This window comes from Molossus molossus, unplaced genomic scaffold (assembly GCF_014108415.1).
Source record: "Molossus molossus isolate mMolMol1 unplaced genomic scaffold, mMolMol1.p scaffold_m16_p_4, whole genome shotgun sequence".
NCBI classification, from domain to species: Eukaryota; Metazoa; Chordata; class Mammalia; order Chiroptera; family Molossidae; genus Molossus; species Molossus molossus.
Genome location: NW_023425377.1, coordinates 120,054,272 through 120,126,360, shown reverse-complemented (window position 1 = coordinate 120,126,360; position 72,089 = coordinate 120,054,272).

Below are 72,089 nucleotides of genomic sequence, written 5' to 3'. Positions count from 1 at the left end.
GACTAACTAAGGTAGAGCATGTATTAAAAAAAAAGTTCTGAATCTCATCAAGCACTTATGCAACATTTGTTTTTATATTAGGGAGAGTAGAAAAAATGGTAACAGTATTTTTTTATTCAGGACCTGTGTTACCAATTTGTTTTCTAACCATAAAAGTGCTTTAATAAGAATTTTAAGTTTAATTATTGAGTAGAACCGAAATTAAAAGATTTCACTATTGCAAAATATATTCCAAACAGCTAAATGGTTTTATCTATTTGAGATTATTTTGGATTTTCCTTTTAAGCAATTAAACAATTTTATTGTTTTTTTTTTTTTCTTTTGTTGTTGTTGTTGGTACGTGCCCCTAGCGGAAACCGAACACAGGACTCTTTGGTCCGCAGGCCGATGCTCCAACTGCTGAGCCAAACCGGCCAGGGCTAAACAATTTTATTGTTAAGCTTAAGCACAATAAACATTTGTCAAACAAATGAATGAATTAAAGTAAGAGTAAAGTGTCAGGATCAGCTACTACTTTTAAAATACATTTTTGAAGTTCTAAAATTAATGTTTATTGTTAACATTCATACAATACAGAGGTATATGAAGAAACAGGGATTAATTTCCCATTTTACGTCTAAATCCTATCTCCCTGAAAACAACAACAACAACAACAACAACAACATTAACATTTGGTGGGTATCCTGGTATTCTTCCATATGTATGTATGTATTTATTTGTGTGTGTGTACATGAACGTATATATACATCCATATAAGAATATATATACACATTTATAGAGGGGTTTATTTATAGCATAATAAGATCATATAATACAACTTGCTTTTTTTCACTTAATAATATATCTTAGGTTTTTCAGGTTATTGCTGACTGCAGAATCATGTGCCGTATGTTGTACCTTAATACACATAAGCATCCCTTTCTGGAGAGCCATTAGGTTGTTTCCAGTTACATTCGTGTTACAAATGGTGCTGCAGTCAACTGTCTCCTACACACACCCTTTCATGTTTGTGATTTTGATTCAAAAGGATGAATTTCTAGAAGTAGAATTGCTAAGTCGAAGGGTATGCACATTTAACATTTTACTAGAAACTGCCATATGCTTTCCCAAAAGAAGCAATTCAAGTTCTCTTCGTAAGTGTACAAGGTTGCCTGGGCTCTACATCCTCATTAGCATGGGAAACGCCAGTCTTCAATGTTTGCAACAGTGATGGGTGAGGAGGATATCTGGCTATTTTACTTTGCATTTTTATTATTATTGTCAGGTTGAGCACTTCTCTCTTGGTGAATTGCATATCTTCTTCTTGAAATTGCCTTTGTATTTACTTTGCCCACTTGTTTTATGGCAAGATTTGTTGTTTTGCCTATCAATCAGTAGAAACATTTTGTATTTTAGAAATATAACTATTTGTCAGTCGTGAGTTTTATACATATTTTCTTCTAGAATATAGTTTATTTCTTGACTTTGTTTATGGTGTTTTATGCCAAGCAGAATTCTTTTTGTTTTACTTAAAAACAAAACAAAACAAAACACAAAACAACACCCATTTTAGTTATTTCTTTATGGCTTCTGGGTTTGCCTTATTGCTTAAGAATTTTCCCATTTTTGAGGATTTACAGGTAATCTCCTATTTTAAAAAAATATTTTACAACTTTATTTTTGGTTTAGAATATTAACTTATTTTAATTTTATTTTTTATATAAAACGAAGTTCTGCCTTTATTTTCTTGCATTTGTATATACAGTTATACAAATACCCCCTTTTCCCCCCACAGATTTAAATACTTCTTTTATTGTATTTCAAATTTTTATATATAGTATTTAGATCTGTTTTTGGATTTTCTAGTCTATTTCATTATCTGTTTGACTATTCCTATGCCAATATTACACTGATTTGATTAGTATTATTTAATAATTTAAGTACCTTCTAGGTACAATCTCACTATCCTCCCCCCACATAATATCTTGACAACAATTACATAATGATTCTTCCATATGAACTTTAAAAATATATAAATTTTTGTTCTTTAAGAAACTCATTGATAATTGCATTAAATTTATATAGTTATTGGGGAAAATTGCCATTATCATAGCATAGTTTTGCCCTCCCTTTCTTCTAGGAATCTTGGAACATATTCCCTGAGGATAAGGGGGCTACTACTATATAGATTTTGTGATCAGAGATGAGTGAGGTTCCAGTAAATCAAAAGGAACAGTTGGAAAATGGATTTCTGGGTGGTTTAAAGAGATAATATATTCTAAAGGACGGATATGCAGACTGCTAAAGATCGCCTAGTGGACACTGCTTGCTCCTGCCTGTTTTCCTGCTCTGTCTGCACAGATTTCTTATGAGACTCAAGCTGATCCTTCCTAACCTGCTTAGCAGAAAAGATGCAACATGCTTTGGTGGCTGTGGGGAAGAGGAGAAGCGAGGAGAGTAGGTATGGAAGGAATTGGTTGTCGTCTGTCAGATCAGTGATGATCCGGCCAGAGATGCTATCCATGGTGCTACCTGCAGAGACTATCTCGGCAACCTTGTGAACACATGGGGCCTGGTTCTGATAAGGGGTGTTACGTTCTCCTCTCGGCTGAGCCTTCCTGTGCCTGGGCCAGGTCCCCCACGATTTGTCCTAAAGGAAGAGCGGATTAGTATCGGGTTCCTGATGCTCTGACAGCCCATCATGAGAAATAATACCTTCCCTCCGTGTTGAACTTCTTATCTGATTATATTTTTGATATAATTTTGAGAGTCTGAGAAGTTTGGGGAGAAGTCACTTTCAACTGCTTAAAAATTACAACTTTGTACAGCTCTTACATTTATAAGCACTTTATATATATACACATTATCTTCTCTGATCTCCCTAACAAGTCCATGAAATTATTGATTAAAGAAAAAAATATAGACTGATATTACAGCCTACAGAAGGGAAACTAGTCATAAAGGAAAGTTTAATTAATGAAGTGATTTTATAGGAGGAATACCACTTTCGCATCATTTGTTTTTGAGGAGGTCATAGGGTGTATGGGGAATTTTGGTATCTCGTGGAAATACGGTACACATCCTGAAAACTGGCACATGCATTCATTGGCCATGCAGCTCTGAAGTGTGCCAATGTAGACTTTACTGGCACATTTCTTACAGTTTAGATGTGCACATGTGTTAGTAAACAGGTCTGTTATGCAACCGATATGCTAAAGGTTTGGCTTTTCTCACTACTGATATCAGTATTAAGATATCAATTTTCTTTCTATAACAAATGGGACAGCTGGTGCATTAGAATTCTGGGGCACAGCCTCTTCCTGTGCCTTGTGCTTAAAGGGATGGAGGCTAATTATCGAACTGGGACAGACTGGTCCCTTCTCTCGTTCGTTCAACATGGGTCCATTTCTGGAAGCTGGTGCAGTGGGCAGAGCTTCAGGAAGGGCTGTTCTCTGGGCAGATGACAGCGAAGAGGCCAGTTACATTTTAGACTAATTCATAGTGAAGGGAACTGACATCCGTATCTTTGGTCCAGTCTAAAGACAGCGGACAGAAAAAACAGTACGGACCTTAAGAATCGCTCATTTTCCTACTGTGTTTGGGTGATGTAAGCCGCTATGTTTATTAAGTAAATTTGACTTTGATGCTTGTGGCTAACCCAGCTTGCATAGTTTTCAAGTTTATGAGCCATCAGTTTTCTATTGTTCAAAAAAATTCTGAAGTCTTCTGGTGAAGTCTAGGTGGTCTTCCTTTCGGACATTCTCCAATCCATTTGTGCAGTCATTGCCTTCTGTTTGTATATTCCTGTTGTGTACTGTCTGTTCTGGAATGGCGTCTCTTGCCTGATTCTACCTGGTTGATTTCCTGAGTCACAGGAAGTAAATGGATCTTTAATTAGCTGACTCAATCTTCCTCCTGATTTTTTTCTTATGACGGCTTATTTTTAACCTTTGTTCTTTTCAAGTAAGTAGAGTCAATTGTTAGATATTTTTCAGTACTTTTATCTTATTGATTGACTGATAGAGGTGAAAGTGCCAAATATTTGATTAACATTCAGTTTTCAAAGCTTCATGAAGGATTATGAAAACTATGGCCATTAACTTTGGGCTGCCCTCACATTGATTTCCATGTTGACAGTGGCCTGATTTCAGTCGAGAAGTCTGCCGTGAGCTTCAGAATGATGACAACCATCCCAAGGATCAGAAGATGTTATTTCAGAAGATTTATAAACCATCACCAATGAATCACCTTTAGTGGCATATTTATTATATTCAGTTCAGTTCAACAAATAAGTGAGATTGTCTATTGTGCTGTGCAGTTTGCTAGGAATAAAGGTTGTGGATAAGTAAGACACTCTTTCTGATGTAAGGGATACCGCATGCAGTTCAGCAGGGTGAAAAGTTGACAGAAATTCTAATCTTGAACATGGACTACCTAGGTTTCACATGTTAAGAATGCATCAAATATATACAAAAGGTCTATTCTTTCGTATTGAGCACTTAGGATATACCTTTTACCAGAGTGGCTAAGGATTGGTGTATGGTCTTTTGTTAAAAGAGTGAGTGCCTGGTCATATATCCATGACTTTATCTTAAATTTTGGTATGCATTGTTCATATAGCAGGTGCTATCTAGAGAACGCAGAGTTGTGCAGTTATTTATAATATTGCGCATTTTGATCAAGCATGAATAATCATGGTCAGGGCAGGGGTTTTTCCTTCCCCAATTTATCGGCCGCGTCCCGTTCAGTACACGAGCTTGTGAGCTGAGCCTGCACCTTGTTGCCCATGACCCTGAACCTCGGTGCACTCCCTGTGGGTGTCTGGGAAGTATCCTGAACTTTCCCTGAGGGCCAGAAGAATTGCTTTATTTTTCTTTATGTGGCAGTCAAGGGGTTCTGTTCTGGTAGTAACTGCTCTCCTGGCAGAAGTTTTGCAAACTTAAAAGCCTTAGAACTTCCTCAACTCTTGATTTAGGATGTTTTCTAGGGAAACATGAATCCCTGCCTTTGGCGTTTTATTACCCTCTCTTATGGTTACTGGCAAATGGAATCTCAGTGTGTGCTGTCTCCTTCAAAGAACTTGTTCACTGAAAAAGGATTTGAATATAGTCATTCAATATATTCAGGGCAGACCAGTTTGCCCTTAATTATTTGGATTATTATAGCAATAAAGATATTCATGACAAACTTTAAAAAAAAATTCTTACCTGAGGATATTTTTCCATTTATCGAGAGAGAGAGAGAGAGAGAGAGAGAGAGAGAGAGAGGGAAAGAGAGAGAGAGAGAAACATTGATGTGAGACAGACACATCGATTGGTTTCCTCCTGCATGACCCCAACCAGGGCCGGGGACAAACTACAACCGAGGTACAGTGCCCTTGACGGGATGAATCCGCAACTCTTTGGCCCTAGGGCCGACGCTCTAACTGCTGAGCTCAAACTGGCCAGGGCATGCCAAACTATTTTTTCTATTATCTTTAACACTGTGAAAATTAGATGTGTTACTCTAATGAGATGTATTCTGAATTTGGCGTTTGCTCACGAAACTCTCACTTTAAAGTGTGACTTTTATTTCCAAATAAGTAACCAATAGATCAGTGTATTTGCATTGATAGCGGCAAACATTTTGAATCTCCAAAGGTTTTTCCTGTTAAAGATGCTTTCACATCGACAATGACTTTGGAAAATCCTCAGACATTTTTCTAGGGCAATAACAAGCGATCGGGTTGGGCTGGTCTTGTGATCACAGTTTCCTGGAGATGGCAGCAAAGTACACAGAAGCAAGGGACAAACCATAACACATAAACAAGGCGAGATTAATGGCGTGTGCACTTCTGGGGACGTGTGAAGAAACGTATTGGCCTTTTCTGCTCTCACATGACAGGGCAGGTAAACAGAGAGCTGCTGTATGTATTCATTTGACTTTCAATTATGTTGGATAGCTTCCAAAAATTCCTGTACAGACTCCTGGCTTTATTTTATTCCTTACCTGTGGTCAAGTTCATGGGTCTCCTGTCTCGCTGATTGTGTGTTGCAGTTGTTTCTTTCACGGCGGAAGCACGGAGCGATCTCCAGAACAAACGTTTCTCGAAGCCTTTATTTTATGTACCCATCGACAGCATGTGTTATCCTTACTTCATTTTCATGTAGCCATTTCTAATCTTGTAGCACACTGCATTTCAATCCCTCTGGGTTGTCAGATTTTCAGAATCTATAATGGGGTGATTAACTGGCAAGGCGAGACACAGGCTAATAACACATTGCGAAGGACATCATATTAGACATTGTAAAAGCCCTCTTTATTCCGAAGTATACATCCAATAATGCCCAAGCAGACATGAGTAATGAGCATTGTACCCAGAATAACAAGAACCCTATCATTTTGGAATTTGTGCAGAAATGTTATTAAAATGAAAAAGAGAGAACTTTCTACTGAATTGCAACTGTTGGTTTCGATGCTAAACTTGTTTGTCAAAATGCTGTTGTGGGGATTCAGTGAAAGCATATATATAAGATCAAAATATTTCACAAGTTGGTTGAGTACTATAAGAAATTTTGCTTTGCAGCGAACTCAATGAAGAATTTTTAAAGTTAAAGATCCAGTGTTTTTCAGATGAAATGAATAGCTATCTTTTGCGAGGATTTTCGAAGTAAATTTTACTTTTAAGATGAGAGAAAAAAAGAACACCCTTGATTATGACTAAAGATTTCTCCTATTAGTTAAAAAAAGTTAACTTTTCTTAACAAAGTTAAAAATAAAAGGATATATACTTTCTAAGACAACATATAAACAATGAATTGATTAAATTGTTGTTTTGGGTCAGATTATTCAGTTAGTCCAATACACTTTGGTGCACTGAGAACTTGGCTCTTTAACTGGAAATACACCAGAAGCGTTATTCTGTAGTTATACACCATAGAAAGTTCTGGAGCAGTCACTTATAATTAAACAATTGATGGGCTAAGTGCAAATCATTTCCATGTGTTCATCTGAGGGAGACAACTTGGAACAGGGTAAAGGAGCCCTAAAAGGAAGATCTGGAGCGTGGGCTTCAAATTCGGATGCTCTGTTTTTGTGTGTAATCATTTTACCCAGAGATGCTTTTTGTCGTTGTTGTTGGACGAGGGCTTGTTCCCATACCATCCACACTTTTTTGAACTTTGTGTTTCTTCAGCACGATGTCATAAAGCAAACAAGTGGACTTGAACAGACACATAAATCTGGATATAGAACGGTAACATCGAGAGACGTGTTTTAGAGTGTGCATAGTCAACGTGTCACTGATGAGTTATTTAAAAAAAGGAATGAGTATTAGTTTCTCCTTTCCCCATCCTTACTCGATGGACAACGGTCTCAGGAAAGAGTCTTTTGAAGTTCTCGTCTCTCCCTCTGGAGATGTTTTTGCTGCTGAACCTTTGCGAAAGTGGTAGGCAGCAGGAACGCTTACAATGGAGAGGCCGAGGGGCCGAGTGGGCGTGTGACGGGTGGGGAGTGTTGGAAGTCCCTGAGACGAAGAGGAGGCTGGCAGTTTGGGACCCTCTGCTAAAGCACGTCACGGGTGGGGCCGCTGCAGACTTTTGTAATAGTCATAACGGGAACAGCAGCTCTTCCTGCGCCATCGCCAGGCACCACGCACAGACAGCGAGGGGACTTGTGATCATCAACCGCCTTAACGCTCACGATCGCCTTTGTGGCACATTCTGGATCTCATGCATTCTAATAATTTTACAGACCTAAGGCACAGACAAGTTCAATGGCTTGCTTAAGTCAAGAGGTAAGTGGACTTGACTGTGGTCTGAGCCTGTGTCTTTAATGACCGGACACTTGCATTATGGATTGAAGGCCATTCTGTCCGTCTGTGGACCAGTCTGTGGACCACGGAGGGACTTCTCTAAGGCCTGGAGTACCAGTTCTTGGTGGCAGCATGCAGGCAGTGGAGAAGCAGCTGCAGTGTTTGGAATTGTCATGGGCGAGGACAAGGTCCCTTCCTGGTTTCTGGCATACCGTAAGCCTCTGGTCCTAGTAACCCAGGAGAGAGGACAATCACCCTGATGATGGCGAATCGGATTCCCTGCCAGCCGTGTCGTTGGGAGCCTGCAGCTGAATATATCCAAGCCCTGTATCCAGCTGGCTTCTGGACATCTTCAGTTGCTTGTCTAATAGGCTTTTCAAGCTAAACATATCCCAAACTGGTCTGAATTTCCCCTTGTGATACTGTGATTTATAACATGACACATATATTTGGTCCTTGGTCTTTGACCTCATTTCCGGCACAGAGCTCCTAAAACCCTTGGAATTCCCTACGTGCTAAGAGAGAGAAAGATCTTTTGTTATGTGGACATGGGGACTTTTGGAAGGCATGAAGGACGGGGCTGGCGGCCAGGAGAGCCAGCGTGTGATTCCAGTTGGCGCTTCCAGTCCCGTATCCCCCACCTCCAGGGTGGGGAGAGTGCCTGGAGATTGAGGTCAACCCCCAATGGCTAATGACCTTATCAATCTGGGCTTGTGTTAATGGAGGCCCCATAAACATCCCCAAAGACAGAGTTTGGGGAGCTTCCTGGATGGGGAATATGTGGTGACTTGGGGAGATGGAGAATCTGGAGAGAATGTAAAAGCTTCACACCCCTTCCCTATACCTTCTCCCATGTGGCTGTTCAAGAGAGTTAGCCCTCCACGAGGGCAAGGATTATTGTCTTTTTAATCACTGATTTGTACCTAGCCTGGTGCTTGGCCTGATCCATAGTAGGTATTCAATATGTGCCTTCTGAATTTATGAATTTATAGAACTAAATGTGATATAGCTCACACCTTAGGGATATGCACAAAATTTATGCTCACTGCAACTATGTTTGAATAGTATAGTGGATGGTAGTTAAATTTTGTATCTAATTTTACCAGCATGCTGATAAATAAATAAATAAGCAGTATAGTCTGCCAATTAAGTTTCCAGGGCATTTAAAATATGTGACGTAAATGATGGTTTGTCGCTTGAATTTGTCAATTTGACCTAGAACACAGAAGACATACAGAACACTCTATGCATACTACTATTATTTTATCTATCTATCTATCTATCTTCATCTGAACTGATGTTTAGTTAGGTGACTGACCCCACTGATTACTCATTTATGTGTTAGTTACTCTGTCAGGTATGCTGACATATTTAATTTCCACATTTTCATTAGGTAGATGAGTGGCTGAGGGACTAGTATGTTGGACTGGTGTGGATGTCTCCAGGATTGTTTACTCAGGATTATTACTATTGTTTATGATTATTGTTTATCTTCCTACCAAAGAACTCTTTTTTAATTGTAGACCTATATATTCTTACTTCATTTACAACACATTTGGGGTCCAAAAGGGTACACCAAGATGCAAAGATACATAAGATAATAACAGTGGTTGTTCCCAAAGAACCTATATGTTTAGCTTAAATTTGCTCAGCTTATTATGAACTCTGCATTTAATGAGCAAAGGGGAGGTTTGAGATCGCCATGCACTCAAACTCTTCCTGGGAGGAACATCTGTGAACAAGGAAAAGGATCTCACAGAAAGGGGTAAGGGATTTAAAAAGATAGAAGTCCGAGAGGAGAAGAGTCAGAGACTTTGGGTGGTCAGGAACAGGGACCAAATGGTTATATTGACGCATGGAGGTAAATAGGAGTTAGTCATTGAAATCAAAGAGTGGATTTTAGTTCATTTAATGTAGATATGCACATCTGGATGCATGTTCTCTTGGTGTTGGTATTCATGATGGAAACAGCTATCTGCTGAGTAGGCAGATGTGAAAACTGAAGAGTAACGTCTAGTTCTGTAACAGAATCTTAAACATGTCATTATGCCATTTTTTAGCTCTATAAAATGAGTTAATAAAAATAGTGTTTCGCTTCCCTTCAGAAGCTGTTGACGTAAAAAAAAAAAAAAAAAAAAAAGTCAAAAGAAGTAGAGGCGAAGGATCCCCGGGCCTCCAATTTTAAAGGAAAAAAAAAGAGGCCTTGAGGAGTAACTGGCCTTCAAAGATGCTGACCTTTAACAAACAGCCAGCCAGCTATTTCTCCAGAGAAATGGGTTTATTTGGGAACAACAAAGAATCGCAATTCAGGACAGGGGATCTGTCTGCAAACCACCTGCCCGTCCAGAGAAACCGAGGAGAGGAATGCTGTCTTAGGAGCTCGGAGGCGCTGTTGTGAGAGAGCGCCCATTGGAGGAGACGGAAGGTTCAAAGCGTTTCATTGGCTGAGAGCTGGCAGTTTCCCGCTGAGCTGTTACTGGGCAGGGAGGAGTCTGTGCTTCCTCCTGCTGAAGCAGGAGGGGCTGTTGTGAGAGAGCGCCCATTGGAGGAAACGGAAGGTTCAAAGCGTTTCATTGGCTGAGTGCTGGCAGTCTCCCGCTGAGCTGTTACCGGGCAGGGAGGAGTCTGTGCTTCCTCTTGCTGAAGCAGGAGGGGCTGTTGTGAGAGAGCGCCCATTGGAGGAAACGGAAGGTTCAAAGCGTTTCATTGGCTGAGAGCTGGCAGTCTCCCGCTGAGCTGTTACCAGGCAGGGAGGAGTCTGTGCTTCCTCCTGCTGAGCAGTCCAGTACTGTCTCTTCCTGTTGGAGCCACAAGGTATGTCTCTTCCTGTTGGGGTCGGTGGTGTGTGCTGAGTGACGGAGCCTGAGGGTTCTCTCTTGTAGCCTCCAAACTCCATTTGAAATGGGGTTTTTGTTTAGTTTCACAATGTCCACTTTCCAATTCCTAGAACCTGTATGTGACCTTATGTGGCAAAAGGGCCTTTGCAGGGGTGATGCAGAGGGAGATTTTCCTGGGTTACCTGGCTGGGCCCAGTGTCTTCACCAGGGTCCCTGAAGCACGAGGCAGGATGGTTGGAGGAGATGCAGAGGTGGCAGAGGTTTGGCCATGAGCCAGGGATGGAGCCACCTGTCGAGGCTGGAAAAGGCAGGGAAGCAAACTTGCCCCAGAACTGAAGGAGGAATGTAGCTCTCTTCACCCACTTGAGACTTCTGACCGTCGTGACTCTAATATAATGAATTTGACTTATTTTAAGCCAACAGTATTGTGGTAGTTTGTTAACAGCAAGCAATAGAGAACTCATACTGGTCCTGAAAGCAGAATTTTAGGATTGTTGAGTGATTAAATCAAGATAATTTCCCCAATTTTAATTGTGTTTTCCTTCCATAAGGTTTTACAGACTAAGTAGAGTAAATACTACAGCTCTTCTGATTGGTGGTACAAAGTAGTTGCGATACCAATAATCATCTGAATTTACAAAGTACCTTTTCCTCCTAGAAAAAAACTGAATCTATTAGATATATGTTTTGAGTGACTCTAAAGTCTTTATTCAATGAGTATCTATTTAACCTCTGTCCAGGTAGCTGATAAATGAATAAATAGGCAGTATAGCCTGCCAATTAGATTTCCATGCATTTAAAATGCATGAAGTAAAAAGACAGACAGCAGGCTTCTTTCAAGTCTTGTAATTTTCAGAATGTTTAAAGTACCAATCTTTCAGGCCTCGTCCTTGTGATAAAGAGGGTAACAAAACCAGGAACAATGGAGCTGTTTGAGTCCATTTTTGAGTCAGAGACTAGGATAAGAATGGACAAACAGTATGAAATCTCTGTACTATTTTTACAAGTCATTCTCATTAAAGTCTGGAGACTATAAAGCTATTGGGCTCCTTCTAGGATAATGTCCCCCCTACCGTTATATTTCTTCCAATGAAACCCATCTGTGAGCTTTTGCAGGATGTTCATGACATGCATTTCAATCGCCTGTTGTGTTCCTGAAACCCCTTCTTCCTTTAGCAAGTGGTGACCTCTCTGCTCTGTGTTCATTCAAGGGACAGACACTGTACATCATCCCAGGCAGGCAGCCAAATGGGGCCACATCCTGTTCAATGCAAAAATACACATTTTCATTAAACCAAGGTAATTAGAAAAAGTAGCAAAGAGGACTATGAGTAATTCCATCAGTAATTACAGCAATTATACCCTTAATCACCATGCCATTTGCAATGTCACATTATATATATGTCCTGGCATTTTACAGAGAAAACACTCATATGTTTCATATTAAAGATACACCTGGGTGCATCAGATACTTCTAATGGTTAAAAGATAATTGAGGTGGTGCTGTTTCATTCCTGCAGTGACCAAAGCAAAATGCACTGCATTGTCCTCATTGCTGTCATTATCGAGTGCTTTCCCAAGACACGAATTTCTGTGCATTCCAGAAACACACAGGAATAAAAGCCGGGATACTCGAAACCACCGTTTCATGGTTTCCCCTGCAAACTGGTGACAGCAGTTTCTCATATTTCCCAATACAGAGAAAAACATCTGCCATGAGATGTATTTTTTCCCCCAATTCTATTCCTAGAGCACATGCTAATAGCCTATGAATATTTAAAATATATTACCTCTGGATTTGATTTTCCAGTCTTCAATTTCTCTGCTGGTGTATAAGAATCAAATTTAAAGTAAAAAAAAAAAAAAAAAATCTTTACCTCCTCATGTTCTTGCAGCAGGAAAGCCAAGGGAGGCTGCCCCCGTCCCTTAGCTGCAGCCCCGTGTAAATGAGGAGAAGACTTGAAGTTAGTCTGTCCTCTTGCTCAGCTGTTGGGAGTGATCTGGGGCTTGGCCCCTCTGCTGCCAAGCTTCCTGGTCAGTGTCAGCCCTCAGAGATGTGATGACAGTTTATCCCTGGGCGGTGGGGGCGGAGCTGAGCTGCCTGGGGAACGGGCCTGTTTTGTATCCCACTAAAGCAAATTCCGTAGCACTTACTTTTTGATTCAAAATTGTGTGTGTTGGGATGATTTAATAATCTCACAATGAAAGGCACTCCTGCACTAACCCCCCGCCCCCCGCAGTGGTCTGCAGTTGCCTGGATGGCAGCAAGGCCAGGGGCAGTGTCTGGGCAGAGGTTGTCCAGACTGTTAGCTGCCAATCAGGGAGCGCGTGCTTCCCTCTTCCCTGCCCCTGGGGTTTCTTCTAATGCAGCAATAGATCCTAGTAGAACAGGGAAGTTACATGAATTCACAAATATCTAGTTGCTTTACGTTAAAGCCCAAGGCCATGTCAGTTTGAGTTACAACAACTCTGTGGTGCCTTAGAAGTCCTCCCAGGCAGAGAGAATTCAATCATAATGTACAACTGAGACCATCCTCTTGTGGGAACATCCTTTATTCTATGCACGAATCCCTCCCAGGCACCTGTTCCGCCTTCCCTGAAGGCGAACGCAGCTGGATCAGGGGTAAGCGCTCCCTGCATACACTCCACTCCCTTTGCTGGTGACTGTTTTTCCTTGTAACCACTCCTTAACGTAGCTAACTTTCAACTATGCTCTTGGGAGATCACATCACACCTTCGAGTTTTCAGGCATGCAGACATCCCACTGGCTCCCTCTCTTTATTTTGTCTGTTCTTCCCCAGTATCTTGCTGATTATTGCTACCTAATTACAGTGCATCTTGACCAAATGACTGAAACTCTTTGTCACAGTGTCCTCATCTGTAACAATACCTACTTCATGAAGTCATTGTGAGGATTTAATGGATTAAAGTTTGTCAAGAACTTTGATGATGTCTGAGATATAGTTAGTGCTCATTAAATCTTAGCTATTCTTGTGATCATGACTAATGTTACCCTAAATTCACTAAACTTATTTATACATTCTCTTTTTCTTAAACCTTTCATCTCTTAGGCACAATATATCTTTTTCCTGATCAAGATTTCTCAATTTAAGTGTAGGCATTGAACCTATGTAAAGCCCTTGAAGAGTACTTTTCAGCTTACCTTCAGATCTTAAATATAAGAGCTTAGCTTTTATTGATAGATACAAATGTGTCTTTACCTGTTAGCTCTGTGATCCTGAGCACATCACTTAATCTCTCTGAGCCTCAGTTTTCTCTTAAGTAAAATGGAGGGGATGATAAAAAAATGTGCCTATTTATGGTTACTATGATGATAAAATGAAAAAAATCCCTTAGATATGCTAACCTAAAAAGTTTCCTAGTATAGCCCAGCAGGTGTGGCTCGGTGGATTGAGCTCGTCCCATGGACTGAGAGGTCCTAGTTTGATTCCTGGTCAGAACACATGCCTGGGTTGTGGGCTCCATTCCCAGTAAGGGGCGTGCAGGAGGCAGCCAATCGATGTTTTGCTCTCACGTTGATGTTTCTCTCTCTCTCAAAAAAAAAAAAAAAAAAAATCAATAAAAATATTTTTAAAAACGTTTCCTAGTATAGAGCAAGTCTTTAGTGAGTAATTGAGTATGTTATTAATTAGAAATTAGATTATAAACCCCACTTCATGTTTTGGGGCATGAACAATATAGAATTGAGGCTCTGTATTTTCTTTGTGATTATTTTTCTTTTCTTCTCTTTTTATTGAGGTCAAATTTACATGTAGCCAAATGCACAAATCTTAAAGTACAAATCAATGAGTTTAGACAAGTGTGACCATTATTTGGTCATGTGACCAACAACCTAAACAAGATATAGAATATTTCCGCCATCCCAGAAAGTTCCAGTCAATCTCTACCTCCTGATAGGCAACCACTGCTCAGATTTCTAGCACCATAGATGGTTTTGAACTTCATTTTCTTGATAGAATAATAGAGTATGAACTCTTTTGTGTCCAGCTTCTTTCACTCAACGTGATGTTTTTGAGGTTCATTTAAGTTTTGCATGGATCAGTAGTTCATTTTAAAAATTGCTGATTAGTATTCCATTACACGACATACCATATTTTATTTGTTTTTCTTTTAATAGTATATGTTTTTTTTGTTTGTTTTTTTTAATAATTTTGGCCATTATTAATAGAGCTGCATGATATGTTTCTGCACAAGTCTTTGTGTGGACATGTTTTTATTTCTTTTCGGTAAATATCTTAGAACGGAATAGATGACGGTGTAGGGGTATGTTCAACTGAAGACACTGCCATGCAGTTTTCCAATGTGGTTGTATAATTTTACACTTCCACTACCAAATTCCGAGAGTCTTTTTCATTTAGCTATTCTAGTGGGCATGAAGTCACACCTCATTCTGGTTTTAATTTGCAGATCCCTGATAACTAAGGATGTTGAGCATCCCTTCATGTGCTTTTTTTGCCATCCTGTCTTCTTTGTAAAGTGTGAATTCAAAACGTTTTGCATTTTTTAAATTCGGTTGTTTTTCTTTTTTCATACATCTATACAGCTTTTCCAGGGCTATTTGTTGTAAAGATCTTTCTTCCCCCATTGATTTGTCTTAGATTTTTATTTAAAACATATTCACCATATATGTGAGGGTTTATTTTTGAATAATCCATTCTTTTCCATTATCCTATTAGTTCATAGTTATTTCAAAACTACACTATCTTGATATCATTGTAAATAGTATCAATTTTTATTTTTTTAAAAATAATTTTTCTTTATTGATTTTGGAGAGAGAGGCTAGGAGAGGGAGAGAGAGATAGAATCATCGATGAGAGAGAACATCGATTGGTCCCCTCCTGCATGCCCTGACTGGGAATCAAACCGGCAACCTCTTGGTGCATGGGTCGATCCTCAACCACTGAGACACACTGGCTGGGCAATAGTATTGGTTTTAAATTACCTTTTGCAGCTGTTTGTTACTTGTGTACAGAAATACACTCAACTTTTTGTATGTTGGTTTTATAACCTTACTTTACTAAATTTACTTATTAGTTTTAGTAGTAGTTTTTCTATACACTCCTTATAATTCTCTGCATTCACAAACACTTAGCATGCAAATAAATAGTTTTATTTCTTCCTTTCTAATCTTGATGCCTTTCTCCATTAAATTAATGGCTTTTATGATAAACTGAATTCATCTTACCGAGAAAAGGAAATGTTGAACATCTGATTACTTCTTTTGCAAAGGATTTGGAGAGGCATGCACTACATGATTAGGATGTGCTACAGAAATCATCTTCAGGAATATTTTGCTGAAAAAAATATTAAGGTGGTGAAAATCCTTAAGGTTGTGAAAATCTAGAAAAATGAGTTCTGTTGATACTGCTCTTAACTGGTTACCCAGAGTGTTTATGACTCAGCATTTGTTCTGTGGACAGTTGGGAGTAGAATATCGTATCAGTCTGTGTTCCAATACTAAGATTTCATATTCCTACAAAACTCTGTTGAACTTCACAGCTTTTCATATCATTAGGATTCCTGTCTTCCTACAGGTGTCATTAACCTCAGTGCAGACTGAAGAAAATTTCGCAGGACATGCTGAAATCAGTCAGCAGCACTGTAAAGAAAAAGACTGATAAGAGTTTCTGTCCTGGGCTACTCTCTCTTTTACCAGATACTATGGGTTATCTAAATTAATCTAAAGGATGACTCTCCCTTACAGAAAAAAAAATTAAAACATTAAATCCACCCATCCTGCGTTCTGCCCATGTGCACAGGCTCCAGTGGAGAAGGTGTCTTGGATGCACTTTCATTATCTTAGGCGAATAAGCAGCAGGGGCTTCTGTGTAAAGATGCAAATAAACATGCTGAATTAAGGCGTATTGTTTGCTCAGTTAATCTGTGCTTTGGAGGAGGCATTATTTGCCTATAAAGCTCTGCAATCCCTTTGTAGATACATCATCTTGGGCTGACAGCTTTGAGAGGCGGCAGCTGATGGAGGACTTACTCCAGCAGCCCTGCGTGAAGTGCCGTTGGCACAGCTGGTGGGGAGGGGGTTGCTGAGGGGTGATGCTTCTTCCTGTCACCCTTGCAATGGCGCAGCCAGAAATAGCAGACAGCATGTGAAGAGACGATGATAGAGTATGAGGGACCCCCAGAATGAAGATTCCCCGTACCTGCTCACAGGAATTGTTCCCCGAAGCCAGCAGAGAGGGCGTGTGTTAAGGGGACATCTACCTCTTCCTGTGTGTCTCCACCCAGCTCACAGTGTTGAAAGGATGACAGGCAAGAGAACTGTGTTTTATTGCTGAGTTACAGCCATCTGGCTATTACAAGTATAGGCAATTAGAGATAATCACAACTCCCTTTCTCCTCCTTCCCAGAAGTTGGCATGCTGAAACCTGGGCTTGTGGCCTTGGGGTTGGAAGCCCAGCAGGTGTATTCCGAGTCCTTCCATGTAAGGAAATGTGAGCTCACAATAGTACTGCAGCTATTCAACCCAAATCAATATCGCTGGCTCATCAAAACCTTGGTCCTACACGGTTGAATGTCATCTTTGCCTATGTGAGGAGCGCTAGATTGGCTGTTAGTGACAGGAGGACTTTAAATCGAGAAGTGCTTGGTCAAAGGCACCGTGGCCGGTGTCTCCTGGGGACACGTCGCTGTGGCTGATGGCGCCACAAGGTGCGAGGTGCAAACACGTCCGTGAGCCGCAAGCCTCCTTTTACTTCTTCCTCTGGTGAAGGTTCAAGAATACAGTAGTGTGAATAAAAAGTTAAGGGTAAAAAAGAGTGAGTTTACTCACTGGGATGAATTCACTAGGAAGAGTGTATCCGACTGGCACATTTTTTTTTCTTCCTGACCAATTTGTTTGAGAAGAAGTTACAGAGTCCAAAGTTTTGAGAAGCGTGGCACACCAAGCGAATTCAGAAGCCGACTTCCTCTACAAAACAAAGCTTCAGGGCCCCGGAGCACAAAGAAGGTTTCTGTGTGGGCCAGAAACTTCACCCCCTTGGAAATGTCCTTTTGCTTTTATAAGCTAAATTACAGCATAGCCAATGGGCAGGTAGAAGCAGGCAGGTCTCACTGTGGACATGTTCCATCTGCAGGCCACTAGGAGTCGGCCCCAGCGCCCTGTGCCACTCCTATTAAACACTAATCAAAAGGCGGGAGCTCACCTTTCTTGCGATGCCCCCATTTCTTTTAATGCACCTGCAAATAAAATGAAATGGGCCTAATAGACCGAGGCTTGGGCGGATTCTCGTGGCTCTGCCGCACAGTCACGAGTCGCCCCTCATGGTAATTTACAAGGTTCCCTGCTGCATGATAGAGCACAGGTGCTCAGACTGTCTTCCAGAGCGATGATTTATTGGCATTAGTGGCACCACAGACCTCGGGCAGCAGGCACTAAATCAAGAGAATATATACTGAAATAATATGTTTTCCCGTGATGACCCATGGCGACTCTTTAGCTGTTCATGCCCTTTACCCACTGCTGTTGGCTTTGCCATTTCTCCTCATTATTTCAAAGCCCACAGGATTTACTCCCTGTCTTAATTTCTCACCTGCCAGGCGGCCTCACCACCAGCTTTACCGCTATGGATTTCCACTTGATCCCTCACACCACCAAAGAGTTCCAGCTAATGAGTAGGAGGAAGGGAGCCTCAGGGGATTCTCCAGGCCTCGGGGACACTTAGAATTCCTATTCTGGGCTTTCCTTGGATGTGGTTGCCAGGCAATAAAAGCTCACATTATCTTTTTACAAAACACGTCTTTGAGGTTAACGATGTCTGGACATTCATTTGGAACATTTCATCTACTGAATATTTCTTCACGAAGATTTGTTGAGAAACCTGGCCTTCCTACTTTTGTGACGGCCACTATCAATCAGAGTGACTTCTTGCTGATTATCACAGAGCCCTACGAGCAGATTGGAGAAATCTTTAATTACTATGAAATGCCTGCCAGACACGGGCACAGGGAAGAGTCACTCAGTCAATCAAAGCGAAGCCTGGTGTGGACTCTGGATTTTAATGAAGGACAGATCAGCGATGGAGAGGGAGTCCTAATAGGTAAGAAAGGAAGCCCAGTAGGAAAAATGTCCAAAATCATTCTGGAAACAAAAAAGCGGAACCTGGAAGGCAGGACTAATACAGAAAAGCCAACGATGCAAAAGAGATAAAAATGAATACTGATGATATACAACAGATTTAACAAAATCCAGAACTTTGCCCTAACTAGGTAGAAGTAGGGAGATCCAAAGGTGTGGCCACAGCTGTGGGGAGTGAGCCACCGTTGCCCGGCCTTGCGGCTGGGGTGACAGTGTGAGCAGGCACGACCAGCTCTGGGAGCCGGAGGTGTGAGGACGTTCACGGCGGGGTCCTTGGATTTGCCAACGCTGAAGTGACGTAGCCACGTGGTCAGGATGGTGAGGATGGTGACCACTCAGGAGACTTTTGAGTACCCTCAAAGGCAATGCTACCCAATCTGTTAAAAGGAAGGAGTGAAATACATATGATTCCCCAAGGTGACATTCAAAGGTCCGGTGTTGACGAGGCGTGGCCCTCACCCTTCAGATCGGACGTCAGCCATGCCCTGGAGCAGGATCCCGGGTGCCTGTGCTGGGACAAGCAATACACCCCTAGTGGCTGTGTTTTGGGGAGGTCCCGAGAGAGGGCTGGGCAGCCAGGGCTCGGAGGGGCTCTTGGGGTTTCCAACCATCAAGAAAAAATGTCAGTGTGCTGACATCCTCCTCCAGGGCATACTGCTTGGCTTTCAGTCCTGTCAAATTTCCCTTTTATGAATGTGAATTCATGATGCTGCTGAAAAGCTCCCTTTTACCTTTTCCTCTTACCTGTGTAATGGGAGAAAGAAATAGCTGAGATGGTAAAAGAGCAAATAAACATTGTGAGACCATGACTGTCCTCTTCCAACTCCCCAAATGCCCAGCAAAAAAGCTACCTGAGTACCGTGGCCACATTGAGAAACAACCCCGGGCATGCCCAACCAGCTCCATAACTGATCTCGCCAAAAACCTGCTAGCGCTCTCTCTTTCCTGCTCATTTCTGTTGGTGCTCAGGCTGAATTCTGCTGTTAGACCAGATACGTTAATGTCTCCTTTTCCCAAATACTGACAAACAGCATCTTCTCGGTATTCGAGGAAGGAAACGGACTGAAAGAGCTGGAAGGGAACTTGAGAAGTTGTGTACAAAGTTATCCAATGGGCATTGTACAGAATGGACACTCAAAGATACTTGTTGAATAAGAAAACGAGTAAATTATTGCAGTGGAATTGTGTTTAAGTTACACAATCAGAGAGCATCTATCTCTCATCGTCTGTCTTGTGTTATTCTTAGGATTTGGAAGTCAATACCAATTAGTGATAAATAGTATAAACAACACAGAAATGTTCTTTTTTCTTCACCTCGTGGTTTTCCATAAAGCAGAAAATATGTGATTTACAGTCGTCCCTCGCCACTTTGCGCTTCGAATTTCGCGGCTTCCCTCTATTGCAGTTTTTTCAAATATATTCATTAAAAAGTTGATTGAGACAGTGAAAATGATACAGTGTGCGCTCGGTTGTCTGAGTCAATTATACACCCCTGTATTACAATTAAAGTTAAAATTACTGTACGTGTGGACTGTAGGCTATGTATTGGAGCACCCCAGCATCCTTCAACACCAGGTGCAACCGCTAGAGTCTGGAACGGATTACCCGCGATAAATGAGGGACGACTGTAGATAAACTGCTTCTTATTGGTAGCATTTGAATTTTATCTAATTTTCAACTTCCCCAGCAATGCTACAGGGTTCATGTTTTTGGAACCTGTTCAAGTATTTTTATAAGATAAATTCTGGGAGGGGAATTGACGAGAGAAAGGTACGCACATTGAACATTGTAAACGTATTGTCAGATCACCCTAAAAAAACTTATATAATTTATATTTTAACCAGAAGTTTATGAAAGTACTTGTTTCTCCACATCTTCAACAAATTCTGGTGATACAATAAAAAAAAAATTTTGCCAATCTGGGAGGTGACCCGTTGTAACTCTCTATTGTTTAATTGCAGTGTTTCCAACTATTAGTGAAGTTGAATATCCTTTCCTATGTTTAGTGACAGTTATGCTTCCAAGCATTTCTGGCTATGTTTTTGGCCATTTTTAGAATGGTGGTTTTTGAATCATTTTTTTTTTATTGATTTGGAAGGCCTTTTTGTATATTAGGGAGATCAACCTTTTTTCTGTGATCTGTATTGCATTTTTACTAGTTTCTTGTTTTAACTTTGGTTTTGTCAATTGTATCATATTTTGTTGTGCAGCAGTTTATAGTTTTCATATTGTTAAATTTATCATTTGTTTCTTCATGGTTTTTGTGTGATGTTTAAAAAATCTTTCCTCACTACAACATCAGTACAAAATATGACTACTTTTTTTTAGTTCTTCATTGTTTTCATGATTTTGCATGTAAGTATTTATTCTCTCCAGAACTGTCTAATTTAAATTTAAAGACTTCAGAGAAAGATATTCTGTACCTTTTCTAGTTCATACATTTAACCATTAGCCCTAAATGCTTAGAATAATCTGTCTTAGAAACAAAATTTTAAAGCTAAAGAATCATCTTTGTTATTAAAAATAGAAGAACTTTGATCTTGAGAGTTTAATAAACATGACAACGTAGGGTACAGCAGAGTAGACCCCATGTCTCTGATTTCCAGTTTAGGAACCTCTTTCCTGTGTCATGCTGACATTTTAAAACATTTAAATTACTTCTCAGACCAAAGCTCAAATGCCTGCTCATTGTTCTGTGTCTTCAGCGGGAAATGGTTTATTCTTTGCGTGTCCATGAAAATGACAACTAGATTAATTTCTATTCAGCCATTTTCATCCCCACATTAAGTGAGAAGATACACATATTATACATCTGAGAACTATGTAAAACTGTGAGGAAAGAGAGTGTAGTAGATTCAATGTAGTATCTCAAGAGTATTTGATCATGACCACTATTATTGACATCTGACTGTGGCAATTTAGTTTTTGGAAATACAGTGATCCCTTAGGAAGCAGCAGAAAACGTCCTCAGACTAATGTTTTGAATCATTGATCATTTGAGAAAGAAGCACATGGACAGTAATGTTTGTGTTTCCTAAGTAGTATACAGTCCGCCCTTATTATGGTTTCAGTTACCCACGGTCAGCCATAGTCCCACAACATTAAATGAAAAATTAAGAAATCAACAATTCATCGTTTTAAATCGCCCACATTCTGAGTCGAGTGAGGAAATCTTGAGGTCCCCTCTGTCCCACCCGGGGGACGGAGATGTGCTCACCCCTCTGTGCGGCGTCTCCATCTGTGGACGCCCCACCCGGCAGCCACCCTGCCCCAGACCCACTGTCTCGGGGCCGCGGTGCCTGTGGTCAGTCCCAAGGTTCTCCTTCACCGTGCCCCAACCTGCACAGCAGTGACGCTGGGACTTGCGAATGCTGAGAAGAAGCCATCACAGGCTTCCCTTATGGAAGGGGCACGTTCTCAACTTAGGAAAAAAAGGCCTATACTGAGGTTGCTGAGATCTACAGGAAGAACGAATCTTTTTCCATGAAACTGGGAAGAAGAAAAAAGAAAGTCTTGCTAGTTTGCTGACAGAGAGGGAGAGAGAGAGAAACAGAGAGCCCGTACAGTATATTGGTATAATTGTGCTATTTTATTGGCTGTTACTAATCTCTTACTGTGCCAGATTTATAAATTGAACTTTATCATAGGTATGTATGTTAAGGAAAAACCAGTGTATGTGGGTTTGCTACTACTCACTGTTTCAGGAATCCAGGGGGTCATGGAATGTACCCTGGTGGATGAGGGGGCTACTGTACACAATTACATAAAGAGAGAGAACTTCAGAACTCAGTTATGTAGTTGGACTCAACACTCAGTGTCTCTACTTTTGTGCATAAACAGACACCAACACGTCGTAAATCCGTACATGCCTATCAATCTGTTTTCTCAACCCACCCGCCCTCTCTCTCCGCTCTGAGGAGCTCCCGGGCCTCTCCTGCCTGTCCAGGCCTCCAGCCTTCTGCTTTGCTCTGCTCCGTGGTGGTCATGCCTTCTGGTTTGGGCTTGCCTGCCCGGTTTCTGACCCGAGTTTGCTGATCTCTGGGAGCTGCGAGGTTCGGCATCTGCCTGATTTCGGTTTGCCCTTCGGCCCGTAGCCCTCTGGATTCCTTCCCGCCTTGTGTCTGACTCACCATTTCACTAGTTACTTCTCAACTTGGGTGGACTTCCTGGCTCCCAGTCTTGCTACCCTAACTACATTTCTATTAGAGTCCACAATTCTGGCATTCCTGCCTGGAATCCAGACCATGTGTGTTGCTTTTATCTACTGCAGAGGAGAATATATAACACAAGTACAACTTCTCCAACCTCACGGAGGCACGAGGACACTGTGGACTGGGGGGCGAGTCACACACACCAGGGAAACCATAGAAACACTTTCAAGGTGTTCTCCAGTGAGGCATCGACTCGAGATGTATCAATACGGTTCTTCGTGGTTTCCTATGCTTAAGATGTCCCCTATGAAAGCATTGTCCTTTGAGAACACATTCTATTCTAATGTCTCCTGAGATCTCAGGATGGATCATTTCTTTCGATAGTGTTCCAGGTTCCTGGAGAAGTCGTCTTGGTACCACGTTGAAACAGTTCTTGTTGAATCCATCTGACGGATGCCTCAGTGAGTGACATGCACATTCTGTCCACCGAAGAATCTCCAGAGCCATTGTTGCCTCTGCGTCTTCCAGTAACCTGGGGGGCAACCTTGGGTTCTACTCTGATGTCCTGGCTCTTCTTGGTTCTTATTTCATTTTTTTTTGAAGTCACAAGTCCTGGAAGACTCCAGGTGTCCTTATGACTTTGGTCATAGTGTAATGGACTTCCCGGATAAGACGGAGTGTCAAGATCTCCAGGCATCCCGGCTGATGGGAAACCTTCTCCTCCTCCTCACATGCCACATACAATGTGTTAGGATGTCACTAACCTTATTTCATCTGTAATTTATAACAACAACAATAAGAAAAATGTCAAGCATGTACCAAGTGGTCAGGAAACACTAGCTTTTATTATGTTTGCTGTCTCTATGATTATTATTTTAAAGAAATGAGCAAAAACTGAAAAAAAGTATTTGTTTTCGCATAACATATGTCTTTTCCTGAGTCAAGCAGTCCACTCAAATGAACTATATGATGACATAAAAAACCGCAGAGATGGGAAACCAAGGAGTAAAACACAACATTATTATGTAGTAGGTCCTATAAATGGACGGTAGCTGTAAATGCCCGCTAGTGGTGATTTTATAATTTTAGATGTATAAAATGCCATTGCCATCCTATTTGTTTGTACGTTGGGTTTGTTTTTCATTTCTATGAAAGTTAGGGTGATAGGTTCCCTCGTAACTTGAACCCCTCACCCCGATTTCCTTTAAGTTTTCGGTCCACGGAAAGGTAGACCATCTTGGACAGCAGGTAGACCATGTGCCCGATCCTGTAGACCTGCGTTAGAGTCCTAGCACACTCTGGAAGTAGGTGTTCTGGCCACGGGGATTCTCAGGGTCATCCAGGGACCAGTGTGTGTCCGAGGCGATGTGGAAGCAGGGTCCAGTCTGCAGGAGAGAAGCGGGGCCTGGTCGGGGATCAGGCCCACAGCCGAAGGCAGCAGCTTCTGCCTCCATCATTGATCCCAGACGTAAACGGGATCAAAGCCGAGGAAGAAGTGGTCAGGCCGACCTACTTAACGAGAATGAGACAGTGACTGCAGCCCGGGGACTAGAGACACTCCTGCCGACTTCTTCTCAGGAGGCTACGGTGGCCTGCGGCCAGGTCTCGCTCAGACGGGGCCTCGGGTGGCAGGTTCTGCAGTGCAGAAGGCAAGTTCTTCGAGCTGGACTTGTCCTTTTCAGGGTTTTGGACAAGTGTTTATTGGTGCTTCAGTGACTAAAGCTACATAATAAGAACAACCTTACCTATCACATTAAAATTAAATTTGATAACATTGTGATTAAATTTGGCAACGTATGAACAACACTTAGGCAGTGACTAGCTCGCAGTCAGCACTTGGCAAGGTAGGTCCTGTTACTGTCCTCGTCACTGTTACTGTACTGCAGGCAGAGGCGGGCAGCGGGCCGAACGTCAGGAGTGAGGCTGTGCCGTGGACGCTCTACAGACAAATTCACCTCGTGGCATTTTAGCCTCTGAAGGGAGAACGTCCCTTCACGGGGTAGACTGCCCTTGTCCGTATCTTCTCAGGGAACTTTTCCTAAGGTTTTTCACCTGATCTGCTTCCTAAAAGCTCAGTGATATCGGCTGTAAGTTTATACTCTTGTAAGATTATGCTCTTGTAAGAAGAGAAGAGAGCTCTGCCCGTGTGGCTCAGTGGTTGAGCATCGACTCGTGCACCAAGAGGTCACCGGTTCGATTCCTGGGCAGGGCACATGCCCAGGTTGGGGGCCTGATCCCCAGTGGGGGGCGTGCAGGAGGCGGCCAATCAATGTTCTCTCTCATCGATGTTTCTATCTCTCCCCCTCTCCCTTTCTCTCTCTCTCAAATCAATAAATAAAAATATTTTAAAAAAGGGAAAGAAGATATATGCAAATATACCAGAAAAATAAACAAAACAAAACCCAACAGAAAACTTGACCTCTGTGCTCCACCCACCGGTATGCCTGGATATAAAGGGATGGAATAGAGAAGTCTAATGGAGCATTTTGTTAGGCTCTAGTCAAAGAACATTGGGACTGGCATAATAATCATCTTTTTTTTTTTAATTAATTAATTTTTGTTACAGATATTTCTCCATTTTCCCCCACTGATTACCTCCTCCTCCTCCCTCCCTGCCCGGTCCCCAGCTTTGTTGTCCATGTCCATTGTTCATGCATACATGCATATAAGTTCTATGGTTTATCTCTCCCCCACAACGCCCTCTTCTGGGGACTGTCTGTCTGTACCCCACTTCCACGTCTCTGGGACTACCTCATTCCTCAGACTGTTATGTTTATTATATTCCACAAATAAGTGAGATCATATGATACTTGTCTTTCTCTGGCTTGTTTCACTTAGGATGATACTTTCCAGGTCCATCCATGTAGTCTCAAAGGATAAGAGATCTTTCTTTCTTACAGCTGTGTAGTAATCCATTGTGTATATGTACCACTGCTTTTTTAACCCATTTGTCTACTGATGGACACTTGGGCTGTTCCCAGATTTTAGCTATTGTAAATAGTGCTGCTACAAACATGGGGGTACATATATTCTTTCTGATTCGTGTTTCAGGCTTGTTAGGGTATATTCCTAGAAGTGGGAGCACTGGGTCAAATGGCAGTTCAATTTTTCATTTTTTGAGGTAACACCATATTGTTTTCCATAGCGGCTGCACCAGTCTGCATTCCCACCAGCAGTGTATTAGAGTCCCCTTTTCTCCACACCCTGCACCAACCTTGTTGTTTGATGATTTGTTGATGGTGGCCATTCTGACAAGTGTGAGGTGATATCTCGTTGTTGTTTTAATTTGCATCTCTCTGATGATTAGTGATGTTGAGCATTTCTTCATATGTCTTTTAGCCATTTGTATGTCCTGTTTGGAGAGGTGTCTATTTAGTTCCTCTGCCCATTTTTAATTGGGTTCTTTGTCTTCCTTTTGTGGAGTTGTATGAGCATTCTATATATATTGGAAATTAACCCTTTATCTGATACATCATTGGCAATGATGTTCTCCCATACAGTGGGTTGCCTTTCCATTTTGATGATTATTTCTTTTGCTGTGCAGAAGCTTTTTAGTTTGATCTAGTCCCATGTGTTGATTTTTTCCTTTGTTTCTGTTGCCTTAGGTGATATATCAGTGAAAATTCTGCTGTGTATGATGTCTGAAATTTTGTTGCCTACATTTTCTTCTAGGATTTCTATGGATTCATGAGTCACATTTAAGTCTTTTATCCATTTTGAGTTTATTCTTATGTAGGGTGTAAGTTGATGGTCTAGTTTCATTTTTCTGCACGTAGCTGTCTAATTTTCCCAGCACCATTTATTAAAGAGGCTGTCCTTACTCCACTGTATGCTCTTGCCACCCTTGTCAAATGTTAATTGAGCATATTGCTTTGGGTCCATTTCTGGATTCTCTGTTCTGTTCCACTGGTCTATATACCTGTTCTTGTGCCAGTACCAGGCTGTTTTGATTACAGTGGCTTTGTAGTATAACCTGAATTCTGGTAATGTGATCCTTCCAACTTTGTTCTTCTTTTTCAAGATTGCTATGGCTATTCGAGGTCTGTTTGGTTCCATATGAACTTTTGAAGTACTTGTTCTAATTCTATGAAGTATGCCGTTGGTATTTTGATGGGGTTTGCATTGAATCTATAGATTGCTTTGGGTAATATGGACATTTTAATGAGGTTAATTCTTCCAATCCATGAACAGGGTATGTGCCTCCACGTTTTTATATCTTCCTCTATTTCTTTTTTCAATGACCTGTAGTTTTTAGTGAATAGATCCTTAATTTCTTTGGTTAAGTTTATTCCTAGGTATCTTAATTTTTTTGCCGCAATGGTAAATGGGATTGTTTTCTTAGTTTCTTTTTCTGTGAGTTCATCATTGGTGTATAAGAATGCCATCGATTTCTTGACGTTAATTTTGTATCCTGCTATTTAGCCAAATTCATTTATTAAGTCTAGTAAATTTTTGATGGAGTCTTTGGGGTTTTCTACGTATAGTATCATGTTATCTGGGAATAATGACAGTTTCACTTCCTCCTTTCCAATTTGGATCCCTTTTATTTTTTCTTCCTGTCTGATTGCTGTGCTAAGACTTCCAGTACTATGTTAAATAAGAGTGGCAAAAGTGGGCATCCTTGCCTTGTTCCTGTTCTTAAGGGAAATGCTTTTAGTTTCTGCCCATTGAGTATGATGTTGGCTGTAGGTCTTTCATATATGGCCTTTATTATGTTGAGATATGATCCCTCCATTCCCACATTGCTGAGCGTTTTTATCAGAAATGGATGCTGGATTTTGTCGAAGGCTTTTTCAGCATCTATTGATAGGATCATGTGGTCTTTATTCTTCATTTTATTTATGTGGTGTATCATGTTTATTGATTTGCAAATATTGTACCAGGCTTGCATCCCTGGGATGAATCCCACTTGGTCATGGTGGATAATTTTTTTGGTGTATTGCTGGATCTGATTTGCTAGTATTTTGTTCAGGATTTTGGCATCTATGTTCATCAGGGATATTGGCCTATAGTTTGCTTTCTTTGTAGTGTCTTTTTCTGGTTTTGGAATTAGAATTATGCTGGCTTCATAAAACGAGTTTGGAAGTCTTCCTTCTTCTTGAATTTTTTGAAATAGTTTGAGGAGAATGGGCGTTAGTTCTTCTTTGATTGTTCAGTAAAACTCTCCCATGAAGCCATCTGGGCCTGGGCTTTTGTTTGCTGGGAGAGTTTTGATTACATCTTCAATTTCTTCTGTTGTTATTGGTCTGTTCAAGTTTTCTATCTCTTCCTGGTCCAGTTTTGGGAGACTATGTGTTTCTATAGATTTGTCCATTTCGCTTAGATTGTCAAATTTGTTGCCATATAATTGTTCATAGTAGTTGTTAACGATCTTTTGTATTTCTGTAGTGTCAGTTGTTACTTCTCCTCTTTCATTTCTGATTTTGTGTATTTGGGTTCTCTCTCTTTCTTTCTTGGTGAGTCTAGCTAAGGGTCCATCAATCTTGTTTATCTTTTCGAAAAACCAGCTCTTTGTTTCATTGATACTTAGAATTGTTTTTTTGGTCTCTATGTCGTTCATTTCTGCTCTGATCTTTACTATTTCCTTCCTTCCACTTGCTCTGGGGTTTTCTTTTTATTTGCTCTATAGTCCTTTAAGTTGTGAGGTTAGATAGTCTATTAGAGATTTTTCTTGTTTATTGAGGTAGGCCTGTAGTGCTATGAACTTCCCTCTCAGAACTGCTTTTGCTGCATCCCATAGATTTTGTGTTGTTGTGTGTTCATTTTCATTGGTTTCCAGGAAGTTTTTGATTTCTTCCTTGATCTCCTCGGTGACCCATTCATTGTTTAATAACATGCTATTTAGCTTCCATGTGTTCAAATGTCATTGCCTGTTCTTGTTGCAATTGATTTCTAGTCTCATGCCATTGTGATCTGAGAAGATGCTTGATATGATTTCAGTCTTCTTGAACTTGTAGAGACTTAGTTTGTGCCCTAACGTGTGGTTTATCTTTGAGAATGTCCCATGTGCACTTGAGAAGAATGTGAATTCTGTAGTTTTGGGGTGTAATTCTCTGTAGATATCTATTAAATCCATTTGGTCTAGTGCTTCATTTAGAGTCTCTGTTTCCTTGCTAATTTTTTGTCTAGAGGTTCTATCCAGTGATGACAGTGGGGTGTTGAAGCCCCTGCTATTATTGTATTGCTGTCGATTTCTCCTTTGTAGTCCTCCAGAAGATTTTTAATATATTTTGGTGCTCCTTTATTAGGTGCATATATGTTTATCAAGGTTATATTGTCCGGTTGGATAGATCCTTTCAATGTTATGTAGTGGCCTTCTTTGTCTCTTGCTTGGAAGATTTTTTTCCATCCCTTCACCCTGAACCTATGTGAGTCTTTTGTTGTGAGGTGGGTGTCTTGTAAACAACATATAGATGAGTCATGCTTTCTTATCCAATCAGCTAGTCTGTGTCTTTTTATGGGAGCATTCAATCCATTTACATTTAATGTGATTATTGATATGTACTTATTCATTGCCATTTTTGTTTAGTTTGGTTATATTTTTCTTCCCATTTCTCCTGCTAATTACAGTAGTCCTTTTAACATTTCTTGCAGCATTGGTTTGGTGCTAATGTATTTCTTAGCTTTTTTTTTTTTTTTTTTGTCTGAGCTCTTTATTTGACCTTCTATTTTGAATGATAGCCTTGCTGGGTAGAGTAGTCTTGGATTCAGATTCTTGTTTTTCATGACCTTGATTACCTCATGCCATTCCCTTCTGGCCTGTAGTGTTTCTGTTGAGAAGTCAGCTGAGAGCCTTATGGAGTTTCCTTTGTAGGTAACCTGTTGCTTCTCTCTTGCTGCTTTTAGGATTCTCTCTTTGTCTTTAATATTTGGCACTTTGATTACTATGTGTCTTGGTGTGGGCTTGTTTGGGTTCTTCTTACTTGGGGCTCTCTGTGCTTCTTGAACTTGAATACCTTCTTCCTTCACAAAATTACGGAAGTTTTCTATCACTATTTCTTCAAATACATTCTCTAACCCTTGCTCATTTTCTTCTTCGGGGATTCCTATTATGTGAATATTATTACGTTTCCAGTTGTCCCACAGTTCTCTTAAGCTGTTTTTCTGTTTTTTAGTTACTTTTTCCTTTTGGTTTTCTGATTGTTTTTTTTCTACCCTATCTTTTAATTCACTGATCTGGTCCTGAGCTTCCTCTACTTTGCTATTTAGACCTTCCGATGTTTTTTTTTTTTTTTTTTAATTTCTGATATGTCATTCTTTATTACTTCTTGGTGGTTTTTAATTTCCAACTGGTTGATTTTCAACATTTCTATATCTTTACTCATGGTGCCCATGTCCTTACACATGCTGTTGAGCTTCCTCAAGATCATGGCTCTGAATTGTAGTTCTGTTAACTTGCTTAATAGCACCTCATTTATCTCCTCTTTGGTAGAGGTCTCTTGTTCTTTCATTTGGCTTTTGTTTCTGTTTTTCACCATTTTGGCTATCACAGTGGGCTTTGCAGTCTGCCAAATTTTCTCTGTGGGTGTTGGTGTTCTGCTGTTTGTGGCTCCCTCTCCTGGGTTTGGAAGAGGCAGGGAGGACCCGCTTTAAACACCACTGTCAAGTCTTAACTTTCCTGGTTAGAGTTGCTAGCCCAGGGAATGGTAGTTATCCTCTAGCTTTTTTGCCTGGAGGCTGGCAGTCAAGGTTACTTGAAGAGTTTTGGGTTGTTAGTTGATTGAAAATCTCCCTCAGGTGCTCGGTGTAAGAGGCTTTCCCCAGGGTGGGGCAGATGCTGGTTGTTAATGGGCCTCAATTAGCATTTTAATGGCCACCGGGTGTGGTTGAATCCCCACGGGAGGGGCCTCTGCCTCTCCCCAGAGCCCTGGGAAGGAGTAAGATGACCACAGTCCTGCGTGGCTGCACTCAGCAAAAGCTCTGAGCACCCTCCAAATCCCGAGTGTCCCTACACAGTTCCAGTGCAGTCTGCCCTCCCTCTGTCGGAGCCCAAGGTGAGTGGCTGCTGCCAATTTAGCCTCTGTTTGGGCTCTGTGTCGTGGAGCCGCCTGGGACTTTTAACCCGAGGGCGCTGCTCCCAGCTGCGGGCAGCCGAGTCTGTGGCACCAGCCGTGGGCGTAGCACCCAGCAGAGTTGGCCAGACCCAGCTGAGGGCGCAGCTTCCAGCCGAGTCCCCTGGTCCCCGCCCAGGCCGCTGTGGACCGTGGGCTCCCGGCCCCGTCTGGCGTCCTCGCAAGCCTCCCAGGATTGAGTCGGTGTCCCTGGTATGTGGTCCTCCAAGCTGCCTTTCGGTTGCCCCTTCCTGACGATTTGTCTTTATTTTCGTTGTGAATCCAGGTTGGTCCTGGGAGACGGTCTGTGTAGCTCCATTCACTCCGCCGCCATTTTTTCTTTTTCATAATAATCATCTTTATTCATATTTATTTATTGTGATTTAGGACTGAAGCAGCAGGGCCAGGCAGACAAGCAAGAAAGTGATGTGCTATGACTTTCACGTGAGGACATAGCCCCGCTGTTCACACCATGGAGACAGGCGGGGTCGGGGCAGAGGGCGACCCTGCTGCCACTCAGACCCCGGCCGACTGCTGCCACTGTCTCCCGCTGGAGAGGAGTGGACAGGAATCAGACACCCAGAATCAGGAGCGCGGGGGTCTGGGCGACAGAGCCAGGCGGCGGTCTGGCACAGGGTCCTCGGTGGCCACCGGCCGCAGACGTCAGTGAGGTCAGGAAGGGTCTGCTGTGTGGTACGAACGTATGAGCTGCGTAATTTTCCTTTTCCTTCTGCGAATCCATAAACAAAATGGACATCACTCACTCCTGTGCTTTTGGAGTTGGATATTTTGGGGAGTTGTAAGGGCGGGGAGGTGACGATCACAGACTCCGGCCTCAGGTGAACATGGGACATACGTCGAGGCTGCCCAAAGGATTCCAGGACACATTGAAATTGCAACCCAACAACCATATAAAGCACAAGATTGCCAGGTGCCATGAAACAGGCGAGAGAACGTCGTGGCGAGGAGGTCCTTGTCCTGGGGGTGCAGAGCAGAGGGGACGGGGAGGAGGCTGTGCAGAGGCTCACGGGGCTGGGCCTCGTGGACACCGCCAGCTCCCTCGGCTCAGATGATGGGCACACACGGACATGGCGATTCCGCGCCCTTTGCCAGGGAGCCGTCGGGGTGCACGGGCCGTGGTACCTCGGACCGACGACATGCATGAAGGGCGGCTCTCGGGAGGGGGTCTCTGCTGTTGGGCAGGCGAAGGACACGTTTCGCCTTCCTTGCCCCGGCGGTGCTGCGGCCGCCACAGCAAAGGCAGTCTTCCCACGAAGCCGTCACTAGACAGCAGACTGGAGGGTGCAAAGAGCCTGTCTTCCTGCCACAGTGATGTGGAGGCTGGGGTTCCAGCGCACAGAGACCCCGAAATTCTGCGGGACTGTGAGCAGGGGCACCGAGGCGAGGACGTTTGAACCCCGTGTGGAGAGCAGCCAGTGGGTCAGTGGATCCTCTCCACACACAGTGTGTCCAGTCTCAAACCAGCGTGCAGTAAATGCATGTGCAACAGATACATTGTAACACACGTGTTCAGCTACTTCCCCGCTCAGGGTGTGTTTATCATCGCTCTTGAGCTTTAGAAATTGGAACAGGGTAGGAAAACGCAGTGTGTGGTGGTTGATCACTTTCCTTGACTTAATCTGGGCGTTTTAAGGAACTGCTGTATCAGTAGATCGTTTGAGTGTCCATCACAGTCCCTTAGTCCACCACTTGCCACAGCAAGGTGTCGTGGGAGGGGCTTTGGAAAGACTGACCCGAGGCTTTGAGTCCTGACTTCTGGTTGTGTGATAGCTAACTTTTGAACCGCGTTTTCCTTTACTATACCTTAATAGTCTTTTTCCCCCCTTAAAATAAGTGAAATCCTGTTCCTGCTGTAATGTTATTGTAGTCCCTGGCATCAAGGCCGGACCTCGTATTTTAGGTTTTCGCTGGAGCGATGTCCTCTCCTCTACGGTTTTCAGGGAGAGATGGCTGAGAAGAGTCTATGATGTCACAGGACAATGAGGTCATTGCTCTCGGTGCCCTGTCATATTCCACGCAGTATATTGTAATCTGTTGTACCAAAATGTATGCAATTAAAAAAATTAACCATCATCAGGTGGCCATATGTAATGTTTTTCTCATTCCTTGTCTTATGGAATGGTTTTCAGCCTGAGTATAAGCTCAATGAACAGGGATTTTTCCAGGGTTTTGTTCACTTTGGCGTCACTAATTCTCAGAAGGGTGCTCGAAGCACAGTCCGCTCTCAGTGAATGTTTGCTATATGAATAAATTAATTACTCAGCCCGATTATACTCCACACGAGAGCTAATTTATTTTCATGTTGGGAAGAATGAGTTCTCCATCACGATATCTTATTAACTGAATTTAATTGTCGGAAGTTTATTTTCTAGCTAATAAACAGTTATATAAACCATTTAAAGTTAAACTATATATGCATTTGTTTACTACGTTTTAAAACAAACACAGACTTTGAAAACAGCACCATAACCCATACACACAGACTATCTCCTTTGTTAAGGAGGTGTAGACAAATAGCTCAGTAATTAAGTAAATACTGTCCATTTTGATGAGCTTTTTGATGGAAAATTGTTTAATTCTGCTTCCTATTTGCAGATGTATACTTAATCTCATTGGCTGCTATTGTCAATTCCATATTTAGAGTCAAAAGTATTAAAGATGAAGAAAATGTCAGTTTGGTGAAAAAAAGACTCCCTTCCACTTGTCCCACCAACTAGAAAAGAAAAACAACAATAAGCAAGTACACATTAAAAAGAAAAAGAAAAAAAATAACAAATTCTCCAATGGCACGTGAAGTCAAAGGAAAATATTTGAAATAATAAATGTCTCCAGATCCCTGGGTTTGCACTTTGTCTGCCTTGCTGCAAGCGAATGGGTGCGATGAGTAAGAGCCGGCGATGGTGACTGTATGTATAGGGAAGGCATATGTCTTGATGGGGAACAAGGGACTAGGAGCATAATGAGATTCCGCTGAGGGATCTGGGACTTAACTCTTCTTCACGTTGGAGTGAGACCAGATTCATAGCAGGAGAAGTACTCCATAAACATAATTCACTGAAATGAGAGGGTGATAAAAGGCTTTTTTTTTTGGTGCCTTTCTCAGGGATAAATTATACCCGAAGCTACAGAAATGTTCCTTTCCAGCTTCGGATTAAGTGTGCTTGGATAATAAACATTTCTGTAACATTCGGCTTCTTCACCCTAGACAGCTCAATTAGGGCTGTGTGATAAAATACTGCTTCCACCCACTTTGCGAGCACTTAACGTGACCGAGGGCCCGTGAGCGGGAAATCTCGCAGGAAGCACGGCTTGTCGAGTGGTTGAGGACAACGAATTGGCATTGTGTTGAACAAATACCTATGCATATGTATTCTTTTAGAGTCTGTGCAATGTAATGATATTGACGTATTTTGGTCTCCTTTCTGTGTGAACATCTCTTATTGTCACTCCTGTTTGCTGGAACGCCTTGGGGGACCTTGGGGAGTTGGTACATGCAGGCACTGATGTTTAAAGAAGTTTGAATTCTGAAAGCTTGCAAAGAGGTTAGAGAAAACCCTACTCCGACAGAGTGGAAGGTAACCTGGAGTTGTACTGCTTGGTTAATTGCATGTCTCCATTCTGGAGGGAAGTGAAAATCAGGCCTCTTGTAGGACTGGTTGAGAGAAAGACCTCAGGCTGGCCAATGGTGTGTGGGTAGCACTGTGTACCGGAGACTTTGACAGCCTGCCTGACTTGTTATCTGCTCATTGGCACTAGAAGCTCCTTCTAGGCTGTAAGTCTAGCCTCTGTGTGGCACTAGTACAGTGTCACGAATATTGTCATGGTTACCTACCCAATAAAGCTTCAATCACTTTGACTGGCTTTCGTGGACCTCCGAGACAGCCTGGCTGTCATTTACCCTACCTGGTATTCAGGTTTCCGGTTGCTTCCGTGTGTGGAGTCCCTGTGCCAGGCCGTGGCTTTCGTGTGACACACCTATTTAATTGGAACTCACTTTCTACACATGACATCATGCCTCCAACTTTCATGACGAACCACTGTCCTTACTGTCCCGAGTTTCAGCACCTTTCTCCTGTCCTTCCCGCCGTGTCCTCTACCTGGTGTGGCTCTGCTGCTCTGCTGGTTGCAGCCCCTCAGGCGGACCCTCCATGTGATCCCTCCCTGGTCGAGCCAGGAGGAGTCTCGCCCCCAGCCTCCTTGATCGCTTCATTTTTACTTCTCCGATGACACATCAATTTCTACTTGTATTATTGTTATTTTTGCACCTGTCTCTTCTCCCTCGAGGGCAGAGCTGGTGATGGATTCTCTGTCAAGCTCGGCACGAGGGCTGTATATTCAGCTCCATTTCCCCACTTATATCGGGCCTATGTGTAAACAGGTTCTACTTTTTGAGAACATTGGCAAGCGTTTCTGAATATACCATACAGACGTATAAGCCAAGGACCTACACCAGTGTTGTAAGGAGGCCCTGAATGGTCAGGAATAGAATACAAAAACACATGTAGCAGAACAGGATCAGTGTCTTTGTGAAAAATCTGTGACTTCTTAGAAGAGAAATCGTACAGACTACAGACAGAGAGGAAGTTCGGGGAGCAATCAAAGGTAAAAAGATGAATTTTTAATGTTACACAATATCTCTGAACGGAGATAATTCAGAGGTCGGTGGCACCTTTTCTTCGCCAGTTAGGTTCATCATCACAGTCCGGAGGAGAAGGGAAAAAATGCCTGAGCTTTCCAAGGGCTTGTGTACCAGTGTCCCACTCATAAAGGATAAGCGGGACATTAGGGAGTTCTTTATTTGCTCTTCTAATTGTTTCCTTAAATGTATCCATAAAAATCCATTCAGAAAATTGCAACAGATTTAAGGAGATAAAATAAGACCTCAGATGGCTGTTAGAAATACAAATGACTTAGAGTGTTTTCGCAAATTGCGTGTCAGCCACAATTAACAATATGATGTTTATTTTGGTGTGGATGGATACCCTCAGTAAGCAGGCTCTTCCAGTATATTGGCAGTTCCTTTTATGATGTCGTAATTGAAGCATCTTGCTTTGCATAAGACAGATGGGTGTGCAGCAAGTGTTGACAGCCATTTATTCCCAGAGAGCTTGCCGGCTCCGGCTCCGCCTTGTCCTGTGAGCAGCGGCTGCCCCCTCGGGGAAGGGATCCCTGTGATCTCTGGAGCCTGGGTCTCAGTCACCCTACACCAACCATTCTGCCAGGCTGAAGCAGCGTTGGCGTTGCCTGGTTCACACGCGGTGAGCCTGTGGGGAGATTTCGGACAGACACTGATTGGTGGAAGCCTGTGAGTGTCATGGTTACCATTTTTAGCATTCCCTTGTCTCACTCTGCGAAAACCCGCCCAAGGAGGAGTAAATAAGATATGGAAATGTTGCTGTACTGCGTGAGAAGCTAGACGAACGTTTTCTTTCCTACCGCGGAACGCGTCGGGGACTTGTCAGATGTCACATGCACAGTGACCCCTCTTACCCCACGGCCGAGCTTGCTGCGTGGTGCCCCGGGCTTGCTCTCTCTGTGAAAGCAGTATCTGGACACTTATGGACGTGGACTCCTGAGCCAATCAGTTAGCCAGTAATTCATCTGCCAGCCCTCTCTGCCCGGCCCTGGCACGGCGCCCCGCGGCCTGGGTCTGCCCCAGGAACAGCTCCGAGGAGGCCAGGCTTTGTGCCAGCCGTGTTCTCGCCCCTGGGGCTGCTCCTGTGCACCTCCTCAGTCATCCCGACGGCTCTGTCTGTACCGTCTGCATCAAATGGCACCAGGCTGGAACATTATGTAGAGATCAACCACATTTTCGTGTGTGTGACAGCTACGGAGACAGTGCTGTCGTGGAAATGCACAGCTTCCCGGCCACACCGAAGGGGCCAAGGGGGACATCTCTTCCGTGTGAGACCTACGCAGGGATGCTGCTCTCACAGTTGATAGGGCGTTTGGCCGCAAAGCATGGGAAACCCTACAACAGTGTGGGACCACGCTCTGTCATTCTTTGTGTATGAATGACGGAAAGTTGGGTTGCAAGTGGACCCCAGAATCCTGTCTGGGCCCCGGGCAGGAAGAAGAAGGTGGAAGCGGAGGGGGCCAGGGTCTGCATGAGGAGGACCACAGCTTCCCGGAGCCCAGCCCACCCCCTCCCAGCCAGTCAGAGGGATGCCCTTGGCTGGTGGGATGGGCACCGTCAGACCTTGAAAGGAGGATAAAGGAACGAGTCTATGGATAAACAGTGTGGCCCGTTGCTTAGCTAGGATTGTAAAAGAAGAGAAGGAGCTCCTTGCTGACAGTTGCTTTTCCGTGTTGTGGGATATTTCTGGAGAGGAGGCTGGTTGGGAAGAGCTGGAGAGAATGAGAAAACTGGCCCAGACTGACGCTTTGAGTTCCCAGGTGGTTTTGGCTCAGAAATCAAGGAAACGGACAGAAAAATCCTCTGGTCGCTGAAACGTGACTCTGTGTCTTCACCCTTCTTTCCTGTCTATGCGCTCCAGCCTCATCCTTGATACGGGCCAGCTTAGGGCCTGCCCGGTGAAGACAAAGGCTTTGACAAGACAGCTGGTGTTCCGGAGAGAAAATCCTAGACCAGCACCTCCTGTGTGAGAAAGGAAAGGAATAAAGAATATGAGGAGAAAAAACATGAAATGCCAGCAGATATGACCTGCTGAGAGATTCATGTTTGTAAACTTTTGCCTGGTTTTATTTCCAATGTTTATGATTTTGTTATATTACAGAGCCCTTGGCATTACCTTATTGTTATCTTGAGTAGTTTCCCAGGCTAGGGCAGGTAAGTGATCAGTTGCTTTAGGGAAAAGTCATTCGGTGGCGTCCAATCAGATTTTCACAGTGAATATTATATTCTGACAATTACATAAATTAATCCAGTAAATCCAACAAAGCTTATCAAGATTTTTCTGGATTTGTCATGAACATTAAAATGTCATCAGCGTGCATGGTAATTTGTACTGCCGACGATTAATGGTAATCCTTCCCCGCTCCTGTGAGAATTGAATAACCAGAGCAAATGGCTTTAATGCTAAAACAAGCAACAGAAGGTCTGAGCAACCCCTCTCCTTTGCAGCTTTTGAAAGCTAGTTGCCTGGTTGTGTGTAAAATGTTTCCATGGTGCGCATTTTTTTTGGAGGAATATCAGCTGCTTATTGCTATTCTAGGTAAGTGTTTCAATACATCATAGAATACAGGGTTTCATTAGGTGAGTTATACCCATTGTGTTTTATATGGCAAGTGTTTAGAATGCTTACATCTCCTCAAATGAGTCCATAACTGTAATCTTGACACACGTCTTAAGCCACTGTTAATTAGATCGCTAGTGTTGTCACTATAACATGGAGAGAACAGTAACAGGGCTGCCCTATGTGTAAACTTAAAAAAACACACACACACAGAACATTTTCCAAGGTAGATGGAGCTTGTAGCAAATAGGCTGGCAAGCACAACTTGGGCTACCTCGGCTAGGTGCCCGTGGATAGAGGGCATAGCCCGCTCATGATTAGAATTTACTGTGATAGTAAGAGTCTACTTAATGATTAGAAAAGGCATTCCTCTATAAAAGTCTCTGTTAGGTGCCAATTCATCTGGATAACCACACTGAAGAGAGAATACTGTGTTGCAAAAATCAATAAATTATCTGTTTATTTGCTATGCAAAAACCATGCAGTATTTTGATGTTGCAAAGGCTATGCAGATTCTTTTTCTTTTTCTGTTTTTGAACTATACAAAAAAGCTTAATTCCTATCAGTCATATGCCAGGAACTTTCTTTCTTTTCTTTGCTTTTTAAAATCTTTATTGTTGAAAGTATTACAGATGTCCCACTGTTTTTTCCCACCATTGACTCCCTCCTTTCCACCTCACCCCCTCCACCTTCACCTCTCTGTGGTCTGTGTCCATTGGTTGTGCATATATGCATATAAGTTCTTTGGTTTATTTCTTCCTGTCACCCCCCCCCCCCTTCTCTATGAGGTGCATCAGTCTGTTCTCTACTTCCATGTCTCTGGATATATTTTGTTCATCAGCTTGTACTGTTCATTATATTCCACAAATAAGTGAGATAGTGTGATACTTGTCTTTCTCTGACTGGCTTATTTAGCTTAGCATAATGCTCTCCAGGTCCCTCCATGTCTCAAAGGGTAAGAAATCTTTCTTTCTTACAGCTGCATAGTACTCCATTGTGTAAATTTTCCACAGCTTTTTTATCCACTCATCTATTGATGGACACTTGGGCTGTTTCCAGATCTCAGTTATTGTAAATAGTGCTGCTATAAACATAAGGTGTATATATTCTTTCTAGTTGGTGTTTCAGGCTTCTGAGGATATATTCCTAAAAGTGGAATTACTGGGTCAAATGGCAGTTGAATTTTTAATTTTTTGAGGAAACACCATATTGTTTTCCATAGTGGCTGCACCAGTCTGCATTCCCACCAGCAGTGTACTAGAGTCCTCTTTTCTCCACACCCTCGCCAGCATTTGTTGTTTGAGGATTTGTTGATGGCGGCCATTCTGACAGGTGTGAGGTGATACCTCATAGTCATGTTAATTTGTATCTCTCCGATGACTAGTGACATTGAGCATTTTTTCATGTCTCTTGGCCATTTGCATGTCCTCTTAGGAGAAGTGTCTATTCAGGTCCTCTGTCATTTTTTAATCAGATTGTTTATTTTCCTTTTGTTGAGGTGTATGAGTACTCTATATATTTTGGAAAATAACCCCTTATTCAATGTATCATTGGCAAATATGTCCTCCTAGACAGTGGGTTCCCTTTTCATCTTGATGCTGGTTTCTTTTGCTGTGCAGAAGCTTTTTAGTTTGATGTAGTCCCATTTATTGATTTTTTTTCCCCTTGTTTCTCTTGCCCTAGGCAATGTATCAGTGAAAAGTCTGCTACTTTTGATGTCTGAGATTTTGCTGCCTACATTTTTTTCTAGGATGTTTATAGTTTCACGAGTTACGTTTAAGTCTTTTATCCATTTTGAGTTTATTCTTCTGTATGGAGTCAGTGATGGTTTAGTTTTATTTTTTTGTATGCCAGGATCTCTCTCTATACACAATCTCATGTATCATTTGCAACAAACCTCATTTCATGAATAATGGAATGTGAGTTTAGGGAAGTGTGCATGGGATTGCTTACCTCTGGGCCTGGGCTGCTCAATCCCTGCATATTCTCCCTGTCTTCAGTATTGGCTGGGGGAGCTGGGCAATGACCTCTGAGCCTTCGGTGAATCCTACCGACAAGAGTGTCTCTGCAGGCTTGAGGCCTTAGGCCACACCAGATAGTTCATGCCAACAGGTAATTTTTGGAAAATACCTGTCTTTGCATGTCTGAAGATTTGGGCCACTTTGTATCAACTCAGGAGGTTGGGAGGCTGTGGTCTAACCAGCTGAGATCAGTCACCCGGGCATCTCTTGTGACACATCCTGTGTGACTTGTCTCCAGTTATATCTCCGGACCCAAGGCTTAGGTGAGCTTCCCCAGTTGCAAACACTTCACATGCATCACCACACATCACTGCTGGGAGAAGGGAGCACTGTCCGTGTGACCCCTCTGGGAGAGGGCAAATGGGAGTTTGTGCCTGATCCTCTCGGAGCCCTTCCTATGCACTTTTCCCTTTGCTGAGTTTAATCTGTTCTCTCTCCCTGTAAGAAACCACACATGGGTGTGCCAACTGTTCCCAGTCCTGTGAGTCTTTCAGGAAATCACTGAGCCTGAGGGTGGCCTTGGGAACCCCTGACGCAGGAGGTTACGTGACCTGTTCGGTCATGCAGATAACCGTGGCGCATCAAAGAGCTGACCAGAAATGAAATAGAAATATTGGGCATTACTTCAGATTCTAGAGGACGTAAAAGGACAACAAGAGAATCTTACGAACATCTTTACCCAAGTGAATTAAATAGGCCAATAAATTCTGTGAGAAAACTCAAGTACTAAAGTATCTCAAGAAGAAATGGAAAATCTAAATAGTCCTCTATGTATTAAAAATGAATTCATAGTAAAAATATTTTCCACAAAAGGAAACTCAAGAATTAGGAAGATTTAAGAAAAATTCTATCAAACAAATGGAGAAGAAATAAAACAAATCTTATACCAATTCTTTCAGAAAATAGAAGAGGAAATACCTCCCAGGTCTCTTTATGATACCAATAAAATGTGTTTAGTTTTTCTGTAACCTGGTACAAAAAACTAAACAAATTTTTATAAGAAAATATAATTAAGGATCAATGTTCCCCAAGAATATAGATACAAAAACACCCAACCATATAATAGCTAATCAAATCCAGCAACACAGAAAAGCGATAGAGCATCACCAAGTGGAGTTTCTCCCAGCAATGCAACAGTTAAAAAAATTCAATCAATGCAATTCACCATTTGAACAGAGAAAAGGAGAAAACACATATGATTATTTTGACAGTTGTGGAAAAATTATTTGCCATCTTGCAACTACATGATAAAAATTTCCCGGGAACTTAGGAACTACAGTAATGGGTACTTCCTCAAATGGACAAAGGAAACCTATGCAGACCTACCGCTGACACAATGCTTAATGGAAGGACAAACTGCTCTCCCACTGATACACGGGAACACGTCCAGGGTGTCCACTCTCATCACGTTTGTATGTACTAGAGGATCTAGCCAGTGTATTCAAGTTAGAAAAAGTAGTCAAATCCACAAAACTTGCAAAGGAACATGTGATGTTCCTGTATTCACAGATGAGATAGTGGTGAATTAGAAAAAAATTAAAACATCTATAAAAAGGGTGCTAGAGTGACTATGAATTTAGCAAGGTCTCAGGATACAAGGCCAATATGTAAAGGTCAGTTTTGTTTTTTTTTTTTAAATCCTCATCCGAGGATATTTCTCCTTATATCTTCAGATAGAGTGTGAAGGAGAGAGAGAGAGAGAAAGAAACATTGATGTGAGAGAGACACATCGATTGGTTGCCTCCCGCACAACCCCAACCAGGGCCAGGACTGAAACACATCCAAGGAACATGCCCTCGACCAGAATTGAACCCGCGACTCTGGTCCTTGGGCTGACGTTCTAACTGCTGAGCTAAACTGGCCAGGGCAAAGTCAGTTATATTTTTAATGTTTGTAATAAAACTGGAAATGGAAATAAAAAATATTACTACGACAGCATCAAAATATGAAACATCTAAGAGTGGCTATAACAAAATATGTGCAGGACTCATACACTGAAAACCACAATACAAATGGCCACTTTTTATTTGTTAATCCTCACCTAAGGACATGCTTATTGATTTGACAGAGAAAGAGAGAGAGGGAGACATTGGTGTGAGAGAGAGCATCGACTGGTTGCCTTCTGCATGTGCCCTGACTAGGGATGAGACCTTTTGGTATATGGGACAATACTCCAGCCAACTGAGCCACACAGGTCAGGGAAGGATGGCCACTTTTTACCATGGCTATTCAACATTGTACTGGAAGTTTTAACCAGAACAACTAGGCAAGGAAAATGAATTAAAGGCAACCGACATGGAAAGAACAAGCAAACATACACTTATTAACAGATGACATGATACTATATTTAGAAGACCCTAAAGAATCTGCCAAAATACGATTAGAACTAAAATGATTTCAGCAAAGTTGCAGGGCACAAGATCAACACACAAAACTCAGTTGTATTTCCGCATACTAACAATGAACAATCTAAAAAGGAACTTGAGAAAAAACAATTTTGTTTGCAATTGCATGAGCAAAATAAAATACTGAGGAATAAATTTAACCAAAGAGGTGTAAGACCTATGCACTAAAAGCTTCGAATCATTGCTGAAATAAGTTTTTAAAAGGCTTTACATTGCACGGCAGCCTTTGTTTGTGGGTTGTGAGACTTAGTATTGTGAACGCGGAAGTTTTCCCCAAAGCAATCTACATAGTCAACCCAATCCCTACCAAAATCCCAACGGCCCTTTTAGCAGAAACGGAAAAGCTGACCCTAAAATTTGTATGGAATTCCATGGGACCTCAAGTAACTTTCTTTTTTTTAATCCTCACTGGAAGATATTTTTGCATTTATCTTCAGACAGGGCAGGAGGAAGAGAGAGAGAGAAATATTGATGTGAGAGAGACACATTGACTGGTTACTAGGTTACCCAACCGGGGCTGGGGACAAACTGCAACTGAGGTACATGCCCTTAGTGGGAACCGAACCTGAGACTTTCTGGTCCGTGGGCCGATGCTCTAACTGCTGAGCCAAACCAGCCAGGGCCAAATAGCGTCCTTGAAACATCTGATCCAAAGACCTGGTTGTCTCAGAGCACATCATCCTGATTAGACCCGAGAAACGAGAAGTGGGAAATTAATGCCTCAGAGACCCTCATACAAATGTAAAGAGCCTGTACCTGGTCGAAGATTCTAGAGTTTTAGTAGTCTGGGGATATCGACATGTTTCATTCCAGAGGAAAGACAACTTGCTGCATCTTCCACCCTCCACTACTGAGAAAACAGAAGACTCCGCTTTGGATTGGGAAGGCAATACATACCAGGTCCGAGTACCCGTTTTCTGAGTGACTTAGGAGGGTGCTAGTTTTGAGTGGGGTGACAGTAAAAGAAGGCTTCAGGGTGCTTCAGGGTATGATGCACGCCTCTCTGCCACTTCAGCCTGGTGACCTCGTGGCTCCAACGGTTCTGAAGTGTCTGCAGCAGTGAGGCGTGGTCGGGGTGAGACTCTGCAGTCCCCAGCAGGAGAATCGCATCACAGATCCTTAGGGTTTTAAAGTAAAGCTGTACCCTTTTCACAAATAATTATTTTCTTTTCGAGGCCATGAAAAAACAAGGGGCATGTGACCTAAGTTCTGTCATAAACTGGGTGTGACTTGAACCAGCAAGAAATAACTGTGGGGTGTGCAAACATTCTGTCACCAGGTGAAAGTTCGGTTATGTAACATTAGCCTCTAGTAGCCCTGGTGACAGGAGTGTCAAGAACAGGGGCCGTAACACTTCCTCTGCTGCCTTGACATCTCCCACTCGACCCACACCTATCCCTCCGGCGGTGTACCCTGTTATCATCTGACTTAGGAAGAAAAAAATGAGGTCTTTTTATAGGCAATTTTTGCATAAATAGCATGCATCGGCCAGAATTCAGTGATGTGGCATCATAGTCTAACTTAGGAGTGATTCGGAAGGACAATGGGGGACAAAATCCTCCAACTGGGCAGAATATCAAGCAGCATGTCTTGTCCCATGTGTCTGGAGAGAGATGGACAGAAGAAAAGATTTGCATGGACTCAGGGGAAGTAGCTAACAGATGATCCAAATAAGCACGACCTGGAAATCACAGGGTTGGGAAGCTGGTGACAAGGGAGTGTGGGCAAGAGACATGTGGCTGAACTTTGAAATGGACACAGAGTGTGAGGATGTCTGTGACCCACACGGATGCTCACCAAAGCACACCCCTGCAGAGGGGCTTTGAGTAACCCAGCGGATGAGGTGACCCGAATTTTGGTTCAGGGAACCAGCGAGCCACACTGTGGCAGGTTGTTTATACCGGCTCTCTGTCATCGCTGAAGAACCAATGATTCATCTCCACTGAGATATTATATTCTTTGTCTACAGTGCTTTCGGTATTATCACTCGTGGAGTGGGCTCTGTGGGTTGATCCAGTGACTAAGGCGTGGTGCTGTTTTCCCCACAGAACATGTGGACGTGGGACTCAAGCTGTGCAAGAGTGTGCCTCCGTTCGCTATTAACCCTTAGTTCACATGGCAAATCCATCCTCTTATCTCCGTGCATATGGGCTCTACTGGCTGAGAGGTCTTAGTTTCCAAAAGAGAGATGTTTCCACAGGGAACACAACACCCCTTCTATTGACCTGGAATGTGAGATTTCCCTGGCCACTTGGGGATCCTGATGCCAGTCAACTAACAGGAAATGAAGGTTGCCACTAACTTACTGGATTAAAGAGTAGTATGTTGGAACCTATCCACTTCAGCTCTTTGGGGTTCTTAAACTCGTGGGGTGACCTAAACCTTTACTCCTCAGGTATATCCGTCATTACTGGTCCTTACCTAAATCAAGTTGCTTTATTCTTTTTTTTATCCTCACCCAAGGATATTTTTCCATTTTTTGTACAGACAGAGCGGGAGGGAGAGAGAGGAAGGGAGAGAGAGAGAAACATCGATGTGAAAGGGACACATCGAGTGGCTGCCACCCGCACGACCAACCAGGGCCGGGGACAAACTGCAACCGAAGCACGTGCCCTTAGCGGGAACCAAACCCGGGTCTCTCCGGACCGCAGGCTGACGCTCTAACCGCTGAGCCAAACTGGCCAGGGCAGTTGCTTTATTCTTTCGTACACTTTACCACTGGCTAAAGTCTATTGGGGAAGAGAAAAGTTATACAAGCACAAAAATAAACACATGATTACATAAATGCACAATGATTAAATGTGCTAAGTGTTATAAGAAGAACCGAGCAGGGAGAGCACATTCAGATCAAGGGAATAGGAAGGGACACCGAGAAAATAAAAATCTAAGATGAGCTCTTGGTGATATGCTTGGACTAGCAGGGGCAGAAGAGAAGAAAGACCCTCCCAGGCAGAATGAAATGGTGTGGGAATTTTCTCTTGACCAAGGACGTGTGTGAGGACCAACGTGTCTGCAGTGTGTGTGCAGGGTGACAGGGGCAGTGGACAGGGCTGGAGAAGTTGGGTCAGAGCCAGGGCATCCAGGGAGTGGTCCATGACGCCAGAGAATCTGGACCAATTTTATTAGCTATGAGGAGACATCGAGGAGTTCATAGTAGATTAATGATATGAAGCAATTCATGTTTTATAAAGATGTTTACTGTTAAGGATGTACAAGAATAGATAACATGAGGTTGATTAGGAGATTACTGTAATAATCCAACCAGGAGATAATGGTAATGGCAGAGAAGATGGAGAAAAGGACAAGTAGATGGGTCAGAAGTGTATTTACAGATGGAATGAACAAGACTTGGTGATGGACCGTGGATTAGAAATGAGGAAGAGGAAGGAACTGATGACAGTTCCCAGGCTGATGGCATGAAAATCTGGGTAGATGGACAGACCACTGACTGAGATGTGGGGACAGGAATTACAGGTATTGACTGGGTTAACTTTGGGGCCTGATGTTTTGATATGCCCGATGAGATACCAAGTAGAGATACCCAGCAGACCTTTGGATCTATGGATTCAAGTCTGATGTAGTGATTGTGGGTCCCTGGCAGAAATGATTTTTGACTCCCTGGGAATAAAGAGGTCAGCTAGGGAGGCAGGAGAGGAAGAGAAGGTGAGTGGACCTAGGACAGAGCCCATGGAAGTCCAACACTGTGAAGAGGGGAAAAGGCCAGCAAAGGACACGTTTGCTAACTGAGCAGTAGCTTTATATTTGTCACATAGCTTATGTTAATGAATGATAATTACATAGCCGATGTTATCGTATATTTTATAATATATAATTACTTAATGGCACGTAACATACTGCTGTCGATTCAGACTAAGATGCTGCTTGTGATAAATGTTCTCGCCGGTGTAATTGTTCCTTTGAGAGGTAAGCATCTGATTTGGAGCCAGACACCTGAGTTCAGAGCCCACCTCTGCCGCGGGGCCGCGGTGTGAGCTTGCAAGCGGATTAACCTTAGTAAGCCTCGGCTGTACCGCAGGTAGAGTAGATGTACCAACATGTCATGGAGGGTTAGAAGAGGTACCATCTAATAGGTGTAAATCACTTCGGCAGGTACACAACAGTGCTTTAAAAATGGTTTAACTATGACTGTGTTCGTGCTGTTGTTCCGGGTGTGCCCTTCGGGGTCTGGTGGTTGCTGGCCTTCTACATTCTCAGGGAGTCACAGTGTTGGTGCCTGATCCTCTGCAGGGACGGCCTCGTCTGAACCTCAGCAGCGGCAGGTCGGCCACATCCCTGCTGTCGCCTTGTTATCCTCTGTACAGCAACCTTCTTAAAATAGACGTAGAATCGCCTTAATACTCTCTTCAAACACTGTCAAAGGCTTCTATGTGTACTTAACAGCGGTTCTCAACCTGTAGGTCGCGACCCCTTTGGGGGTCGAACGACCCTTTCACAGGGGTTGCCTAAGACATAATGGTAGCAAAATTACAGTTATGAAGTAGCAACAAAAATAATTTATGGTTGGGGGTCACCAAGCATGAGGAACTGTCTTAAAGGGTCGGGCCTCGGGAAGGCTGAGAACCATTGGCTTAAGATAAAACCCAAACTCCTGCAGGGTCCGGAAGGCCTTGGCGCTGCGTAGCTCCTGCCCAGAGCTCCTGCCCAGAGCTCACACCACCCTCACGCCGCCTTCCTCCTCGCTGCGCACTCACCGGCCACACTGCCTCTTCCAGGGCACCCCCGCCCGGCTGCAGGGCTGTGTCTGGAGCAGTTCCCCTTCTTGTGGCAGCCTAGACTCCCCCCATCTCAGCTCAGAGGTCATTCCTTGGAGTGAGCTCTGCCCGATCGGAAGTATCCCCTCCCCACCCTTGGGGCGCTCTCCGGCTCACTATCTGAAACACGAATACACTTGTTCTTCTGTCTCTCCACTCGAAGGTGAGCTCCATTAGGGCGCTGCTATGTCTCCATGTTCAGCGTAATGCCTGGCACGTAGTAGGAGCTTAATAAACGCGTGCTGTGTATGTGAATGGCTATTGCCACCCCTCGGGGTCCCTGAGGGCGTGGACTCTGTTTTGTTAAGCACTGTGATGCTAGCATCTGGCACACTGACCAGCAGAAAGTGACTACTCAACACATATCTGCGGAACGAAACAATTCACGAATACATGAATTATTAATCAGAAGTGATTTTCAGTCTTAGCATCTCCAGTAGCTAAGACTGTACCCTTCATCACAAAATGTGAGCATGTTAGCACACTGGAGAAGACCAACAATGCCAGCAGCGCTTACAATCAGCGTGTAAAATATGAAATCAAAAGCCCCAAGCGGTGAGCTCTGACAACAGAAAAGCTCGTGCCCTTTCCATCACTGTATCCAGCTCTTGGCGCCTGGTCGCATGTACAGCTCCCCCCTTCCGCTGATCTGCCAGCGAAGAGGAAGTGTAACTCTCCTTACAGCACAACTTCACACATGCGCACTACCCAAACGTCTTTGCACCAGTTGCTTCTGAGCAATCAGGGAACAGTCACCCCCATTTCTGGGCAGCGTATCATCCTCCTTCTCACCTGTGACTGTCATCCAGATAATGTGATTCTTCTGCAGGCCGGACAAACTGAATAGGGAAGGGAATCAAAAACCCCTCAGCTGGAGCATTTGACCTGCTACGCATATTCCCACGGTCGATGCGGATTAGGCTGTTCGAAAAATAAACTGCTGGTGTGAAAGGAAAGGTTCGAATTCAGAGACTCACAAGTGTCTAGATCCAGATTAAGCCCCTTACTGATCCGTACCCCTGTCATCTGTTTGGGCTACTGCAACCCATGTTTCCTTGTCTTATTTAATAGAAGGGCAGAATCCCGAGGGTGAGGATGTGTAGCACACTCCGCACAAGTGCACAGTTTCTTCCCTCTCAAAGCTAAATTCAGGCATTCTCTGGGATTTCTTCGACTTAAAGGAAATTCTTGACTTGATTGTGTTAAAGATTTTATGATTTTTCTGAGATTGAATTCTCTGATTCTGGACCCCACCTCTAAGAATTTTAACCTTGTGAGAAGGAGACCTAGTCCCAGACCTCCCTGCACTGAGGGGTACATCCTGAGGATAAGGCTAATGTTATAAAAAATACCGAATTCTGTAGAGGAAATACGCTGTTTTGGGTCCAACACATTAGTGATCCAGCTGAGTTTTTTCGGTTATAAAAATCCAATCCAATGTGTTTACCAGAACAGCACTTCCAGTGAATGCTGCCCACATGGTTTCATATACGGAGCATATGCATGACTTATTGGAATATCTTACAGATCCAGTCGGATGAAAATGATGCACTTGAAACTTAATACCATTTAATTTACCAGTGCTCCTTCCCAGTCCTGGCATGAAAGGCCTCACACTCCGTTTGGCAGACTCAGCAATAGAACTGTAGTAATAGGACTGAATCCTCTAGATAATTTAGTTCTCTCATATCACTCTGTCCTCCTGGTGGAAATTGCATCTTTCATTGGGAAATTTTTTACTTGACTTTAAGACCAATCTATATGATAATAACTGCCTGAAGTCCTCAACTTGACATACACCGTCTGTGCCTCGCCTGTGTTCTTCGATTTAGTCTGCTGGTGTTTTCTGAGTTGATCTGATGTTGCGTTTCACGTGTACCACAGAGGACTGTGTTTCTTTAGACTCAGAAAATCGAGAGTCTTTTTTTTTGTTTTAATGTTTGGCACAGCACCATGTATGCAAACAGGGAAGTTATTAGCATCTTACAGATTACACATTAGGCACAGCTGGAGACTGTATCAATTTCCTGAGGCTAATTGAAGTAGAGAAACGATAATTTACTAATAGTGCTAAACTCTGCCCACTACTGAATAGGCACAGAGTAGAATGAGCTAGAGCACCTGTTCTCAACCTGTGGGTCACAACCCCTTCGGGGGCTGAATGACCCTTTCACAGGGGTCACCTAAGACCATTGGAAAACACATTTCTGATGGCCTTAGGAACTGAGACCCTGCTCCTCCATCCACCTCCAGGCGGGTCCGCCCACATGCAGACATGTCCACATACAACACGAGGAACTGTGTTCAAGGGTCACGGCATTAGGAAGGTTGAGAACCACTGCTCTAGAGATTTGTTCTTCATATTCTATGTGTTACCTTTAGGATAGAGTAGGGGATTTTTATGGGCTGAATGAATTCAGGTGCCTGTAGAATCATGAAACATATTGGGGCAGGAGAGTCAGGCTATATAAATCCTCTTATCATGGACATTTTGGTCATTAGAGAAGAAAATGTAAATAAATAAATATTAAAAGAATGTAAATATACACAAACAAGGAGATGAGTACTTACAGAAGATGTCGTCTTGCCTGGAAAAATAGCCAAAGAGGGATAGTCCACAATGGTGGCAGAGTGAACGGAAGCTGCACAGACCGTCTCCCAGGACCAAACTGGAATTACAACTATAACACAGACAAATCGACAGGAAAAAGCAACAGAAAAGCAGCTTGCGAGGACCATATAACCAGGGACACTGACTCGATCCTGGTAGGACTGCGAAGGCGCGAGACGGGGGCTGGGAGCCCACAGATAGCAGCTGCCTTAGCTGGGAGCAGCACCCTCGGGTCACACTCCCAGGCGGCTCCACAGCGCAGAGCCGGGACAGAGGCTAAAACAGCCACAGCCACTCACCTTGGGCTCCGGTAGAGGGAGGGCAGACTGGACTGGGACTATGTCGGGACACTCGGGATTTGGAGGGTGCTCAGAGCTTTTGCTGAGTTGCTGCCACTCAGGACGGTGGCCACATTGCTCCTTCCCAGGGCTCTGAGGAGAGGCAGCAGCCCCTCCCTCGGAGATCCAACCCAACCCTATGGGCCACTGAAGTGCTAACTGAGGCTCATTAACAACCAGCATCTGCCCCACCCTCAGGAAATCCCCTTATGCTGAGCACCTGAGGGAGTTTTTCAATCAACTGACAACCCAAAACTCTTCAAGTAACCTTGACTGCTAGCCTCCAGGCAAAAAGCTAGAGGATAACAGTACCTTTCCTGGGCTGGCAACTCTAACCAGGAAAGTAAGACTTGACAGTGGTGTTTAACGTGGATCCTCCCTCACTCATCTAAACCCAGGAGAGGGAGCCACAAACAGCAGAACACCAATACCTACAGGGAAAACTTGACAGGCTCCAAAGCCCACTGTGATAGCCAAAATGGTGAACACAGAAACAAAAGCCAAATGAAAGAACAAGAGACCTCCACCGAAGATGATATCAATGTGGAGCAGTTAGGCATGTTAACATAGCTAGAATTCAGAACCATGATCTTGAGGAAGCTCAACAGCATGAGTAAGGACAGAGAGATGCTGAAAATAAACCAATTGAAAATTAAAAACCACCAGGAAGAGATTAAGAGTGATATATCAGAAATAAAGAACACATTGGAAGGTCTAAAGAGCAGAGTAGAGGAAGCTGAGGACCGGATCAGCGAATTAGAAGACAGGGTAGAAAAAATCAACCAGTCAGAAAACCAAAAGGAAAAACGATTAAAAAACAGGAAGACAGCTTAAGAGAACTGTGGGACAACTGGAAACGTAATAATATTTGCATTATAGGAGTCCCTGAAGAAGAAGAAAATGAGCAAGAGTTAGAGAATATATTCAAAGAAATAGTAACAGAAAACTTCCCTAATTTGGTGAAGGAAGAAGGCATTCAAGTTCAAGAAGCACAAAGAGCCCCAAGTATGAAGAACCCAAACAGGCCCATACCAAGACACATAGTAATCAAAATGCCAAAATTAAAGACAAAGAGAGAATCCTAAAAGCAGCAAGAGATAAGCAACAGGTTACCTACAAAGGAAACCCCATAAGGTTCTCAGCTGACTTCGCACAAGAAACATTACAGGCCAGAAGGGAATGGCATGAAATAATCACGGTCATGAAAAACAAGGATCTGAATCCAAGACTACTCTACCCAATAAGGCTGTCATTCAAAATAGAAGGTCAAATAAAGAGCTTCCCAGACAAAAAAAAGGCTAAGGGAATACATTAGCACCAAACCAGCACTACAAGAAATGTTAAAAGGACTGCTGTAATTAGTAGAAGAAATAGGAAAAAAAATATAACCAAACTAAACAAAAATGGCAATGAATAAGTACATATCAATAATCACCTTAAATGTGAATGGTTTGAATGCTCCGATAAAAAGACATAGATTAGCTGACTGGATAAGAAAGCATGACTCATCTATATGTTGTTTACAAGAGACCCACCTCACAACAAAAAACTCACATAGGTTGAAGGTGAAGGGATAGAAAAAATTTTTCCAAGCAAATGGAAATAAAAAAAAAAAAAAAAAAAAAAAAAGCTGGGTTAGCAATACTCATATCTGATAAAATAGATTTCAAAATGAAGACCATAACTAGAGACAAAGAAGGCCACTACATAATATTGAAAGGATCTATCCAACAGGAAGATATAACCTTGATAAACATATATGCACCCAATATAGGAGCTCCAAAATATATTAAAAATCTTCTGAAGGACTTCAAAGGAGAAATTGATAGCAATAAAATCATAGCAGGGGACTTCAACACCCTGTTGACAGCACTGGATAGATCCTCTAGACAAAAAATTAGCAAGGAAACAGAAACTGTAAATGAAGCACTAGACCAAATGGATTTAATAGATATCTACAGAGAATTACACCCCAAAACTACAGAATTCACATTTTTCTCAAGTGCCCATGGGACAATCTCAAAGATAGAGCACATGATAGGACACAAACTAAATCTCTACAAGTTCAAGAAGATTGAAATCATATCAAGCATCTTCTCAGATCACAATGGCATGAAACTAGAAATCAATTGCAATAACAACATGCAAAGACATTTCAACACATGGAGGCTAAATAGCATATTATTAAACAATGAATGGGTTACTGAGGAGATTAAGGAAGAAATTAAAAACTTCCTGGAAACCAATGAAAATAAACACACAACACAAAATCTATGGGATGCAGCAAAAGCAGTTCTGAGAGGGAAGTTCATAGCACTACAGGCCTACTTCAAGAAACAAGAAAAATTTCTAAATGACTGTCTAACCTCACAACTTAAAGAATTGGAAAGCAAACAAAAAGAAAACCCCAGAGAACATAGAAGGAAGAAAATAGTAAAGATCAGAGAAGAAATAAATGACATAGAGACCCAAAAAAAAAAACAATTCAAAGGACATTGAAACAAAGAGCTGGTTTTTCAAAAAGATAAACAAGATTGATGGACCCTTAGCTAGACTCACCAAGAAACAAAGATAGAGAACCTAAATGCACAAAATCAGAAATGAAAGAGGAGAAGTAACAATTGATACCACAGAAATACAAAAGATTGTTAACAGCTACTATGAACAATTAAATGGCAACAAATTTGACAATCTAAGCGAAATGGACAAATTCTAGAAACACAGTCTCCCTACACTCAACCAGGAAGAGATAGAAAACTTGAACAGACCAATAACAACAGAAGAAATCGAAGATGTAATCAAGACTCTCCAAGCAAACAAAAGCCCAGGCCCAGATGGCTTCATCGGGGAGTTTTACCAAACATTCAAAAGAGAACTAACACCCATTCTCCTCAAACTATTTCAAAAAATTTAAGAAGAAGAAAGACTTCCAAACCTGTTTTATGAAGCCAGCATAATTCTAATTCCAAAACCAGAAAAAGACACTACAAAGAAAGAAAACTATAGGCCAATATCCCTGATGAACATAGATGCCAAAATTTTGAACAAAATACTAGCGAATTGGATCCAGCAATACATCAAAAAAAATTATCCACCATGACCAAGTGGGATTCATCCCAAGGATGCAAGGCTGGTACAATATTCGCAAATCAATAAATATGATATACCACATGAACAAAATGAAGACTAAAAACCACATGATCACATCAATAGATGCTGAAAAAGCATTTGACAAAATCCAGCATCCATTTCTGGTAAAAATGCTCAGCAATGTGGGAATAGAGGGATCATATCTAGACATAATAAGGGATCCAAACTGGAAAGGAGAAAGTGAAACTGTCATTATTTGCAGATGACATTATATTATACATAGAAAACCCTAAAAACTCCATTAAAAATGTACTAGACTTAATAAATGAATTTGGCTAAATAGCAACATACAAAATTAACGTCAAGAAATCGACGGCATTCTTATACACCAATGATGAACTCACAGAAAGAGAAACTGAAAAACAATCCCATTTACTATAGTGGCAAAAAATTAAGATACCTAGGAATAAACTTAACCAAAGAAGTAAAGGACCTATTTGCAGAAAACTACAGGTCATTGAAAAAAAAATAGAGGAAGATATAAAAAAGTGGAAGCACATACCTTGTTCATGGATTGGAAGAATTAACATCATTAAAATGTCCATATTACCCAAAGCAATCTATAGATTCAATGCAATCCCCATCAAAATACCAATGACGTATTTCACAGAACTAGAACAAATACTTCAAAAGTTCATATGGAACCAAAAAAGACCCTGAATAGCCACAGCAATTTTGAAAAAGAAGAACAAAGTAGGTGGGATCACAATACTATCAGGTTATACTACAAAGCCACTGTAATCAAAACAGCCTGGTACTGGCACAAGAACAGGCACATGGACCAGTGGAACAGACTAGAGAACCCAGAAATGGACCCAAGGCAATATGCTCAATTAATATTTGACAAAGTTGGCAAAAGCATACAGTGGAGTAAAGACAGCCTCTTTAATAAATGGTGTTGGGAAAATTGCACAGCTACATGCAAAAAGGTAAAACTAGACCATCAACTTACACCCTACATAAGAATAAACTCAAAATGGATAAAAGACTTAATTGTGACCCATGAATCCATAAAAATTCTAGAAGAAAATGTAAGCAACAAAATTTCAGACATCATACACAGCAGAATTTTCATTGATACATCACCTAAGGCAACAGAAACAAAGGAAAAATCAACACCTGGGATTACATCAAACTAAAAAGCTTCTGCACAGCAAAAGAAACAATCATCAAAATGGAAAGGCAATCCACTGTATGGGAAAACATCATTGCCAATGATATATCGGATAAGGGGTTAATTTCCAATATATATAGAGTGCTCATACAACTCAACAAAAGGAAAACAAAGAACCCAATTAAAAAACGGGCAGAGGAGCTGAATAGACACCTCTCCAAACAGGACATACAAATGGCCAAGAGACATGAAGAAATGCTCAACATCACTAATCATCAGAGAGATACAAATTAAAACAACAATGAGGTACCACCTCACACCTGTCAGAGTGGCCACCATCAACAAATCATCAAACAAGTGTTGGCGAGGGTGTGGAGAAAAGGGGACTCTATTACAGTGCTGGTGGGAATGCCGACTGGTGCAGCCACTATGCAAAACAATATGGTGTTACCTCAAAAAATTAAAAATTGAACTTTCATTTTATCCAGTGACCCAGCTTCTAGGAATATACCCTAAGAAGCCTGAAACACCAATCAGGAAGAATATATGTACCCCCTTGTTTGTAGCAGCACTATTTACAATAGCTAAGATCTGGAAACAGCCCAAGTGTCCATCAGTAGATGAATGGATAAAAAAGCTGTGGTACATATACACAATGGAGTACTACGCAGCTGTAAGAAAGAAAGATCTCTTATCCTTTGAGACGACATGGAGGGACCTGAAAGTATTATCCTAATTGAAACAAGCCAAGCAGAAAAAGACAAATGCCACATTATCTCACTTATATATGGAATATAATGAATATAACAGTCTGAGGAATAGGGTAGACCCAGAAACACGGAAGTAGAGTGCAGACTGACAACCCTCAGAAGAGGGGGTGGTGGGGGTGGGAAGAAATAAACCGTAGAACTTATATGCATGTACGCATAACCAATGGACATGGACAACGAAGCCGGGTCCAGTGTGGGGGGGATGGGGAGGAGGGTGTCAATGGGGTAAAAAAGGAGAAACACCTGTAACAAAATAAAATAAATAAATAAATAAATAAATAAAAGAAAAATAGCCAAAATAAAATAAAAAGCTCACTTCAATTCTTTGAAAAGGTAGTTCATAATTTTAGACATTGATTTAGCAAGATCTTCTTTGGTTAGCTTTAAATAAAGTGTTTGTATTGTACCTATAAACTAGTTTATCCCATTTAATATTATTATCACACTTAATAATATTATCAAACATATATTAAGCTTCTTGCATAATGCTTGGCACAGAGTAAGCATTAAACAATGTTTGAATTCATTAAATTATATTCAATAAAATTAATTTTTAGTATAAACGGTAGCCGTAAGGATGTTTACAGCTAAAGGCAAACAATACATCTAAAATTGAAATCTGGCTGGTCTTTATTCTAGACCACATCCTATTGAGAACAGTTGTATTTCAAACCCTAGTATTGCCATTTTTTTTCTACTACTTTGGTCTTCTATGTCAACTCACCACATGTTTGGAGAATGAATTTAGGAGCCTGAGTTAGGCTAGAGTAGGGGATGATGGCAGTACCTGCCTTAATAGTTGTAGGAGTTAAAACCTCAAAGTCCTCTTGAGTTGTTCCAGAAAAATAAACAAAACAGATTCTATATCCAAATAAGTTTGGGCAATGTTGTCTACTATAGCTATCTCCTGGTGAGTTCACGCACATTAGTATATTAAGGCTCCAGGCTCCAATAAATATAGATATCTAACACAGCATTTAAAAATATATACTTGACCATGTGAGTCTTTTAAAGTAGGTCCCTTTACTATCCCAAGGATCTAATGTTCCCTTCAGCATATTTTGGGCAGTACTGTCTTAAGGAGCTATTGATAATTTCCATTAATTGTGAAAGCAAGGTGGCCCTGGCCGGTTTGGCTCAGCAGTTAGAGCGTCGGCCTGCGGTCCGGAGAGACCCGGGTTCGGTTCCCGCTAAGGGCATGTACCTCGGTTGCAGTTTGTCCCCGGCCCTGGTTGGTCGTGCGGGTGGCGGTTACTCGATGTGTCTCTTTCACATCGATGTTTCTCTCTCCCTCTCTCTCCCTCCCACTCTATCTGTGCAAAAAATGGAAAAATGTCCTCGGGTGAGGATAAAAAAAAAAAAAAATTGTGAAAGCAAGGTGAAGAAAAAGTAAACATGAAGGAAAAAAAAAAAAAGCAAAGCATGAATCTATGGGCGTGACAGAGACCAACTTCGCAGTTCATCAAATGGTGGTCTTTGTAACCACTGACAACTCATTTGATGCAGAAACTACTGTCCACAGGGATTCGGAAATAAAATTAATTTGGACCAAGGGGGAAGAAGTTTAGAATAGTTTAATTTGTAATGTAAATAGAGTCTCAATGGGGATGAAAACAATAAAGAAAAATGAAAATCACAACACTGGAGGAAACCTTGAAAGATTCAGTTCCCTTTCGGAAGCTATCTAAACAAACCACACTCAATTACTTTGTTGATAGATTCTCCCAATTTTCATAACTGTCATGTCGCTAAGTTCTTTATCATATTGAATCCAAGTCACTTCTCTTACAATTCAAGCCTGTTCCCTCATGTCTCACCTTTGTGTGCATATTGATTTACTGTCCCTTAACGGAATTTTGTCATTTTCTTTTTATCTGAAAATTTAAGCCTCTCTCATCCTTAAAAGAGAGGGATTTAACATGTGGTCTGAAGCTAGGTTTCTGTCACGGAGCAAATGGCAGCGATACCTTCTTCATTGCTGACGTCACCACATTCAGAGCCTCCCACACACAGCAGGGGACTACTATCCCCAAGTCCTGTGTGCTGGGGGGACAAAGAAGGGACTCTCGGCCAAGTGTTCGAGGAAGAGCTGGGGCTGCTCTGTACTTGGCGCCTGGACCCACAAAAGCAGTTTGTGTGAGGATAAGTTACTGACTTAATAACTGCCCAGGTAAATCAAGTCGGGCAGCATGTGGATTTCTCTTTCCAGTCAAGTGTCTGGAAGAGAAGGAGGGACTGTGTTGGTGACAGGAGCTTCAGGGCCAGGGGAGCGCCCTGGTGCTCAGGGGGAGTCTGGATTGACACTGTTCCCAGCTTCTGAACACCGTGAAGAACGCCTTCCCCTGCCTTCCGTTCAATGATTAATGTCACTATTCCTACAGCTTCTCGAACACCAAGTACAGGCAGCTCGAGGCTTTAAAAGGATTTCATTTAAGATGTGTCATCGCATGGCATATTTTGGTCTTGAAGGGTATATTGTTATATCTGAGAGCGACACACAGTGCAGATCGTGTTGGAAAAATAAGGGCTATTTTTATGACCTCCACCAAGTAAGAGAGAGTGGACGGTGTGACGGCATAGTTTCCTAGCTGTTTATTTACCATGAAGAGGAGATCATGCCATTTACGTGACTGGTGCAGCATGATGGGACCGGCTCTAACCGGAAGCCAGAGGGTCAGCTGCACTTGACACGGAAGGTGACTTTGCCTTCAGGACTCTGGAGGTGTCTCCCACACAGGGAGGCACCCTCCAAGGGATTTCAGTCCAGAATCTCAACTGAATTCTAAGGGAATTCTGACATGGAAGCAACTTCGTGGAGGAAAGAACACACACACACACACACACACGCAATACAGTCTGTCCTGCCTTCCTGGGGATCTGAAGGACATCACGCTGTGGCTGTAGTCATGGAGGGAGACCTGTCCTCTGGTGTTTTTCTCCTGAGTTCTAGTTCTGTGAGTCTCTGGTTCAGAATCTTGCATATGCGTTCCTTGGTATATAAATGATATTCTATTTATTTAAAACATTTCTTTGCTAATCCTTGCCCAAGAATATTTTTTTCATTGATTTTTAGAGCGAGTGGTGGGGGGAGAAACATCTATGTTAGAGAGATACATCAATTGGTTGCCTTTTGCACGCACCCCAGCTGGCGCCTGGGATTGAACCTGCAGCCCAGGTACGAGCCCTTGACCGGGAATCGAATCCGCGCCCCTTCAGTGTGAGGGCTGATGCTCCAGCTCCTGAGGAACTCTGGCCAGGGCAGATGTTTTATTTCACATGTAAAGGGCACAGTCATGAGATGTGGCACAGGCTGGGCATACTTTTCTACCACTTATCATGTTTTCTACCATATTCTGAAATTTATCTTTCATATCTTATGTATTAAACTTAATTTTGACACTATAGACTTATAACTTGTTTTTTAAATTTCTTCATCCTGTCATTCATTGATGCACAGGGTATTAGTTCTGAAAGAGACCTTTGTGATCAGATGCTCTAAAGAACTATTTTTATTACCAGTATGGTAAATTTATTTATTTGCCTCAGGTCTCATGATAGCTTATTAAAAGAGTGGCAATCAGAATATAGACAACTGGAAGTCACCTGTGATCACAGATTGTTGGAATGCTGATTCCAAACTTAAGAAACAGCCTTGAGATTAGCTCTTTCTCATACTCCAGCAGTGTTGGCACATGGTTTTCACTCAACGTTTATAGACCAAATGAATAAATAATAGATGTTGAATAATAGCTGACTTAAATCACGATTTTTCTGCACTCATTTGTTTTATTTAATATTCTAAATCTTCATTTACCCATTCATTTTTTTCTGTATAAATTAATAAACTCACTTCCTGCATAAATTCATAAACTTAATCTCATCATAGTCTTAAAATTGACCTCTTCTTGCATGGAGACAAAAGTGTCGACAATAGTCTCTCAATTTAAGTAAATTATTTCTCAAATCATCATCATACCTGTGCTGCCCCACTTGGCAAGACACAGTCACGTCTAGGTAGAGAAACCAGCTTCCTTTGAGCTGGGGGACAATACCTTTCACACATTTGGAGGCATCTGTTTGTAAAGGAACAGGTGAAAAGTAACCCACATGCAAGCTGGTTCCTCTTTGACGCTTGAAATGTTGTCTTCGTTCATATCAACCTTTCTCCATGTATCTCAAATAAAGATCAGAAAACTAATTTTTTAATCAGAAGTTTGTATGTTTTGTTCAAAAAAGTTTATAAAGACATTTTTTTTTTTCCTGTTCAGCAATTATAGTCTAACAGTAATATGGCAAGGTCACCAGTAGGAGAACACTGACATTTAGACTGGCCTTCTGGTGGTTAACAATGAGATGTTATGAAATATGAAAGGTTGATTTTAATGGTCTATTTGCATAGGTTTTCTATATATCCATCAGAGATACAGCATTTATCGTTTAAATAAAATATATCTGAACTGACCCCAGTAAGAGGTTGCAGCCATCTATCTTTGTATTAGTGTCTCTATGAGGACGTTTATATATGCAGCAATAGAGATGGGCAATTAAAGGTATATTGATTTCAATAATATTTTATAGAATGTAATCAATCTTTCAAACTTCATATCATTCCTGATTCTTAAAATCTTGGTTCTAAGTATCAAGGCTGTTCATTACCCACTTCTATTCCTCTTGGCTTTTAGATTTTGAAAATGCCGTAATTAACTTTTTTCTCAAAACTGCATATATTGTCTCTCAGACTCCTTCTTTATGACATCCTCAGCATCATCAATTTCAAAACTGAGACACACCATCTTGTGTCTAATTAGCTATTACTCAGTGGTTATGAAAACTATTACTGCTTTTAGGTCCCGTATGCCTCACTCTGCTGTTCTCTCTCGCGTTCACATAAACTGGTGTGCCGGCAGAAATCGGTCGTGTTGTATGGAACGAGTCAACGAATGCACACCTTGATCGAATAAGAGAGGGGCTATCCTTGGATAGGATTTATGGGCATGTCAGTCAAGTCTCTCATTCTATCCCAGTAAAACCCTCCCAGTTCAACAAGCTGTTGGGCACTTGAAAATCTTTCCTGATTTTCTATATATGGCTTCTCAGCCTAGCTTTCCAAACTTCCGTGGTGCAAATCACCCTTTTAAAATCTAAAATGCACTTGAGGTATTTCTGAAAAATGTTCTTAGTATAGACAGTGTTGAACTGGAGAGGGCACTGCAGTTCAGATGCAGTCTCCCGAGCTCGCCAGGTGTCTGCGACAGCAGGCGGAAACCCATCTCCTTTTCGGTGAAGCACCTAGGAAAGCCGGTGGCTGTATTTGCTGTGCTACCCGCCAGCTGGAATGAAGCCATTCCGGACTGGCTGATCAATCAGATTTACCGCCGTTTTGACCCGCCCTTTCCACGTGGTCATGCCATTGCCGTTGCCTTTGAGAAATTAGCCAACACGTCTGTTTTAACCCTCAGGTTCCTTGAACCTCCCTCATGTCCCCAGTGGACAAAAGCATAGAACAGCAGCGTCCCTAATTTCTAGAAACACTGTATTCTCAGAGGTCGTTCGCCAGCGAGGTGTTTGAAATGACGTCGTTTCTCCCCCAAACAATGCTGTACTATTGTTGCTTGGTTTCCCCCAGTAGTCTTCAAGTTTCCATCCTTGTAATTCACCGTCACACCTGCCTGGTACATAGTAGGTACTAAATAAACTCTGGGATGAAGGACTGAATGTGGTGCTAACCATGTAAAACTCCATCCCGACGCAGGAAACCGCTGCCGTGAACATATGCTTTCAGAATTCTGCTTCGGGATGGTGGCGGCTGCGGACTTCCCTGTGACACGCTGAGGTGGGAAGTCTTACTGGTGTCCCCACAGACACTCCTCTGGCTCCGGAAGGTCTGCCTTCCGGGACCCTGTGAAGTCCTGCCTGGCTGGCTCTCCTCCTTTTCAGCTGCTTCCACGAATCGGGTCCCTGTTTCCTGGCCCTTTCTGTGGTTTCGAATGTTTTCCCTTCGGCGACTATTCCTAAAAGAAGGGAAACTATTTTTATTTCTCGAGGGGTTTTCTTCTTCATTTTTGTTTTTTTTCCCTTCCTTCCTTGTGCTAATAATAAGAAGGTAAAGAAAACCAAATATTTAAAAATAAAACATCACAAAAAGACCTCTAAACTCCCTTCTATATTTTCTCTTTATATCTTCTTTTCTAGTTGCTCACAATAAGGATGTAGCATTTTGCATATATTCTAAAAGACAGAGGTATTTTTACTCTCCAAGGACAATGGAAATCATTTTCTATTTAGGATGTTTGTGGTGAGGCAGTCCCGGGCCCGAGTCCAACAGTGGAAAGATTAAAGCTTCACGGGTCATAAACAGAGTGTATCAGTCAACTTGGGCCAACTTGATCCTGATTAAATCCACTTGGAAACTCAGTGACAGGCAACAATAAACATTTTTTCCTCTTGTTCCTGCATCTGAGATTTGGCTGGGGCTCAGCTGATTGAGCCTGGACGCGGCAGCTGACTGCAGGGGAGGGTTGCATCTGCTCCACAGGTGTGACATTCTCCTGGAATCACTGGGCCACTCGGCATGTCCTTCTCCTGCCCACGGCGGAGCATAGGAGGACGAACGCGGAACGTGGATGCACAGCGCCGACCTCTGCTTTTAACACCCCACTGGCTAAAGAGAGTCAGTCACGTGGCCCGGCCTCAGGCAAGACCAGGCCGTGAACTCTGTGTCTTGCAGGAGGAAGCGCAAAGGCACTCGGCAAAGGGTGCGAACGAGACAAGGAGTCGAACTGAGAACAATGCAGTCTCGCTCCGGACTGGGTGGAAAATACGGGCGTGCCTCAGCCAGGCTAATAGTTCGGCACCGTTGCAAACTGATGTTCTTTAAATAATTGTTTCGTATTTATTTAGTGGAGGCGGAGAGAAATGAATGTCTGTTGGAACAAACTGTACAAAGAAATTTACCTTTGCTTGCCAAACCAGTGTTAATATTTTTGGCGAAAAAAAAAAAAGAGACAAAAATAACGTAATAGTTAAGAGTTCAGGTTCTGAGCCAGGTGGCCTGGCTTTGAACACCAGCTCTGCCCCTTACTAGCTGAGTGATGTAAGTCAAACCATTTAAGCTTAAGTTAGAAATAAGTATTATTAATATGGTTGCTGTTCACTCTTTGGATTTCTTTTGCTATATGCCAAGCCAGACAACTTATTAGGAGGCGAAGGATTTAAAATTTAGGCAATAAAAGAACTTGCATGGCAATAAACTCGCGTCACTCTATTTTCAGAATTTCAGCTGATTGCAACGGACTTTTATCTGCCTACAAGGGCAAATGTTCATTACAAATATACTCAGTGCCCTGGACAGTTTGGCTCAGCAGTTACAGTGTTGGCCTGTGGACCAGAGGATCATGGGTTTGATGTCCAGTCAAGGACACACACCTGGGTTGCGGGTTCAATCCCCAGCCCTGGTGGGGGTTGTGTGGGAGGCAGCCAATTGATATGTCTCTCTCACATCAATGTCTCTCTCTCTCTCTCTCTCTCTCTCTTCCTCCCTCCCTCCCTTCTACTCTATCTAACTCTCCCATCTAAAAATCAATGGAAAAGTTTCTTTGGGTGAGGATAACCAAAAACAACAACAAAATATACTCAGGAGAGCTAGGTCTTCAGTACAGAGGAGTGTTTGCCTGAGGGCATTCTAAGCTTTCAATAGAGGATGAATTCAAAATTTGACAGTTTATTTTAGTGTTATTTTAGCATCCTTACAAGATTGACCCCTAATGCAGCTGTTGGCATGACTTTCCTCTTAATCTTGCTGTGATTCTCCCGGTCCCAGGTAAGGGCAGAGAGCAGAATTCGTTTAAGAAACGGATCAGTCAGGGTGGATACTGAACGCTGACCCATGAGACTGGTCAAACAAGGAAGGGGTGCATTTATACATTGCTTGGAGTGGAAGGTGAGATTGCAAAAGGCATATTTGAGTACTGACGTTAAATTATTCTACAAGGAAGGAGAGTTTGTCAACATAGGGACTTTAGTTTCCTTTTGTGTGTGAGACAGGACAGTTGGGACCAGGGCTGAACCGCTGGGAGCCACAGAAGAAGGTGACCTTGCTCAATGGAAGGCACAGGAAGACCATGCTGACTGCAATGTTCTCACCTGTAAGTTGTGGTTAAATATTTAATTAGATTTCATTGAAAGCAACACCGAATTTTTAAGCCTTTTTCAATCATCCATGTGTCTCTGTTTATCTCTGCTATGTGGCTTTCTTCCCTCTTTTCACATCAGCCCTGCTGATTTGATCGTGGGCCGGGGGAGCATTATGCTATGAAAGCTATGGCGGGGGTATCATCAAACATTTATTAAATGGCTGTTATGTTCTACACATTCTTCTATACACTAAGGAGAAAAAAAATAAAAATAAAAAGTTCCTGTTTTCAACCAATGAATAGTTTTTAAAGAATTTTTTTTCTTTATTGATTTTAGAGAGAGAGGAAGGGAGAGGGGGAGAGAGATGAAAACATCCCTTGGCTGCCTCCTGCATGCCCCCCGCTGGGGATCAGGCCTACAACCTGGGCTTGAGTCCTGACCCGGAATCGAACTGGCGACCTCTTGGTGCTGGGTCCACGCTCAACACTGAGCCACACTGGCCGGACAACAAACGAAGAGTTTAATAGCAGGGTTTATCATGTGGGCCGATTGCTCCGTACAACCTGACCGATGAATCACTTGTTGAAGACCCAGCTCCTGGCTAACGTGCTCTCCTCTGGTGACCCCGTCAGGGAAGGCCGGCAGGAGCACCTGAGCGCAGGTCTGACTGTGAGCGGGACCGGGCGGTCGGGGCTCCTCACTCCCCCTCTGTGCCCAGCTCCTGGCTAACGTGCTCTCCTCTGGTGACCCCGTCAGGGAAGGCCGGCAGGAGCACCTGAGCGCAGGTCTGACTGTGAGCGGGACCGGGCGGTCGGGGCTCCTCACTCCCCCGCTGTGCTTGGCTGTGTGCTGCGCAGGCCTCCCCCTGCTGCAAGCTGCCCGAAGACACAGCCTTGGGACGGGAGGGGTGATGAGACCGCGGACGAGACTGAACCCCGCGAAGGCCTCTGTAAACTGCCAAGATTCGGGCGGGCAGGTGTGGAAAACCACTCGTCTTGCAGCCGCCCAAGACACGCTGCATGGTTCCGTTTGCTTGCTTCTAGGACCTTCCACCTACCAGTCTGGAGGGGCTGCCTTTTTCTTCCTTCTTTGGGCTGGGTTCAGATTGCACCAAGGAGGCTGCCGAGCAGACGTCTTTCGTGACTTGACAACAACTGCGCGGACCACCCACCCGCACCCTGGCCAGCAGCGCCTTGCGAACTCACTTCCTGTGACCCTGACCTGCCCGTCACCCACTTTCAGGGTCATACCCTAAACCCCATCTATGGCGGTAGTGGTCTTACTGTTAAAACACCACATCACTTCTCCTTTCGCCCACTTTCCGTGCTATTCCCACTGACTTTGTCCGTGGCTGTATCAGGACCTTAATCCACTCCCCACCCCCACGTCCAGTCCTTCCTTCCCACCCTCACCCACGTCCACACCTCTCTCCTCCTGTACTTCGTGTCCGTAGCCTTCAATTAGTCTCTTGCATACACTCAACTCCCTTGTTTTTCTCTTACCTGACAAAACTCTTCCCCATTAAATATGACTCTGCTCATTCATGGCTGGAGTCAGAGAGCTGGACCAGCTGCCTACCGGTCTCCAGATGTATGACCAGGGCTCTCAGTGCATGCTCAGCCCTGCAGGGCAATCCTGGAGTTTCTCTAGTGAATTTATTTTCCTTCTCTAAGGTGATGATTGCACACTGTCTTCTTCTTTTTAAACTTCGGATACTTCTTATCTCTCGCTTATTTCCAGCCGATGACAGAGTGCTCAGATGACAACTCCTCCTCTCCTGGCCCGGATCTGCCTATGCCGGGCTCCTGTGTGCTTGCTCTCCAGTTCCCCGAGGTGAAGGCCCTGCTCGTGGCTGCAGCCGGCCCTCCCCTGGGCCCTGGGTGTCCGCTCCCTCTTCTCGTCTGGCGTCCTCTGCCATATCCCATCTGCGTCATCAACATTTTTCTTTTCTACTGTGTCATTCCCATTCCTATACATGTGGTGTAATCCTTTTCATCTGAAACACAAAAAGCCTTTTTTGACTTATTTTCCCTTTCTGCTATCATTCTGTGTCTACGCTCTCTTGACAGTAAAATTCCTCGAAAAAGTTGCCTAGACTTGGTGTATCTATTTCTTTTCCTCTCATCTTATGTGCAAAAATATGTTTTTATGGATTTTTTTTTTTTTTTTTTTAGAGAGAGAGGAAGAGCGAGAGAGATAGAAACATCATGTGTGAGAGAAACGTGGATCGGCTGCCTCCTGCACGCCCCCTACTGGGGGTTGAGCTGGCAACCTGGGCACGTGCCCTGACCTGGAACTGAACCGGGACCTCTCAGTCCATGGGACCATGCTCAACCACTGAGCCACACCGGCCGGCTCATCTCTTGTTTAAAAGTGTACTTTAATCACTACTTTCTTTTATATTTTAAATTACATTTGTATTTCACTTATATTGTAAGTTATAATTATGTGTTTAATATATACCCACATTTTTATGAATCTGCTCTTAACAATATTTTTTTAACAGTCAAATATAGATTAACTTAATAAAAATAATTTCTGGTTTATGTCTGTATTTCCGACTTGCTTTGGAAAGGGAATTTCCTCATCAGATCATCTGGCCAGTCTTTGAAAGTAGTGATGCTTCTCTGAATGCATGTACCACGTGGAACCTTCTCCCATTGTGCATTGGGCTGCTTCCACATTTTTATGAACAAGAAGGCTGTTATGAATGGCTTTGTGCAAACTGTAGTTACTGTGTGTTATTAGTGGGTCAAAGACTATCTACATTATATGTTAAAGTCCTTTAATCTACATTTCCGGGGCTTTGTTTAGAAGCCTTATAGAAAAGGGTTGGTCTTAGTTGGAGTGTCAGGATGAGAACAGAAAACGGTGGGCTGCTCGGTACCATCCTCTGAACCAGAGTTTTCTTACTCTTCCCCTGAATTCTCCCTGCTCTTGTACCAGTGCTCTTTGGAGAGAAGGCTATGATGCGATGAAGAGTTCTTCAAAGACTTTTTATAGGATCCTGGGAACGAAAGGGGGTCTGCTCCATGGTCTTGTTACACTGGTGCTGTGGGGAAGCTGCTGGAGCTCGGAACACAAGCAGGTGGGTCCGCGCAATGACTCATCAGCTGAGTTTACGATTAGCCCTCGGGGTCCATCGTTGGTGTCCAGACTGGGCAGGAGAACGAGATTGGCACCTATTAGCTGTCCGGAAGGTTCTACAGAACTGGGTCGGTTCTCTGGCCTTGCTGTGTTGAACAGAACTTGAGAACGTAAGAGGTGAGATGGGTCAGTGAGCCGCAGTGATCTACACAATAAGGAGCCTTTCTAGGTCGGGCGGGGCAGGGAAGAGAGGTGAACCGGCCTGCAAGGGGCCACGAGAGAGGCAAAGGCAAAGCTGATGCAGTTGGGAAAGTTGCAGGAGAGATGGAGAAAGAAGACTGTAAATTCTTCATATCTTGGTAATGTTTCTAAGAGGCTGCAATAAAGATCTAAATTGCTTTCATTGTTTTTCAGTTGTTAGACTCTCTCTCTCTCTTTTTGGATAAGACATCATACTGTGGCTTGCGTCTCGGCTTGTAGGCAGAGTAAGTTGGCCTGAATAATATACTATTCTGATCAGGAATATTTATCCTGGTGACAGAAAGCTCAAGCAGTGGCCATTCTGTTATTGTCATTGGGACTTAATTGTCTCTTCAGGTTGATGAGATCCAGGGACATGTGGTTATACTTACAATTGCTGACATTTATAAACTATTAAAAGAGGTGTGGATATCATATAAACAAAAGAATATATTTTGTGTTTTCAATTTACATTATATCACAAGCCACAGTATTTTTTAAATTGTACACTTTTATCCATTTTGATGAATATATGTATTTATGAATGCCAAGAAAAATAGCAGTGCTTATATAACACATTTTAATTAAAAGTCAGCTAATAGCACAATATTGAGAATTATGACCTACTTGACCAGGTAGAGTTCTGAACGCTTGAGAAAAATATTAATAAGTTGAAAAAAATAACAGTAGATAAACAGGCTGAGCCAATCAGTTTATTATTTTGGTGATGATGGCAATTAATTGTAATTTTTAAAAGAAGTATTGTGGTAAATGCTTATTTAATTTGCCTTCATGAAAACAAGACTTTCCTTTTAAGTAAGACTGCAGCTACGTTAAATAAGTGACATGACGCACCATGGTTTGAAAGCAAATTCACCTTCAAAAGCGAGAATTTGGGAATTTCTTCAATGCATCCTGTTTACTATGACTCGGTTGCATTAAATGTATCTGAAGTGATGGGATGCAAATACACCTATGGAATGATTAGAGTGTTCAGTCCCGAACTGCGGACCAGGCTGACTTGTTGCTCCTAAGATGTAAATGAGGAGAGCAAGCCCTCGGACCCCCCTCACCTTGTGTACCCACATCTCCCGAAAGAGATGCGAAGAGTCCGCCTTTAATGCGTCGGAACAACTGGTGTCTGGTGTCACGACTGGAGATGTCACGGTGTCCCCTAATGTGAAACAAGACATGAAGGGACTTCAGGGGAAGCTCGTCAGCGTGGGGGTGTGACAGCCGCGCCCGGCTGTGTGGCAGGTGGAGGCCCGGGGCCTCGGGGCTCTGTTGTCAGGCACGTGTCAGCCCCTCTCCCTCGTTCCCGCGCAGGAGCGCAGCCCCCGAACCTCACCTTTTGTTAAAATCAACGGCCGTTTGCGGTTGCTTTAAATTCCGCTAGGAAAGCCAGAGTATTAAACATATCCGTTGACTGCAAATCTAGACCAGATTCTATGGGGGACACTAATGAAACCCGGCGCATGGGCCAGCCAGCCAGCAAGGCACCAATTCGTCGGGAGACGTGGCACAGAACCAGGAAGGAGTGAATGCACGAAGCTGTGCAGTCGGGTGGGCAGGGGTGCCCCGTGCGCACGTGTTCCAGACCCAGAGTGGGGCTGCGTTCCGGCAGCAGGTGGCAGACGGGGCACAGAACCAGGAAGGAGTGAATGCACGAAGCTGTGCGGTCGGGTGGGCAGGGGTGCCCCGTGCGCACGTGTTCCAGACCCAGAGTGGGGCTGCGTTCCGGCAGCAGGTGGCAGACGGGGCACAGAACCAGGAAGGAGGGAATGCACGAAGCTGTGCGGTCGGGTGGGCAGGGGTGCCCCGTGCGCACGTGTTCCAGACCCAGAGTGGGGCTGCGTTCCGGCAGCAGGTGGCAGACGTGGCACAGAACCAGGAAGGAGTGAATGCACGAAGCTGTGCGGTCGGGTGGGCACCGGGGCGCCCCGTGCGCACGTGTTCCAGACCCAGAGTGGGGCTGCGTTCCGGCAGCAGGTGGTGAGGGGAGGTGGAGCCTTCAGAGCCAGGGCTGGGCCGGGTTCGTGCCGGGTGGGCGAGGAAGGTCAGTGGCGTCGTCGGGATGGGAGCTGTACTTCTGATGCGAGTTAAAGGCGGACGTGCGTTTGAGGTGGTTTTCCACTCAGCAGTGGTCACAAGGGTGGGAAGGTCAGGCCGGAAGGAAGGGGAGGTGCCAGAGGGACGCAAAGAGCATTTTTCTGGCGATTAGGTCTGAGTGTCCGTCCCCAAGCTGCTGCCCCACTCTAGGCCAAGTGGCTTACGATGAGTCATTTTCTTTCTCCTCGTGCGTAAGATGAAGTTGTCGGGCAGGACGCTATTGAGGTCCCTTCCAACTCTGGGTTTTTTGAGTTGGTTGATAGTAGACTGGGGAAAGGGGTTTCTGGACAAAAGCATCTTTTGTCATCTTTTTGTGCTGTCCAAGTGACCTCTTCTTATGTGTGAGAGGGATGTTCATCCTACACTCTGGAAATACAGTAGATATTCTATAGGACGTGCATGTTGCCCTTTCAGACTAACTAGAATGTTAAGTTTAGCAAGCTGATGTAAGGCTTCCCTTTTGGTTACTGTGTAAGAAGAATGAGGTTGCTTTTACTCTTTTACGAGAGAACCCTTTGAGAATAAAATGGCTTTAATGTTTCATGGGGTCAAACCATTCTGAACAGCCTGGAGTGCATTATTCTTATCATGGCTTAGCAGGTGTCCCTGAGACGGAAGATTTTCTAAATATTTAATGGGAAGCTCACGAGGACTCGTCAGTTTTTTCCTCTTGGACCAGTCACATCCTGAGTATTTATTAAGAGGTGTACATATATAGATTTATAAAACGTCACTATCTAAATTTGGTTCTACTGTCAGCATCAACTAACATTTATTGAGTACCCACTGTTTCTTGGGCATTGCTTATTCATTAGGGACCATGCATATTAAAGTCTTTTTTCTCAAGGACTGAAAGAATTCTTTTTAGGTTAGAAATAGGAGTTAAAACTGTGGAGTAATAATAAAATGCAATGATACAATAAGTCACTGCAAGGTTTATATTCTTTTATCATCATTTTATTTCATTCATCTACATTTATACAATTACCTCATTCGATATTCAATTTGTTCTCCTGTTATTTAAGTGTGGCAGCTGTAACTAATTTGGATATCAACCACCTGCTGTGTTGTACTACACATCCCTATAAAACTTTATTCTACAATCTGGAATATATCTAAAAATATTCATAAGTAACTATATCATCATTAACCTGTCATATATAGTGACAGTCCTACAGAAGTAAAGAAAAAATGAAAATAAACTAATGAACGATGAGCTAGAAGCCCTAAATTAGCCCCAATCCTGCATCTGACCTAGACGTTCTGTTCAGAGGCAGGGTGGCATCACGGGAAGAAGCGGGGTGCAATTTCTCTGGCATAAGTCTTTGTGTGGCCACACAAAGTGCAGTGTTGTGACAAATTTATTTCCATCAATTAATGGCTTTCATCACAATGAGGACAAGTATCTAGGAGTCTGCTCCTTCCTCAGCGGAGGGTACAGTGTGGAAATCAGTGAGTCACATACCCTCTATCTGTGTATAGAGATGTAACTGTATAGTACCAAGAGTGTCTTTAAAACCGTGATACTAGGATTTTAAAAAATCACTCTTCTATGGGTCAGTGATGAACATTCCACCAGCCAGATTCAGTTGCCTTTTATTTAGGACAGTTCTTATCCTTATTGAAACCATTGATTTTGAGGCTTTCAACACTGTTGGCTATTCTCCCCTTTTAAAATAAAATTTCCCCCTTTCTGAAAATAAACAAACCTTTATTAATAACACTAGAAAATACAAACTGAAAAAAAAAATCAAAGAAGATACTGACCTATAATGTTACCACCTAAAGAAAGTGCTACTTAGCCCTGGCCAGTTTGGTTCAGCAGTTGGGGCATTGACCTGCAGACCAGAGAGTCCTGGGTTTGGTTCCCGCTAGGGGCACGTACCAAAAAACCAAAAAACAAACAAACACAAAACAAACAAACAAACAAAAACTCTTAAAAAAATGCTCCTTAACAGTATAGCCCAGTATTTTTTTTTTTTTTTTGCAAACATATACATTTTAAAAATGGGATCATGCTTTGCATGCTGTTTTAAAACTTCTTTTCTCATTAAACATGTTATTTATCATTTTTCATGTGATCAAATATTTGTAATAGGTATGAACAGTCACAAATCAGATCCGTGCAAAAAAAAAAAAAAGAATTATTTCATAACTGCATGGGTTCTTCTTGATTCTAAACCTCTTTTTTGTTGTTGTGTTTTGGGGCTCAGCAGCAAAATACTTAGTGAGTCTTCAGGTTATTCTTGTCTCTCCCAATTTAAACGCAGGCTCTTTTTGGCAGTCAAATGTAAGAACTACAATCTCAGGTATTGCTGAAAATTTTCTCTCCAAATTTCTTTCCCTTCTAGAGAGTTTCCCCTACCTTGTTTGTTTTCACTATGATTTAGGTGCTTGTGTTCACCTGCGGTGTCAGGGAAACATGGGGAGTCTGTGGAAGTTAAGTGAGGGATGTATGGAGGGTAGGATGTGCTTGTCATCCGCAAGTTCTCTCTGCTGCTTCATGTCACTAACGTCTTTGTCTGGTTTGGTCCCTGGCACTGGGGTAGGTTCCTGCAATCACAGCCCAGAGCCAGTAGGGCAAGGGAGGCCTCCATGGATGTCCACATGGAATGGTTCTTGTCATTTTGTTGGCTCTGTGCAGCTGTTGATGACTTTTTTGGCATTGATGGACCTGCTGGGAACTTTGAGTACATGACAGTGTGTGAGGGGGCCTGCCTGGGCCCTGTGAGGCTACAGGAAAAGGCTGGTGACAGATCACGGAGAGATGAGCATGCGGGGTTAAATGGAGTTGGTGAAGGACATTAAAAGGTCAGTGCTCCTCTCAAGAGGAGGCAGGGCAGTTGGTGAAGCTGTGCTGGGAATGGGGAGGGTGGAGGACCTGTCAAGTTCTGAGCCACTGGCTGTGTTCTTACTGATGGTGGGTGAGGTGCACATTTGCTATGATCAGTTGGGTCTCAGAGACTTTCTCAGGGTTTCTACTGAAAGAGATGACAGATGTGGAGTTCAGGAAAGAGAAATCTACTGAATTTTATGGAAACTCCTCATGATTAGGCAAAACTTATGCTTTATAAAAACTTTCTGTGATTTTAAAAATCACACTGAACTCTGGCTCATTGGTTCAGCTGGTAGAGCATTGTCCTTTACACCAAAATGTGGCGGGTTTGATTCCCAGTCCGGGCACATACCTGGGTTGTGT